The 72,089-nt window shown below is 39.1% G+C and overlaps 1 protein-coding gene across 2 annotated transcripts; it reads left to right on the top strand.

The window, feature by feature from the left end:
• The first annotated feature begins 31,514 nt into the window (after positions 1–31,514).
• Positions 31,515–57,537, top strand: LOC135704648 (uncharacterized). 2 transcript variants are annotated; one of them, XM_065226129.1, is made up of 3 exons: positions 31,515–31,640; positions 56,550–56,845; positions 56,916–57,537. In XM_065226129.1, the coding sequence occupies exons 2-3, from the start codon at positions 56,674–56,676 to the stop codon at positions 57,410–57,412; spliced, it is 669 nt and encodes a 222-aa protein (XP_065082201.1). In that variant the 5' UTR covers positions 31,515–31,640; positions 56,550–56,673; the 3' UTR covers positions 57,413–57,537. The 2 variants fall into 2 exon arrangements, with proteins under 2 accessions (XP_065082201.1, XP_065082200.1); XM_065226128.1 differs by having other exon boundaries at positions 31,515–31,644.
• Positions 57,538–72,089: the final 14,552 nt, after the last annotated feature.

Genomic DNA, 72,089 nt, shown 5'->3' with positions numbered 1-72,089 from the left:
AGTAACATTGCAAGTTTTATAGTGGTTTTAAAGCATGCTACAAGTCTAAATAATGGTCTACAGAACCCTCATAAAACCCAAGTTGTTACACCCAGGAGGACTGTTAAGGATCATCCTCAGGATCTTGTCCTGGATCCTTTGGAGTTGAAGGTGATGGCATTTGGCGCAACTCCCCCAGGTTGGCATACCGTACTCGATTACGGGAAGGATGGTTTGCTTGTAAACAGCAAGCTCATTGTTCAGGGACAGGGTGGACTTCATATTGATAAATGGATACAATGACCTTATCAAGATGTTGCACTTGGTTTCCGTGTTGTCAACGTGCTCCTTGAAAAGCAGCTTGCTGTCGAGAGCAAGACCGAGGTAGACTACCTCTTTGGACCGTTCCATCACTGTGCCGTTTAAGTTGATCTTATTATTCTCAGACGGAACAAGTCTGGGAGATTTGGAATGAGGAAATATGATGACCTGGGTCTTCGCCGCGTTGTTACGGATCTTCCAGCTGTTGAAATACTCAGACAGGAATTCCAAGCCTCTCTGGAGTTCGGTAGCCAGAACTTTTTTTTTTTTTTTTTTTCCTCTGTTCGGGACATAACACCACTGCGACCAGTAATTTGATCTATTGTAGTATATCCCGTGTCCTTAGTTTAGTGCATGTCGTATTACTCCATCACTATTGAGAAATGATGAAGTATTCGGTTTTGATACAGTTGTCATTCTTGCCTTCATCGCAAGGAATCGATTCTAACTGAAAGGTTCCGCTATTTATACCCTTCGGAGTTGGAACACCCTCCAAAGGCGCGCCCCTTTGTCAGTCAAAATTGGATTCCTTAACAACAAAAACAAGCTATGACACCGATAATGACCATGCATCAGAACCCTAGTCTTAACCACTTCAAACTAGGGAACAACGATTAGAAGATTAGGAATCACATAACTAACTAACTCATTTTTCCCTTGTTTCAAGATCATCCTCGGTCCAGGCAACCCGAGGACTTATCACTATCAACAAGGCATAAAAAGTAACAAGGACTAAGATGTGTTCCTTTGATTACTGAAAAATCCTGTTCCCCTAGTTTGAAGAAGTTAGGACTAGGAATCGGTGGTAGATCTTACATCCCGTAACGTACCACGAAAAGGTGATCTACCCACGTTACGGGGCATCAGAGCTTCGATGAGCCTACCCTTGTAGACGATGGATGTGACGTCTGTGAACAGCGACAACGATCCACCATCAGGATGGGCTTAAGGATACTTCCTTGGGGCACCCCTGCACCGACGTTGAAGGCATCCGATGTGATGCCATTCAGAGAGACCTGGAGACAGATAGATAATTTTGTATGATCTTCACGAGGAAGATCGAAAGACCGTATCGATGCAACCTGTAAACCAGGCCATAATGCCAGACATTGTCAAACGCTTTTTCTACGTCTACGTGCCAAAGCAGATGTTTTAGAAACAGCCTTGTTCTGTCTAAGAATGTTTGTTACTCGAGTCAGCTGGTGGACGGTCGATCGACCTTTTTGAAAACCAAACTGCTCCTCGAGTAACATGTTGTTTTCTTCGGTAGATGTTAGACGCCGGCTGTAAACTGCCCTTTCGAACAGTTTGGATAACCCTGAGAGAATGCTGATAGGTCAGTTTCTTGAAGGAGAGGAAGGATCCTTCCCAGGTTACCGGACGGGTATGACTTTAGCTAACTTCCAGCAGGATATGAAGTAGCCAAGTCGGAGGCACTGATTGAAAATCACTGCCAGATGGTTGAATAATCTGGAACTCAAATGTTTGAGGTTCAGATTGAGGATGTTGCCAAAATCTGGGACCTTCATATTTTTAGTTGATTTCAAAGAGACCAACAGTTCGTTAGCTGTGATTTTCGATTCCTCAGGAAACATGTTGGGAATGGGGGTTGGCTGCGTTCTCCGCAACCGCAGCCTCGTCTCCCAAGTAACATTGCAAGTTTTATAGTGGTTTTAAAGCATGCTACAAGTCTAAATCATGGTCTACCGTATGCGTGATAATGTTTGCACCATTAAACAATGTCAAAATTTAAAAAAAATTCTCAAAAATTTCATTTTCGAGTTTTTTTATTTATTTAAAAGGGGGATGTTTCTCAGAGTCTTAAACTATGTTAATCATCGATCGAGTTTCCACTTGCTCCAATTACGGCTTCAGCACGTTTCTGGAATGCACGGCAGGTTCTAATAATGTAGTCTGGATCCAATTCTCTCCAGGTACGGGTAAATGTTTGTCTGAGGCTTGCTGTGCTCAAGTGGCCTTTAGAATAGGCCTTGGCCTTCATGACGCGCCATATTAAGTAATCCAGCGGATTTAAGATCGGGGCTGGATGGCAGCCACATATCCTTCGCCCAGAACGGAAAATGTTCCTGCAACCACTTCTGAGTGCGGTTCGAGGTGTGGCACGGAGCCCCATCTTGTTGAAATACAACATTTGGCTTCGGACCGTACTGTTCTTTGATCCACGGAAGAACATACTTATTTAAAATCCCAATGTAGACCTCCGTGTTGACCTTGTCGCCATGGGAAACCACCAATCCAAACACCATAACGCTAGCAGGATGCTTGGTCAGATACACGTTCTTGTGCTCGTCGGCCACGTCTTTTACCGGAAGAGAACTAATATACCGGTCGGTTCTGGAATTTGATACGGGATCGAAGGTGAACATGCTCTCGTCGGTGAACAGGATTACCGAATTTTTTCGCTTAAGGAAGTTCAAGATTTTCTTGCATCGTTCGACTCGTAGCTCCCGGATGCGGTTGATAATCATTTTTTCCGTGCCCTCGACTTCGCCCCGCAATCTTCCTTTACGATCTTCCGTGCCGTAAAGTCACTGATCCCGTGTTCCTTTGCCATTTTCCTTACTAAACGCACTGGATTCACCCTAATCTTCCTTTTGATAGCAGCGATAATCCTCGGAACCCGAGCTGACCTCGGACGACCTGTGGCCATCTTCACGGATAGTTGTCCTTTCTTTTCTCGGTCTAAAACCCTTTTGACGGTCCACCGGGACACTCCCACGGCGATTGAAATGTCTTTTTGCGACATTTGCGCGTGGAACAAATCACGAATACGCTGCCACTTCGTCATGGTGCAACTGTCAAACTAAGTAAATCATTTTCTTTTGTACACAACCTACTACGGTATGAGCTATAGGTTACGTGCATGCAAAGAAACCCAAAGCATGGTATGCACAGGTGAAACGGGAACCTTATTTCTACGATGCTGCAAACATTATCACGCATACGGTACAGAACCTTCATAAAACCAAAATTGTTACTTGGGCTGGGCCTATGCTGTTCTGCCCGAGATTGTGGGAGCTGGCGATGTGTTGACCTATCACTGCAGCCTTCTCTACAAGGGTTAGCAGATGAACCACTGAACGGGCCTAGGCTTGTTATTAAGAATTTTGGTAAGTTTCCAGAACGACTTAGCACAATCTGGGAGAGAGCGGATGTTACTAGCAAAGTCGTTATTTCTGAGATCCACCATCCTGGCTTGGATAATTTTGGTGAGGCGATTGCAATTGGTCTTATGGATATGAAGACCAGACCAGAGCGTTGGTATTGCCTTCGGATGGTGTTACGGAGTCTTAAAAGGTCTTTGGTAGGGCTGTCAAGGTTCAGAGTGTTACTCACCTGTCTGGATACTGGCACGTGTTGCTCCCTGGCCCAGGATATTGCCTCCTCGATGGATTACAGACACCGGTCAACGTCTTCAGATGTCTCCGGTTGTGTCGACGCAGTGTTGATATTGATCCCAGTTGATACGATGGTAGTTGTGCTGTGAAGCTTGAATCGCTTCACCGACGAACCAACTTCGGCCACCACCGGATAGTGGTCCGAGCTGAGTTCCCTGGTAGGTGATAGGGTGAGAGATGTTGTTGCCCATGTTGCTGATGAAGATATCGATTGTAGCGTGAACACTGGACCGACTCAATCGGGGACTCAAGATGTTGTACTGCGCTTCCTGCAGGTCGTTCTTCAGGATGGTGCCGTTTTGATTGCGCCGACTGTTGCCCCAAGATTGATGTTTGGCGTTCAGGTCGCCAGCGGTGATGAACTTTTCCCGCCGTCGTGTTAGCTTGACAATATCTCTACGCAGGTCTGCTGCCGACCCAACTCTGATGTTGGTTTGTTTGGGGCAGTATGCCGAAACGATGGTGATGGGACCGACAGGAGTGGAAACTTCCACCCCTGCGGCTTCGATAATCTGCAGCTGGAAGCAGCTGAACCACAGTAGATGTTCCTCCTTGGAGCGATGGCCACTCATCCTTCCCCGGAGCTTGTACGATCTAGCCTCACAAACCGAAAATCGGGAAGGAAGACGTTAATCTCGGGCTTCAGGTGCGTTTCGGTGATGATGGCGATATCGATGTTTCGTTCGTTGAAGAATTCAACGAACTCAATGCTCTTGCTCCTGAGCGAGCAAGCGTTCCAATTGACAATTTGGATGGCTTCACGGTCCATACTTATTGATGAGGGATACTGCAGCATGAAGCGGTTCTGTTCGGGTCCTGCAGGTGCACTGGATCATGATGACTTCTGTCACGAGTGTAACAAGTGCCGCCGTTGTAAGCAGAGTGTCTGCGTTCTCAATAGTTACCTTCATGCTGCCACGATAGGCCCGGAGGTGGAGAGGTGCTTCGATATGCAGTGGTTGCCGCATATGACTGTTGACTTGAGTTTACCGGAGTGTTATGCACCCCAGCTGTTGACGGGACCGATGCAAAAAGGTTGTTGAGCAGAAGTGGCGGAAGCACCGGAATTTGGCGCCGTTGCAGGATGCTTTATTGCGGATAGCAATGAATTCCGCTCGCTTCGGGCATGTCTTGCTGGTTGCCCGATGTGCTGCACCAAAATTGGCACGTCCTCCATTAGCTCGCAGGCATCAGACGTGTGCTGCTTGCCACAATTGTTGCAGCGGTAGGCCATGTGTCAGTTTCTCGTTCCATGCCCGAACCGCATGCAGTTCGCACATTGGGTGACATCACGGTGGACTGGCTTGTACTGCTCCCAAATCACCACGATGTGGAAAAGAGCCCGAATGCTATGGAGGTACTTCAGCATGTTGAATTCCTTTCCAGGTGGACCAGACATAGCTGGTCACGGTGCTTACGTGAAGCGTCATGACGATTCATCTTGAAGATTTGGATCGACTTGAGCCCATGTTGCTTCAATTCATCCGACAGTGTGACTGTTTCGGGAAGGCCGCTCAGGACCACCTTGAAACTGCACTGTTTTTCATTTTGAAACATTGGTTCCATATTAGGGTATTGCCCTTGATATCTAATAGAGTTTTTATATAGGGGAAACGCTCCTATAGTTGCGGTACGTTAGATGCATTAGGTTCCTATAGTTGCTTCTAGCTACCGTCCAATAAGTTTGCTTTCTTCAATAAGTAAACTTTTTGAAAAGATAATTTTGAATAGAATGATGCTTCACATCAATACGAACTCAATTTTTGCAGATGAGCAGTTTGGATTTCGCCATGGGCATTCAACTACTCATCAACTCTTAAGAGTTAACAATTTAATTCGTTCAAACAAATCTGAAGGCCACTCAACTGGAGTTGCTCTTCTAGACATAGAAAAAGCATTCGACAGTGTTTGGCATGAAGGTTTGATTGCTAAATTGAAAAAGTTTAATTTTCCACTTTACATTATGAAATTAGTTCAAAATTATTAAACTGACAGAACTCTGCAGGTAAATTATCAAAATACCAAATCTAATCGACTACCTGTTAGAGCAGGAGTTCCTCAGGGTAGCATTCTTGGGCCTATATTGTATAACATTTTCACTTCGGACCTCCCTGATTTGCCTCAGGGTTGCCACAAATCTTTGTTCGCTGATGACACTGGCATTTCCGCTAAAGGAAGAAGTCGTGTTATTTGCAGCAGACTGCAGAAAAGTTTAGATATTTTCTCTTCTTATTTACAAAAATGGAAGATTTCTCCCAACGCTTCCAAAACTCAACTTATAATATTTCCACATAAGCCTAGAGCTTCGTTTTTGAAACCTAGTAGTAGTCACATAGTCACTATGAACGGAGTTCCAATTTCCTGGTCAAACCAAGTGAAATATCTTGGATTAGTTCTTGACCAAAAATTAACTTTTAAAGATCACATTGAGGGCATTCAAGCCAAATGTAATAAATATATAAAATATTTGTATCCTCTTATAAACAGGAAATCCAAACTTTGCCTGACGAATAAACTTCTAATATTTAAACAAGTTTTTAGACCGGCCATGCTTTACGCTGTTCCAATATGGTCTAGTTGCTGCACTACCAGGAAAAAAGCACTTCAAAGGATTCAGAACAAAATTCTGAAAATGATTTTGAAGTTGCCTCCCTGGTACAGTACAACCGAAGTACATAGAATTTCGAATGTTGAGACTTTAGCACAAATGTCCAACAAAATAATTAATAATTTCAGGCAAAAATCGTTGCAATCCTCAATTGCAACGATTAATTCCCTTTATACTTAGATAAGATTTAGTTTTAGTTTTTAGTTTTAAGATATCAATTGTTATACTGACATGCAGGTTAAAAAACCTGTTTAAAATACTGAATTGCCAAGACATGAACAATGTAAAAACACTTAGATATATATATCATAACAATTAAGGCTGGTACGTTACTGCAGTAACTGGAGCACCTAGGTTAAAATAAAATGTAATTTATTTTGAATTTGAAACAAATAATTAGTTAAAAAAAAAAAAAAAAAAAAAAAAAAAGAAAAAAAAAAAAAAAAAAAAAGGTTCCTATAGTTGTGTATGGAGACTCAATACACAACTAAAGGAACTTAACGCTTCTAACGTACCGCAACTATAGTAGCGTTTCCCCTAGTAAGTATTGAATATTTTTCAAAAATATAAAAATCGATTTTCTTGTTTTTCGTCTGTTTGAAAAGGCACTTAAACAATCACAAATGTATTTCCGATACAGCCATCACAATTCCATTGTTGTTTCTTATTGCTTAAGATGCTTTCTGATTATATACTCATTCAAAGTTGTGCATTTTTTCAACTAAGTTGTTTGAGTTTCACGCATTTTAACAACATAACCTATTCAAACCTTGCTACCACGCAATTTCGATTCAAAGCTGTCTAGACATGGGCTCTGCATGGGAAAGATAACCAAATTACTTTAAAATAGTCTTAATGCCCAAGGGGCCGGGCTCACCCCCAGTTTCCCTTAGTTCAACAATGCATTAACCAACGTAAGTTCACCCGATCAAGTAGATCAACTAGCCAATTAAATGCCATGTAGGTACGCTCTTTTTGTGTTGACATTGTGCCTTGTGAGTGCCTCGGAACATCGTTTGAAATGAACACATTTTATCGCGTTGTCGTCGTCGTCTTCGTCTTCGTCACTGTCCTACCTGTTCCTTTCCTTTTCACAGATTTTCACCTTTCTGTTAATGCTACACATTATGCATACTTAAAACCCCGGTTTCTCGTGTGGTGATTAATTATGACCCCATTCGGACGCTACCTGTGCTTTCCCTCTGTCCAACAGGTATCGTAAATTTGGTCATAATGCCGCAAATCAAAGTAAGCAAGTCTCACATGTTTTCTCACTCGGAATGATAGAAAAAAAGCTTAAAATTCGTTTAGTTACGGGAGTTCTTTGTTTCCTAAATACCATGATGATCTTGCTAACCGATATTTTCCTGTCTTCCTTCCTTCCCATCAACAAATGCAAAGCCGAAACGATGCTCGACATTCGAACAAGCCGGTCGGATTGGGTAACGATGCTCTTTACTCTATAGAGGTACTCCGTACAGAAAATCGTGCAAATCGATGATGATGACGGTGCAGAAGAAAGTGTCAAGCACACACACACACACACACACACACACACACACACACACACACACACCGTAGGTAGATGTTGTAACTTCGGCGAGATTCGATGTGGTCACTCCATTGCACGCGGCCGCCGTCGTTGTGGCGCTTGCTTTAGTCAGTCGGTGCAGCAGCATGTGACGTTTCACTTGGACGGGAAGTTGATTGTAGCGCTTTCGATTGTGTAACTTCCGCGCAAACGGTGTTACTCGTTGAGCTGCCCCTTGAAGGTGATGGGTATGGATCGGACTCGATGTTGATAATTGATATTAACCCATCACAATAGAGGAATATTGATATAGGTTTGATATGGGCATGTAAAGTAAGAATTATGGGATGAAATGCTATACTAATAGCAACATGAAGCAACAAAAAGTTCTGAGGAGGAAATTGAGCGAAGGGCCATTAATGCGACAATACTAATCAAATACGCACTCCTTTACCTAACTCATACTTCGATGGAGAAGTTAGAAGTTACTATGACATTTTTGATCAAAGCACACTGCTGACATCGGTTTTCATGTGCGTGGAAAGCGTTTAGCTAAGCCACGAATACGTGTGCAAAATTGATGAGTTGGTTCGTGCCTGATTTATTATGGACAAATAATGTTTATCTAGATTAAATAACCCTATGGTTTTGATTGATTTGATGATTTGATTGATTTGAGCACTCAAATTTGGCCAATAGATGCTCTGAAACACAATGTATCCACATGCCAAAATTGAGCTCTCAAGGACGTTGTTTACCCCCTGACGATAACAGAATAACCCAAGTAACATTGTAAGTTTTATTGAGGTTTTGAAGCACTCTAAAAGTCTAAATCACGGTCTACAATACCCTCATAAAACCCAAATTGTTACTTGGGAAGGTATTGCCGAAGCCGTCATTTCCCTTTCAGATCGCTGCACATTTGAATTGGTTGTTTTAAAATTTTAGATTTTAAAGCATAAGTTAAATTTAAGTTTCATGTCGGTTTGTCGGTGGATTCCTGTCTTCAGCAAAGATGTTGAAATGGACGAGACCCATTCAATGGTGAACATTTTAGTTGAGAATCGACACACTACCCGAGTAAAGGAAAATAACAACCTGATATCATCTTGAAAACAAGCCACTGCCAATCATATTTCAGTTATCAGCGTAAGGCGTTAATACCAAATGATAACTAAATCAGTGATTTTTGTGATATCCCAGAAGTATTCGTTTGTTATAACTTTTGTTATGTTGGCTGTTTATTCAACCACAATGATATCATGTTCAGCTATCAAATCTTGATAATCGGGTATCAGAACTTGTTATCAATTTGGTTTAATCCTTTGCTCGGGTAGGTGGCGCCAGAGTACAAATAAAGTTCTTCAGTTGATAACTCAGGATCGAGACCAGATAGAAGTTTCCTGTCTTCGGCAAATTTGTTCAGATGGATGAGAACCGTTCAATAACTAACAGTTTAGTTGGGAATTGACTCACTAAGTGGCGCCAGAGTACAAGTAAAGATAACGAATGGACGAGACCTGTTTAGCAGAGAACAGTTTAATTGGAAATTGACTGGTGGGAGTCAGATAGAGAGAGTTGTGCAGAATTCAATTTAGATGATAAATCAAGAGTTTTTTAGGTTGATTTAAACAGTTTAGTTGCGAATAGACTTCTAAGGTGACGCCAGAGTAATTCTTTTAATGATAACTCCGAATTGTGACCCTTTAGACATTTTCTGTCACTGTAACTTAATCAAATAACCGAGATCCGTTCGGTAGCATTCAGTTTAGTTTGGAATTGACTCCTCAGTGCAAAAATTGTTCATCTAGTGATAACTTGGGATCGAGACCAGTTAGAAGATTCCTATTTTCAGTCAATGTGAGTCTATGAAAAGTAGCTATCTTTCAAATTTAGCAGCTTTGATATTTCATTTTGTTGCCAATATTTTGAACATGCTCCTCTAAGAATAACCACATTGGTGTACATTTTACGACCATTTCAAAATTAACTTAATTTTATTTCTATAAATTTTAAGATTTTTTTTTTAATAAATCATAAAAATTATAACTTCTTTCTTTGTCAACGAAATATAGATATTTTAGAGTAATGTATGAATGATATTTGTTTAAGCTTATTTATTTAATTGTACTTCAAAAAATAACCAATTGAAAAAGGTAGTCAAATAAGGAACAATTTACTAAAATAATTCTAGCTTCACACAGAACAAGCCAATGAAGTCACAAATCACACTTATAAACCTTGAATACTTCATCAACCAGCAGCAAGAAAGTTGAGAAATTTGGATGCAAAAAATTAACAGTAACTTCTTTTGGAGAGACAACAAAATCACGGTGTATTATTTTTGGATGCCCAGTATTTCAAGAATAATTCTAGACATGAATCTCTATTGTGGTTCTGGATGATTCCAAGAGCGACTACCGAATATCACTATCCACAACCAATCAACTCATCCCAGAAGACGTTCGGTGAAGCCCAGAGTTAGTCTGGAGAACCAAAGAGGATTTCTAGAGAATTCCAAGAGGGATAACCGAGAACCTTGAGTGCGATTCTGTAGAAATTCAAATGAAATTCTTGAGTATTCCAAGTGTCATTCTCAAACAGACAGAAAATCCAAATAACTCCTAGGAAGATTTTAAAGAATCCCAATCGATATTCCATAGCATGCTAACAGGAGATGAAAAACATAACAATGAAATTCGATGAATTCCACGAGGAATTGAGCAAGAGCATGAGCACGACTGACAGCTAGTTTCGGCCAAGAACTTTGTGACTGTATGTTATTTTATTTAGGTGTTTATGAGACAAACGTGTTTTTTTTTTACATTCAAATTACTATTGAGGATTTTGTAAGTTAATTAAAAAAAAATTAACCCAATTAAAAAAAATTGACCTCTCAGTTTTATCCTCAAATATTGCTGCAGCGTTTCGCCATATCAAGAAAAAATATCACTCCAACTTCTTGAGATTTTAACATTTGATGATTGCACGTTTTTGTGACGTAGACCTACACCTTTGCGGACTATACTGCGGTGCAAATAAAATAAAAATGTGTGACGAAATAGTGTCAGGTTTTGAACGCTTATAACATGGTCATTTATGAATGAAATTCAATTTTTATTCCACCATTTTATTCAGATTGAATATAAGATTTGTTTGGTATTAGAAAGATGATAGTTATTCATCAATGGTTAACTATTGAAAATTGATCAAAGTGTTTAGCCATAACTATGACTTTCGAGAGAACAGAGAGACGAGCCGGTACCACTCAATACTAAATGTTTTTTTTTTCATTGCTTTTTTCAATACTTTTCATTCTTCTATTTACCTACATACAGAAAAAGTGGGGCTTAGAATGCTAATCAAAACGTTTAAGTAAGGGTAGCGTATAACATTTGACTGCAGTCATTTTTTGACTGCCGAGAGTGTTGTAAGGAGGAGGTCGTTGCATTTTTCACTGCAAATGAAACTAGCTCAGAGAGTGAGCAACTTTTACTCAGTTGTGAGTCAGTTTTACTCATTCGTAGAGAAAAATTTCTAAACGCGTACACTGAAAACGAAACTCACTCAGAGAGTGAGTCACTTTAAGTCAGTTATGTGTAACTGTTACTCATCCGTATGGAGAAATTTCTAAAAGCGTAGGTCAATCAGAGCATGAGTAACCAACGCTTTTAGAAATTTCTCCAAACCAATGAGTGACTCACTCTCAAAATAAGCTTCGCTTTCAGCGCAACGGCTGGAAAAGAAAAGTGATTCAGATGCATAAGGTCTAACTCGTCAAATTCCATGTTTTAACTTGGCAGCACGACCAGTGAAGTTATTCGGATGGACAAGGACTATCGCATGATTGGCCTCTCAGTTTAGAATTCACTCACAATGCAGCGCTAGTGTCATGTTTGATTCTAAACGCTTGCTTAAGCAGTCTACATTCACTGAAAACGAATGAGACTGAGTCGCTTTTACTCATTCGTATGGCGAAATTGCTAAAAGCGTAGGTTACTCATGCGCTGAGTGACCTACGGTTTTAGAAATTTCTTCATATAAATGAGTAAAAGTTGCTCACTCTCTAAGTCAGTTCCGTTTTCCGTGTTTCGGCTAGATAGAAGGTTGCTGCCTTTAGTAAAGTTATTCAGATGGATAAGACCTATTGTATAGTGGACGACATCAATTTTACTAGTCTTTTTGCCAATTTGAGTGAACGAAACTCAAAATTGAGTGGGTTTAATCTGCCGTGCATACACACTAAGATTTTTTTTTTGCCGATATTGGCACCACCGAGCAGCTTGTAGGCAAAATCAGTTTTACTTCAGAATATAAATCAAGTATTTACTTGATTTACTTGAATATCCATAGGAATCAACTGAAATCTTCGATTAGCTGGAGATCTTTTGAACACTCGTGTCATTTTGGGAAAATATTTAATATCTAAGTGATGAAGTTCCTTATTAGAGAGTTGTATAGATTTTTCTTCTTTACTTTACTTAAATCTTTGTTTTTTTTTAGTTATGTAGGTTCCAATTCTACACATTGCAGTTTCATTTTTATACCTGTCATCTTGACATTTTTACCTAGAGGATGAGTACTTAAGGGGGTTAGGTTTTGATAAGTCTTTAGTGGGAATGACACTGACGAAGACTGCACATTGTAGTCGCTAAAAATCTTCAAATATTTCCTGCCCTCTAGGGATAATATCTGAGGACGTCTTTTGGTTTTTGAACATTTTGGGAATAAACTTCATCAACCTCAAGTCTTAAAGAAATATCCAGAGGACTAAATTGAAATCTTCAAACACCTGTTCAGGATTAGGAAGTATGATCAACCTACCATCTTGAGAAAATATCTTAGAGATACCATTTTTAATTTTTAATTGTTGAAGATCTTCATATTTTCATCTTGATCAACCTGAAGTCTTGAAGAATGAACCAGATTGCTTTATTGGGATTTATGATCAACTAAAAACCCCAACCAGAAATCTTGAGAGAATATCTGGAGACGTCATTTAAACATTTTGAATAGTCTACATAAATATATACAAAATTTGTTGAAAACTTTACGAAGTATCCTGAACTTCTACGACGGTTCCTGCACTTTCACAAAGTTTCTTGAATTTAAAGTCAGTTCCATGGAGTCAAACGAAACTCCCTGGATTTTTTTTTTCAATCCATTGAGCTCATCTCAAGTTCTCTGCACCTCTATTAATCTCCCTGACCTTTTGGGAAGTTCCACAAACTCTTGCGATGTTGCGCCAACTTCAATGCAGTTCCTTGTACGTCTAAGATTTATCTATAGCTTATTCGTACTGTGATTCGTACAATGTTCCCTAAACTTCTTAGAAAGTCTGATTAAATTTTAATTCCAAGCTCTCTTAGCACTCCGAACACGATGCCTCCCATAAAATGTGTAACAAAAAATTGGCAATGTTTGAAAAATCATTGCTCAGCTTTTAATGATTAGAGTTTAAATCTATTGATATCGACTAAATCTTTAAAGTCTGTAATTTAAAATGACGTTAATTGATTTGAAATTTGGCAATAAATGGATGAACTTCGGAGTGTTAAATCCGCCAAAATATTCCTACACAAAACACAAGCTCCTGCTGCAGTTAACAAATAAGATTTACAACTTTGCATCAAACGTAATTTCGCGTAGATGAGCCATTTACGTGCTATGATTTATTGAGTAATATCGAATACGCTATTTTGGAAAATTAGGAGAGAGTCAAAAAGCCCGAAATCCAGCACAAACTTGGTTCATCGAAGTTTTATGGAATTCTGAGAGGTATGATGATGATTTACTTCTCGAAACTTCCGGCTAGACCCTGAACATTTTCTACATTTTTTTTTCTGAACACATGGGGACAACGGAGCTCCCAAAAATTCTAGGAGGTTAATTGAGCTTTTTTTAAATAAGTTCTCTAACACTTTTTGAAATAACTTCACTGATACCTAATTTCAAATTTTACCTCTCAGAACTCCATAAAACTTTGATGAACCAAGTTTGTGCTGGAATTCGGGCTTTTTGACTCTCTCCTTATTTTCCAAAATAGCGTATTCGATATTACTCAATAAATCATAGCACATAAATGGCTCATCTACGCGAAATTACGTTTGATGCAAAGTTGTAAATCTTATTTGTTAACTGCAGCAGGAGCTTGTGTTTTGTGTAGGAATAGGAATTTGAGCGGGGCTCTCTGTGTTTATACTCTTTAGTATGACGCGCTTGACATAGATGGCCCAGAGCGACTCACGAAGAGCTATTGATTCCGATCAATAGCGGTGCGGCTTCTTCTTTCTTCTATGGATGCTCATGTGGGCTGCAGCTCGCAGACAGCCTTTCGTTGTGTACTGGAGAACACAACCACTCACCACGCGGTGATTGAATAAACATTCGTTTGGTGAGACCGGATGGAATTCAACTTTGAAATCTGTGTTAGAGAAAACGCTTTTCGCAGGCAGTGGTGATAATTTAAATTATCATACTAACAGTTGCACATTCGTTCAATTTTCAATAGTGACATTTTGAAAAATTATAAAGTATTAAATTTAACAAATGCGTAGGAATATTTCTGATCGATTGGAGATAAAATTATTGAAATTGATTCAGGGGTAGCTGAGTTACTAACGTTCAAAATCTTTCATAATTTTGTTACATGTTCCATGTTCGGTTTTCACAAAGTGTACCACCATATAGTAATCACAGACGTAGTCCTACGTCAAAAAAACCTTCTAAAAACTTTAATATCAAACATAGTTCAATTTTAGTAGTTGATAACATGAAAAGAAAAATAAAAACTCTCACATATACTGTCACAGAAGAACATTAGGGCAGTAAGACCGGTAGCGTGGCCAAAATCTCTAGAGCCGTGGGTATATTATCTGCATCTCTACGGTCTTCGACAAAGTTGCTCGGCTTACAAAGCACCAAAATTGTAAAATTTCTGTTTAGTTCCTTTTTGTTTATACATCTAGTTCGTTTATTTGGAATGCTCAATCGGTTTAGCTTTACGGAGCCCATAATTCATTGTTCATTGTTTGTAGCAAAACTTACTTAATTCTATGTCTAGTAGGAGTTGGGCCGAATACTCACAGCTTACCCGAGGTTAGAAAGGTAGGATCAGGGGAGGATCTTGGGGGTGAGGTTTCATTGTGCGGTTCTAGATTCTGGAGTTCAACTGGCTATGGTGACCAGTGGGCGACGATAAGACTGACTCAAAATTCGATTCCCTTGGTATTGTTTCTCGGATTCACACAATCGACTTGAAATGTTCCACAGAGCAACTTAAAAATTCTACTATGAACTCACACAAGTGATTTGGAGTTAAAGTCTAAAATCTCTACGAGTTTTTTTTTTTTCCAACTAGGACGCATGAAGAAGCTCGACGAACCACATTGCTACATCCCACATCACGCTGTCTTCAAAGAATCGAGCACAACGGCAAAGGCCAGAGTCATTTTCGACGCGTCGTACAAGACCACGTCGGGATATTCGCTGAACGACACGCTTTTGGTTGGTCCGGTTGTTCAGCAAGATCTGCAGACTATTGTGTTACGGTTTCGCATTCGCTTCGTTGATAAGGGTTGCCGACGTGGAGAAAATGTATCGCCAAATGCTCCATTTTGCCAGCGATCGAAGATTTCTACAAATTCGATTAAGGAAGAATCCGACCGATCTGATTTCCACCTACGAATTGCAGACAGTCACCTACGGTACTGCGGCTGCCCCGTTTCTGGTCAAAAGGACTCTGCAGCATATTGCTTTGGATAGTGGAGATGAACGTCCAGTTGCTGCAGATACGGTCACGACAATTGTTGACAATTTTCTTTCTGGTGCCGACGACGTGGAAGCTGCGACTCAGCTTAGCACACAGCTATACTTAGTGCAGCTGGATTTTCGATCAAGAAGTGGGCATCAAACATTCAGGATGTTCGGCCCTCAAACCTCTACATGACCTTCAGGTCTGGGAACGACATCGAACGACATACTTCGGTTCAAGGTCCAGTTACCACTTCCCGCATCGATCCTGACGAAACGCAAGATGATGTCCTACATCGCGCAAATCTTCGACCCTCTTGGTCTCGTGGGTCCTACGATTGTTGTCGCCAAACTATTCATGCAGTGGTTGTGGGCCTTGAAGCAGAATGGTGAAGCTTGTGAATGGGATACCGCTCTTCCCTTTAAGCTGCAAGGAGAATGAAAGGAGTTCCACTATCCGCTACATCTACTAAGAGAAGTTCGTGTTCCACGATTCGTGTCGCTGCTTAATGCCATTAGCATTCACCTTTACTTCTTCCCCGGCGCCTCGAAGGGTGCGTATGGGACCTGCTATTTCCAGCAAAATCCAAGGTTGTACCGTTGTCCAGTCGTCGTTCGATAGCCCGGCTAGAAATTTGTGCTGCAGCTCTACAAGAAGTTGAATGCTGCCCTGCAGAGATCTGCCATGGCTTTCTTCTGGACTGATTCTACTACCGTTCTCCAATGGCTACAATTATCGCCTAGTCGTTGGAAGGCATTTGTAGAAAATCGTATAGCTCAAATCCAGCACACAACTGACGTAAAGTGCTGGAAACACATCGCTGGCGTCGATAACCCTGCTGCAGACATCTCGCGAGGTCTGAATCCAGTGGACCTTCTGCGCTGGTGGAACGGGCCTGAATGGCTGTCACTTGCTCCGGGAGCCTGGCCGAATCGCAATGCATTCGAAGAAGAAACTGTCGAAGAAATTCGCAAAGTACCACTCGTTGCGATGGCCGTCGTGCAGGCCAATTTCTGTGACGATTTGTTTGCTCGCTACTCCATTTTTTTCCAAGCTTCGTCGTGTTACGGCCTTCTGTTTACGCTACGTCCGTCACCATTCAAAACCATCCAATGTGTCCACACACAACCGTAGAGCTTCAACTACGGCCTAGCTAACGGAGAAAGAGTCACCAAGTCATCCGCTATGAAGTGGCTGAGTCCATTCATCGACCAAGACGAGCTCATTCGTGTCGGTGGCCGGCTAAGAAACGCCACGCTCAAACACCCCGTTGTGTTATCTGCTAAACACCCGCTGTCGACTCTGTTGGCTTGTTTCTTTCATTTAAAGCTACTGCACGCAGGCCCACAACTGCTGCTAGCAGCACTCCGCCAGAAATATTGGATCCTGGGCGGCAGAAATCTTTCGATCTTTCGTTGAAGACTGTGTGGTGTTTCTTGGACGAGAAGGGCTTGTGGCGACCCAATGTACATCGGACTTCAATGCATTTTTCGGTGGCTGCTTAGCAACAGCGAAGAAAGTCCTTCGGTGGTCGGCAAAAGTTCGCTACTCGCACAATATTGGTAATCCGTTTCTTGCAGCTCTTGAAACACGAACCACTCACGTTGGTGATGAATGTGATCTTCTTTGAACTGTAACATCTGTAATGTTTACGTTCAGTGATTTTTTTTTAACTAAGTGTGTGTGTGTGTGTGTCTTTTTCCAATGCACTATGACTAAAAATACATCTCGTTTGTTTTTAGGAAGCCATAATCGGAAAACAGAAGAAGATGAGCTGTGCAGACTAATTATTGACATATGGACTAGTAGTAGTATTGTAACTTTTATCAAGGTTTTAATGTTTTAAATTATATAAGTCCAAATTATGGGTAACAATGCTGTGATTAAATTAAAATGGTTATTTAGGAAATTGGTTTCTCCAAATGTGGAAATAGGGTATTTATTTCAATGAAGACCACCAACTGCTCCTAAAAGATACCCAAACATAAATTGAGGGATGCTATAAACAGGACTTAATTGGTTACTGATAATGAATATTGAGTTTGAAATATTGATGGAACGTTATATCAACACTTGAGGAAAAATAATTGTCGCAAGTACCTGTTTTTATTTCATGTGTGCTAGAATTTGATTTGCAAATCATAGGGGGCCCCGCAATTAAAAAATAGACCAGGATGGCTGAGACGGCACTGTCTGGAATCAAACCCACTATTTCCATCTGTTTAAAACTTCGAATGCATCATTTTGAAAGTATCAACGAATATCCTCTCTCATCTTAATGGAAATTGAGCCATCAACTCTCAAAAGTAACAGTATTTTTTCCTGTAGAATGGAGGCCTGATTCGAAAAAAAAAACAGGAAACGAACTTCATCATGATGATAATCAAATAGACCAGTCCCGTCAGATGAAACGCTCAGATTTTAATTAAGTTTCTAGTTAATTTGTAACGGTGTTTTCAATAACATAAACACGTCACCATCTTTGAAAAAAATCCTAGTAAATTATGAAAACAATTGTCATTGGCTTCGGGCAAAAAATAAAACTTTTCAATTGGACAGTCCTATTAATGCACATCCGTACATGTATTAATAACGACATCAGCCTAAATAATACAAAACAAGCGATAATGCAACATTTTTTGGCAAGGTAATTTAAACTTTCACAAATTCTCGCGTGCGGCCACCCTGCTGCTGCTGCTGCTGTTGTTGTTTTGAGGGAAAGAAATGGCCATGCCCAAAAATTATCATATTGTAGTCTGAAATGACGCAAATCTTCCCGATATCCATGTATTTACAGTGAAAGGCTGTGTGAGGCGGGGGGTGCACGCACATTCACACAGAACAGACACACGAAGGCGACTAACCGAACGTTCATCGCGACCCGCAACCGGAGAAACCCGTTCCAGGGGACCCCAGATTGGGACACCAATCAACGCTAAAATCAAAGAAATAAACGACCACCAAAAACCCAAAAATAGGTGGTGGTGTGGCTTCTCAGAATATGCCTGGATGGTATTTTTTTTTTTTTTGCTTTGGAAATATGAGATTTAAGATGGGACTTAACCGGTATAAACTAGGCAAGCTTGTCGAACCACTCCTCGCGGGCTATCATTTTTGGTGACGTGAATAAAATTTGCACACAGAACGGTTGGATTTGAATATCACAAAGCGGCGAGAGAGAGAGAGCCCTCAGCTATGTGCGTGTTCAAAATCGAATAGTGTCAACTTGGGCCTAAGCCGGGAGCGCGTTCCAAGTAGGTAAGTCAGTATGCCAGCGGCAGTACATATTATATCAATATTCACACACATGCTAGAGCAATGAGCAGCTGCTTGACCGGGTGGCAGAGTGTTGTTTGTTGGCATTAGATATGGCAATACTCCTACCGACAGCATTGAACTTGAAAACAAGACGAACAGGTTGGTTGCTTCTTGAAGTTTGCTGACGACGGACGGCGGTTGGATGGTTGGTTGGTTGGTTGGGTAGGCTGTTTATGATTATATGATTACACTGTGAAATGCTTGTTCCACTTTGGATTCACACCAATACCTATTTGTGTGTCGTTCGAAAAGGCAGTGACTATGGTAGTTAAATTAAGCTGGCAAAATTCAATCTTTTCTGGAAGTTGACATAGGGTTGAGATCTAATATTGGTCACACTATGCATAACACGCACTTTAGCTCTCTTTTTCGAAAGGGTTTGAACAAAAAATTGGAATATTTCAATCAAAGATGGCTTCTAAATTTATTTACCTTTCCATACGTATTTCGTTTTAATTCAGTCCAAATACATTGAAACTTCATTGGATTCACTTCGACCTACGGATGAAGGCAGACATACACTACCGATCATAAGTTTAAGGACACCCCCAAAAAACCATGCAAATATGTTTTGTTCAACGATCTCTCATTTTACGTTCAATTTTCGATCTCCAAAAGTTATTTGAATGGTATGAATGGTATAGCATAAGTGTTATACTACTACTTTTATTTCAAAATTTGGCCAACCCAATTCTGAGAAAATCAGTCACGATTCTTCAGAGTAAATTTTGAAAAATATTGTAACTTTGAGTGAACTTTTAGCACACAAAATTTGAAAATTATATTGAACTATTGGCCTACGAGGAAAGTTCCATTCAATGCCTTTCAAATGATCTAAAGAGAACGAAAATTGGACGTAACATGACAGAGATATGAACATAACAAATTTGTCATGTTTTTTGGGGGTGTCCTTAAGCTTATGATCAGGAGTGTATATTTAATTTTCATAATAATATGTTGAGAATAATGGATGGAAATATTTATATTATGCGTCCTTATAGAGTTTGTTCCGAAGCTTCTGGACTAAACTATCGTACCAAATGTATGATTGATTCGTTCAGGTCGAAATCATTGATATATTTGATGTTTTTGATCGATATGACGGAAATGGCTACTTATGCCGAAATCGTTCTCTACCCTATAGCAGTTTGATTTCTTTCACCATCGAGTGATTTGTTGAATCTTGAATTGCTTTTAAAGTGGGACTGTGGTTAGTCTTGAGGACATTTGGAATCTGTGCTATCATAGGGTAATTGATTCTGGTTGGACCTATCGAAAAACTGATGATGGTTGGACCTATTTTTTCAATCGCTAGTTTAGTCAATCTTCGCTATTTTTTTTTTTTTCAAAGATCACTTTACTATCATAAAAAAATCTTTTGCTTCAATTTGCATGGGTATTTTATTGAAAAAACTTCAAAACAATTGAGTTTCAATGTGTTTTCAAAACAGTTCACTTTCCACGCATTAGCTCATCATCATGCCTTACTTTCAAACATACAAAAAAGGAATATTTCTACATTTATTTTTATTTTCATGCAGTATAATACTGCTTTAAGATGTAAACAACACGTTAGTACGCCATTCATCCATTGGTTTCACTAAAATGTTCGAATAATTGACGAAATTCGAATAGATAAATATGATCATGGTTGGACCTACGCATGATGATGGTTGGACCTATGTGTTTCCTAAGACGGCCGCTAGGTGCGCTTCGGTTTGTTTACATCCTTCAAGCAGAGCTGATTTGAAATTCAATTTCGCGTTGGCCGAGTGTTCTTCGGAAGTTTCTTTGATTGAAAAAAAATGGATAAAGAAAAGAGTTATACAAAATCTTCAAGAGGCTGTTCTTTTAGTAAGAAATAAATCACTTACCGCATATCAGGCACAGAAAAGGTACAATATTCAGAAAACGACACTTCACGCATATTAGTTTATTGCGTGCTCTCAACTCTAGATGCACTTCCACAGTTATTAATTGAGAGCTTCCGATGCCTGTACCATTTTTGCATTGGTATAATTGTGTGGCAAGTCCAATCATGCTTCTAAGCCCAGGAAAGTCAAGAAATTTTCCTATCCGAAAAATTCCTAGCCCGGACCGGGAATCGAACCCAGCAACCTCTAGCATGGTCTTGCTTTGTAGCTGCGCCTTTACCGAGTGAGCTAAGGTAGGCCCCAAAGAGATCTTGGAAGCTGCTAAATACCTTGCGTCACTAGTTCACCTGTGGTGTGATCTTCATATTTCTGTAAGTTCTGATATTGTCATTTTAAGCCCCTAAATTCCCCGGGGGCACCCAGAACATGTCCGGAAGTGGCAAATGTGGTCCAAGGCACTCAATATTGTTATTGATCTTGTTATCGAATTTGGAAGTAATGTGAAGTGTCGGTTTTATTCCTTCCATGTCAAATTTAGGTTCATATTCCATATACTCTGGAACTTGTTCCGGCCATATCTCCGGAACCAGTTGACCGATTCCAAAAATATTCGATAGCTTTCAATGAGATCACAATACCTATAGTTTGAAGTTAAAAAATGTCTAAATCGGATCAGTGATTTCCGAAAAAATGAGAAAATGCGTGGAAAGTTAACTTTTTTAAAAATGTAGTGAAACTCAAATTTGTTTATTTTTTTTTAAATAAAAAAAATCATAAAAACTGTATAAAAAGGGGTTTTTCATGATACCAATAAGCTCTAAACAAAGTTTTTGAACAAATATGGGCTAAACTAGCATTTGCAAAAATAGGTTCAACCATCATCATTTTTTAGGTCCAACCAAGATCATAATTCTTTGCTGATTAAAAACGTTTTATATAATCATTTGTTCATAATATTTAACTTTTTATGTTATTATTAGAAACAAGAAAGGTAGATCTTTCTTGCTTACATTTTCATAATTATATGTTGAATTCATAAAAAAAAATACGACATGAATGTTGACGTCGTGTGGAACCGGCCTAAATAGGTCCAACCATCATCAGTTACCCTAGTAAGTTTGAAACTGGTAACTCACTGATTTTTCCTTTTGCGCCCCTTTACGGAGAGCCCTTAATTTTAATTTCAGAATGTACACACCATTTAGTTCTCTCTAATTAAAGCTAGGGTACGGGTAAACTTGTTCGCTATCAACTCACCATAAAACTAAAAATTATTCAGAGTTGGATGGAAATGCTAACATGAAGCTTTAGTGTGATAATTTATTAGCTAGAGAATGATCTTTAGAAGAGGGTAGGTGGATAGTTCCGTTAGAGTACGGCAGTATGAAAATTGAATAGAAGTTTAAAATGAGCGAAGGGCCATTAATGCGACAGTGTTTAAAGTTAGACGCACATCTTTTGCCTAACCCGTACGATGTACGCGGAGACTTGAAGTATGTCTCCAAGTCTACAGCATTTCCAACCAACTCTGAAAATCGCTAACTTCGCGTATGAAGTAACATAAAAACACTTTGAATGTAAAAATTATTATTATTTTTTTGGATATTGGCTTTTTTATTAACGGTTGATCAAATGCTAGGATGTTTTGTGTCCAACGTTTCGGTCTTTGGAGTTGTCCTTCTTCGAGGAAATAAAGTTGTACTGTCTCTCGTTCAACTAAAAAATCTTTACGATCTTAAACTAAAACTAGTCCTGATGAAGATCCCAACCCCTGGATCGAAACAATGACGATAATAAAACTGCAAAAGTATTTCTTGAAGACATAAAGCCGAAACAAAATGACTAAAGTGTGGAACGGTCCAAAATTGTTCAAATATGATTAAGTGCACACTGATTATTTTATTATATTAATGATCAAACTTTATTTCTTTTTCAAGTTCTACGGCTACAAAACATAGGAATATTATTGTATTAGGCATCCGACTTTCCAAATGCGAACTGCCGGGCTTTACGTTTATCACCATCCATCAGATTTTGAACCGGTGTTGTATCAACCTTATTTGATGCTGAACGCCAATTGACTTTGAACTGTATCTCATTTTCAACTGTTTTCTGCGTTTTCTTGAGATTACGCTTAACGATTGCCCAATATTTTTCGATTTTGTGCAGCTCCGACGAGTTTGGAGGGTTTTTGTCCGTGGGTACGACTTGGACGTTGTTGGTGGTATACCATTCCTAAGCCATTTTCCCGTAGTGTCAGGAAGCGAGGTCTGTCCAAAACAGCTCGGAATAACTGTGTTTCTTCAAAAAAGGCAACAGGCGTTTTTGCAAACATTCGTTTACATAAATATCTTGGTTAACAGTGCCAGTTGTCACGCAAATTCCAAACCAAGTATACGCCTTCACGTATGTTTCAACGTCCATTATGACGCAATCAAACTTGGTCAACAATGTCGTGTACAACTTACGTGCTCTTGCTTTGGCCTATCATCTCGATTGTGTGTCACTGTCCCAGCTTCTTTCCGACATCTCTGGTGGAAAGGTTAGGATTACGCTTGAAAATGCTGCCCACTATTCTACCTTTCACTGCGGCATCCTGGTTTCGGTTTCCTCCTGATCCTGGTTCCCTAGCAGTCGTCAGACAATCCCCAAACACTTCAATAACATTTGTCACAGTCGATTTGGCCACTTTCATCTATTTTGCCAAGTCTGCGTAGGAAAAATTGGGATTTTGCTTATGCATGTGCAAAATTTTGATACGCTGCTCCTCTTGCTTCGACGCCAATTTGACAACTGAATAGTAAATGGAAATAACAAAATAGAGGCAACATTCCGTACTCACAAACCTACAAAATGAGGGGTGATCAAGCTTTTTAAGAGCACGATTAAAAATATACGCCAAATTTTAGTCGACCAATTTTTCACCCTTTAATTCTTCAAGATCCTTAAATTTCCCCGAAAGCCTTGACTTATCGGATGTTTTCGGAGCTTCTATGAAGTAATTGAAATTTCACTAAAGATCTCGGAACTTCAATGATGTTCTCTAGACCTGCTTTTTAAAAGTTGAAGCAATTTTCCTGAAGATAATTAAACTATTTGTTTAAATTGATCTAAATTGATTGATGAGCGTTTTAGTAGAATAATTGTATAACTTATCACTTTGTTTTTCTATTTCCTTTTAAAGGGTGTCCCACATCAAATTGCACCACGAAAAAAAAAACGCTGTGGAAAATTACCCATTGGGTATTTTCTCTTGAAACTTTGGGTAGAAGAAGTTTAGAGTGAATTGTTTACACTGTATTTTTATCGTTGTCAATTTTTGGAAAGTTGGAAAAAATGGCGTCACCCGAAAAGCAACGTCGCGAATTGATTTTGCGCAAGCACCTGGAAAATCCTCAACTCTCTCCTCGGGACATCGTGTGATTAAACCACAGACAAACAGACATAACACTCGCAAGTCGTTCATCGAACAAGCATTTAACGGTCAATTTAAAAGTATCGTAGTTGCTAGTACCGCCACATGCTGACGAAGCCTCATTGTCTCATCATGGATGATGGGACTTACGTCAAGGCGGACTTCCGGCAGCTTCCGGGGCTACTGTTCTTCACCGCCCAGCACAAGTTTCAAGTTCCGCAGGAAGTAAGGAAGCAGAAACTTTCAAAGTTTGCCAAGAAATACATGATTTGGCAAGCGATCTGCTCATGTGGCAAACGGAGTGCGCCGTTCATGACTACCGGGACTGTAAACAGGAAGATCTACCTCAAGGAGTGTCTAAAAAAGCATCTGCTTCCTCTGTTGAAGCAAAACGAGGGCCCTACGATCTTCTGGCCGGATCTAGCCACTATTCTAATGTTGCCATGGAATGGAACGAAGCTAACGGGGTCACTTTCGTACCCTTTAATTCAATTACTATTGTATCACTTTCACTTTCTCTATTTACTTTCACTATCACTTTAAAAACAAACTAACTCTTCTAGAACTAGACTAGACACTGAAGAAGTAGTAAACGAAATACGTATCCTTACAGTTTTTTTTTTAAATGATAGTGAAGGTGAATAGTTGATTAGTGAATAGTAGTAGGATTTAAAGGAAAAACAACGTAATGAACTATTTGATCGATCCTGAAGCTCCCATAACTTTTCTGATATTATCGATACTTCCTTAAAGCTCAAGGAACTTCCTTTAAAATTTCTAAGCTTCACAGAAATTTTCAAGAAGTTCTCGAATTTTCTTATAGATTTCCTAATTATTCAAAAAGTTCTCGGAACTACTCGAGCGTACCAACAATTGTCCTGATATTCATAGCACTTCTCTGAAGACCTCACATATTCACAGAATTTTCCTCGATCAATTATTACGATTATGAAATTTCGCATAAAATAGGTGCAAAATTGTGCAACTCGTTTTATTGTGTGTTAAGCGAAATTACAGGCCTTAAGTAGTGTCGGAAGTAGTGCGCAGTATTCACGCTATAATATGCAATTTTCAGATGATCTCTTTTCAGTTCTGCCACATATACAGATTTTTCAGAAACGGTACGGATTTTTAGAAAATATTCCATATGAGAAATGACGGCTTCGGCATGCCAGACTATTTTCGGCAACCCAAATTGAAACACTATTTTCACTGGATTTTCTTACGAAAACTCTTCGCTGAATGCATGCAAACGATTCTTTATGCTTTCAGCTTCAATTTGACTATACTTTTACCACTGAGAAAAAGCAATCTAGCAAGGGTTTTCTTGAAATGAAACACACGCACTACAAATTGAAGCTGATTTCGAGTTGCCGATAATAGAACAGCAGATTTACATGCAGTTCAAATGGAACGGTTGCCGAAGAAAAACTGGTTGCCGACAATACTCGCTCTCACTAGAGAAGATTGGAGCTTTGTAAAAGCGTTTCAAAACAGTTTTCGACTGAAATTGTTAGAGCAGCTGGCAGCAAAAGATTGTAAACAAACCAATACTGCATATGTGTGCGTTCCTTAGAGAAAAAGGCTATAGAAAGAAGGTCACTGCTTAGGTTGCCGAGAATACGTAAATTCCCCTACATAAATCTGTATTACAGTTAACATATTTTTGATAAGAATGCACAGATTTGTACAGATTTTTCGATAAAATCTACAAATTTAAACAATGTTCTTATGCTGAAAATCGAAAAACATTTTTGGAACTTAAAATACAGATGAACAACGAGACATCGCTGCCTATTTTAAGTATTAAGAAGTCAGGAAGTCTGAAGACTATATTTTAAGAATTAAGAAGTGCTCTGAAGCTAAAAGAAGAACTTTTATCACGTTTATTAAAAAAAAACCAAAACTCCACAACTTCAACGAAATTACCTAATGTTGTACATAAATCAAAGTTGTACAAATTAGTACCGAATTTTTACAAAGCACTTTTAATTTCTCAAAAACTCTCTGCTGCTCCTGGCCTTTCAATTAATGTCTACGAAATTTTCGAAAGTTCTACAATGTTTCTTGAATATCTATGAAGATCCTTGAAATTATACAACATTCCTTTTACTTCTTGAAATTCTCCGAGCTTCTACGAAATTGGAGATGAACCAGCCTGTGGCTGAAAATCTCCTAAATAGAGATAATAATGATAATTCTACGAAATTCTCAGTAAAAAAATGTTTTCTTATGTTTTACGATTGACTAAGCAGGTCTTCTGCTTTATAAATCTGAAATACTGAACATGAACATCTTCACCACCAGATTTTTTTTTAATAGCGGTGCAGACATCTCTTCCATGTTGAAGATTTTCTTTAATCCCCCTAGTATCCCTTGGCCAGCAACGATACAGACAAAACGGTTGCTACGGCTACCATGACAAACTTGCTCTGCAACATAGCTCGATCGGATTGGTAGAAGGATAATGATATAGTGCTTGCCTGCTTTGTTGCAATATAGTGGAAAAGGATGTAATGTCGCCCTAAATTCCCCCCATAAATTCAGCAATCGACTATATTTTCAATAGCGACCAAAAATATCCATCCATATCATCTAGGGGAAAAGTTGGCTTCGGCAATACTTTAACCTATTATCGTCAGGGGGGTAAACAAATTTGGCCAATAGTTGCTCTGAAACACAATGTATCCACATGCCAAAATTGAGCTCTCAAGGACGTTGTTTACCCCCTGACGATAATAGGTTAAGGTATTGCCGAAGAGAACTTTTCCCCTAGATAAAATTGTCATGTGGAGATATTATTGATTCCTTGCCCTTGGCTGAATAACTCCCGACAGAGTAAACAAGTATAATAGTGAGAAATTGTTGTGATATCTATTAATCTTTAAGCCTACCGTAAGACGGGGTGACATTGGGCCAACATTTTAAAATGTTTATTGATAAAAATATCTTGATTATTCAAAAAAATATGACAAGAATGTGTTTCTTGAACTCCTGGAGTAAAGTGTGGATAACATAAACCAGTTGTTTTATGTAAAAAGTACTGTAAATTTAACTGCCATAAATAGTAAAAATGTTCACAGGCAAACAAAAATTTGAACACCCTTTTATGTGGATAGACGAAGGTTACACGTGATCTTTAGCCATAAATTGTAGTCATAACCAAATGTACTCTTAATAACTAAGTTACATTTACATATTTTAAGATATTTTAATTAAATTTATGTTTTGGTCCAAAGTCAACCTCCATAAGGTTTCACATTGGTCTATTTTTTAATTTAATCAACCATTTCCGTGACATTCGTAAATTTATCATTGATGACTATAATCACCTGCTTAAAATTTGTTTTCCTTGCTAAAACGTGAATCTTGTAAGGCAGGGAATGATTTTTTATTTATTTGTTGGACCAATGTCACCCCCACTTACGGTACCCTTAGGAAATGTGTTGAGTAGACTGATGCAAAATTGGAAATTTTCGCTCCACAGTGTTCAAACGGTTTCAAATCGGGTCCTGATTAGCCTCCGAAAGTTTAAACTGACTTGGCACAAACCATTTGAAGTTTATATGGAAATTACTATGGGAAAACAACACTTTTTGTTTATTGTATTCTAGCCTTTTTACATATTGTACTGTTAACAAACTCTATTGCTATTCTTATGGGATTTTTTTTTATCAGCTACAACTTTGTAGAATTTTTTTTTAAGCCAAACGTCAAATTAAATAGTAATTAATTGTTTAAGAGATTGATAATCTTAAGGCAAGATTAAGCAACTGTATTGTGGCCAACACTGTATTCTGCATGGTGACATAGTAGCCATGATTTTTGTCCTCCATTCTACGCGCCATAAACACCAATGTTGCCTGCTGAACAGTTGATTGAGCAAAATCATAAGACATCAGTGACTTGATTGATGATGACATTAATGATGACATTAATAATTTTTGTTCCTTACATTTAATCGAAAAGTGGTCTTCAACAAAATTGTAGCTGAGAAAATTTTCAACAAGCTCAGCTATAATTTTCTTAAGTAGAGTGACCTGGTTAATTTTGAGATAGATATGAACCGAAATTATGGATTCTCCATAGTAATTCCCATATAAACTTCAAATGGTTTGTGCCAAGTCAGTTTCTCACTAAATGAGTTCAAATTTTGGGAGGCTAATTAGGGCCCAATTTGGAACCGTTTGAGCACTGTGGAGCGGAAATTTCAAATTTTGCATCAGTCTAGTGTTGAGGGTATCGTAAAAGTGAAAGAGCCAGGAGGAGTGGCACAAAACTGAAAATTCGATTCCTAAACGGAAATTCTGAATACGGCTCTGCTCTCCGGCACCATAAGTGGATTGAGATAGATGGTAACTTTACTTTACCATATATGTGTAAATTTTTTCGAGGGTAGTGGGAATGGCTGTAATGTTGGCCTATGTATGGGCCAAGTATTTGCAACCCAATCGCCCACCCTTTAGTTTGATTCATAACCCCTATCTTTGGATCAAGTTGTCAGATTGCCGACAAATTTGAATATATCGTTGTCATGACAAACGTTATTGTGGTGTAATTAGTGTAGTTTTCAGGCACATATTCAACTGCCAATTTGTCCTATTTTGATTTTTTTTTTTTCATTTATATCTTCATATGGCTGCAAGTAAAAAGGTCGAAGGACAAAACGTCGACAGACAAACGGTTTGGAGGGCAAAAAGACGAATGAAAGATAAAGGGATAGAAAGTGAAATGGACAAAAGATCGAATAAAATAAAGGAGCAATTCCCTACGAATCCGCAAATCGGTTTATTTTTGTATTTTTTGATTGGGTTGAAATTTTGCAGAAACATTCCTTATGACCGCGACAATGCCATTTTGCATCTTCATGTCACCATTTTGAATCCAGCCTTATTTTTGAAAAGGGCATATAGAAAAATATTAAGCTTATTTTCAGAAAAATTCTACTCGAAAACTGTTTGCCCGATCGGTTTGGTGTCTTGTGCAATATTGCAGACAATGGATGAGACTATTTAAAAAAAATATGCATTCTAAAAAAAATTACCAACTTTTTTTTTCAATTTCAAATAAAATCTTACAAACAATTTTTCTTAAAAAAGGATTTTTTTTTCGATTTATTTTTTATTTTTTTATATGTTTTAGGGGGAAAAAATGCCATCTATTGCACTACAGGTCAAGATGGAGAAATGATGGACAAAACATTTATGATTCTAAAAAGTTTTAGGAAAAATATCCAAAACTTGGTCCAATTACTTTTTTGACTTTATATAATGATAGTACACCAAATTTACAATAAAAAAGCACCTTGGTAAAATTTTGCTAAGTCACACCGTTTTCGAGATGTAGCGGTTTGAAAGTAGATATTTTTAAAATGTTGGTAGTTTTTGACCATTTTACATTTTAAAACTATCTACTTTCAAACTGCTACATCTCCAAAACTGTGAGACTTAGCAAAATTTTACCTAGGTGCTTTTTTATTGTAAATTTGGTGTATTTTCATTATATAAAGTCGAAACAGCAATTGGACCAAGTTTTGGATATTTTCCCAAAAACGAGCTTTTTTCAAAACATTATAACTTTTTTGTCCATGATTTCTCCATCTTAACCTATAGTGCAATAGATAGCATTTTTTGTCCCCTAAAACATATAAACAAATAAAAAATACAAAAAATACTTTTTTGGGAAAAATCGTTTTTAAGATTTTATTAGAAACTAGCTGAGTGTGCCCGGTCTTGCTCGGGATTCAATATTAGCTTGAGTTTATGCGCCGATTTAAAAAAGAGCATGCTATATTGTACGTATCCCCCCCCCCTATTATCTAAGGGGCTACCCCTTATGATTATCTCCTTATACCCCCACACTCGCCCTCACATGCCTAATTTGGTTCCATTTGCTTGATTAGTTCTCGAGTTATGCAGAAATTTCTGTTTCATTTGTATGGGAGCCCGCCCCCTTACAGAAGGGGGAGGGGTCTCGAACCATCATAAGAACCTTCCACGGCCCCAAAAACCCCTGTATACAAATTTTCACGCCAATCGGTTCAGTAGTTTCCGAGTCTATAAGGGTCAGACAGACAGACAGACAGAAATTCATTTTTATATATATAGAAGATTGAAAAAAAAAAGTTGGATAGTTTTTTTTTAGAGTGCATATTTTATTCAAATAGTCTCATCCATTATCTACAAGATTGCCCAAGACACCAAACCGATCGGGCAAACAGTTTTCGAGTAAAATTTTTCTGAAGATAAGCTTGATATTTTTCTATAGGTCCTTTTCAAAAATAAGGCTGGATTCAAAATGGCGATATGAAGATACAAAATGGCATTGTCGGTCATAAGGAACGTTTCTGCAAATTTTCAACCAAATCAAAAAATACAAAAATAAACCGATTTGCGAATTCGTAGGGAATTGCTTATAGGGACTAAAGATCAAACCCTTGATGAGAACAGGAAAAGGATTGCCGATTCCGTCATTTATCCTAGTTATTGGATATTGCCATTTGATTGAAAAAAATAAGTAATTTTAACACATAAATTCACACACCGCATCTTCGATCGCTTCCACACGTCCGTCCTCGGTGTCGGGTCTGCGCTACTGATGGAGAAAGTACTTCTTGCATAGCCCCACAAGTCCACAACACACAATAACTCTGACCGACCACGCACCACGCGGTCACCTGGTGCGAGAGAAATGAACATGTTTGGAAATTAGTGGAATACTTCGCGCTTCGCTCACCACAAGGCATTTTCGCGGTTCGTGTTTGTCTGCTGATGCTGTTGTAGCTACCATATGCAATGCACTCACTCTCCGGTGGTTCTCCTAACAGCAACAGGTTCATTGGTCTCTGAGATTTTCCTACTTTGTTGGATGAATCTCGCAATGGATTGATAACACAAAATCTACCTTGAAATGAGCTGAAATGCCTAAAATCGTTTGTATGTATTCTCAATTTTCTAATCTAATTACATAAACTTAAAAAAAAACTATCTTGTTTACATTTTTTACAAGCACCCCACAAGTAACTCCAACTCCGCGCGAACAGAAAGAAGAGAAAGAGAACTCAATTCCCCCCGACGGAGAAAAGAGTGAGAGTTTCACAAACCAAAACATGAGACGATTTTCCTCCCAAGCCGCCAGCAATATCCATATCCACCTATTCCGATGCCGAACCATATCCAGCGGAGATCTCTGCAGCGAAGGAATAAAGCATTCAGTACCACCTTGACACTGGAGTGGTTTGGAGTCCGTCGCAGCAATATCGGTCACAATTGGTAATGAGTAGCAATCGAAAGCGAGTTACGAAACTTTACAATCGACGCAAGACGCAATAAGTGATCGCACGAGTAACGGCGGATTCCGAAGGATCAACAAGTGGTAACCGTACGAGTGAAAACTAGCATCAATCCGGATGAAACAGAATTAGTGAGTGAGTAACAGTTGGAGTGACGAAATCTACAAATATGACAAAACGGTAAAAACTCGCTCGGTTCCGGTTTGGTGTGTTTTGTTTTGGTCGCCAGCAGCTGTGCCGAACGTTGACGACGAGATAACCGTGACAGAAAACTGTACGCTGCTCAACTGTGTGTGATTAGTAGCTGTTGAAAGCAAGATCAAATTGTTTTAAAAGTTTGATAACTCTGAATGATGGCCGAAGATTTGTGAAAAATCGGATAGTTATTAAGCTGGTTGGTCAAAAACAGCAATGCTTTAGAGTAAACCAAACCTTTCTTGGCGGGATCGACTATTACGAACTATGTTGGAGGTTGTGTGGCTTTCAGTCTTTTGATGTTCAAAAACGGGGTTTTAAGTTTTCATCTGACCTTTCGGTCACATGTATTGTGCCTTTTTCAAAGCATTAACTAAATTTCGTTTTAGTGTTAAGAGCAGGACTTGGGTACAGTTTCTCGTTTTAAGAAACTGCCCAAATCCTGCTAGCCGGTTCATTTTGAATTTCCCGCCACTACCGCAAAGCTGGAGTGATCAACATACGATGCCGAACATCGTGACAATTGTGCCTATGCTGTGGGCTCTTAACACTAAAACGGAATTTAGTTAATTCTTTGAAAAAGACACAATACTTGTGTCCGAAACGTCAGATGAAAACTTAAAACCCCGTTTTTGAGCATCAAAAGACTGAAAGCCACATAACCTCCAACGTAAACCAAGTATTTTGAGGTTGAAGTGATTCGAGGAACTGTTTCAACAATGGCAAACTCCTGGCTATGGATTAGCAACCAAATGAATTGGGAAAATTGACACTCCAACGCCAACATTGACACCGATATTGACCAAGCATCAGAACGCCAGTCTTAATAAACTTCAATCTAAAGCAGCGTTCCTCAATCTATGCGTTGCTTTCCGATGGGCCGCAGAAGTTGAGTCTTAAAATAGCAGATTTAAATTTAAATGTATGATTGGATAGGTAATCCAAATTGACCTACTATAACAAACCATTGGTTTTGTTTGGCTGGTTGCAATTTTAAGTATTAACATTTCAGGGCCAACATTTCATAGGGAAGAAATTGCATTTGTAAACAATGGCTTTAGCCGTCCTTTCCTCGAAAATAAAAGCTCACTCATAAAATTTAATTACACCAACAAGTAGATGAATGTTTCCTCTACCAGCTAGCATTCCTAATTTGGAGGAGTGTGTTTTTATTTGCGAGAAATCGACGGCAAAAGCCAATGTCTACAAAAGCAATTACGCCACTTTGAAATGTTGGCACTGATTTTTCGAAAATTTTCAACCATATCACTAATTTAAACCTCCTAACGGAATCACTACTTTCTGAAATATTTGGCGATTCAAAATCATTTAGGTATTTCGAAGCTGTTTTTGCGATTAATGGGTTAGGGGAAATGGCTCTAGTGTTGACCTATGGGTTTAAAGATTGGGCCCATCGATAAAAAGCTCCTGTTCTTTGATTTGTCCTGTTGTTCGTAGTTGACAATACGTCATCTGAACAATGCTTTCATTCAAAATTTTAGGTATGGGCCCAATATTTGGGACACTAACTCTATTTGTACATTTATAGATTATTTTTGATTCGTGTTTTCAGAAGTGTTCTATCATTTAATTTCAGGATTTTATTTGCCGTTTGCAGGCCATTTTTGTGTTTTAAATGAAATTTTGGCATTTTGAACCATTGACCATTTTGACTTTATTGAATCATTTTTGGCATTTTTAGAACCATTTTAAAGTTTCAAGATTATTATGAAAGTTGTAATTTTTAAGAATAGTATGAGTAATTTTGGCGTTTTTACAACATTTCCAGGCCATGTTACACCGAGATGCATTCGTGTCGGACTAGTTTAGCGATTGTGAGACTATTTTTGGTGATTTAAAATTTTTATGGTTATATCGCAGGATGTTCACAGGATGTTTTAAATCGTAATATCAGCGTATTTGTGATTTAAGGAAATTTCTTGTTATGTTTTTAAAGTCTTTTTGGCGTAGAAAGTAAGCCCGGAGTCAGGATTTTATAAATTAGTTCCTCGTAGGTGCTTTAAAGTCATTTAAGTTACGCATTTTTTGTTAAATGAATGTGGGCTTCTTAGTGGAAAAGAGTAAGAAGGCTTAGTAATTTCCATTTAATTCCACTACCTTATTTGGTTATCCTTAACAGATACGTGTATTTCGTGTACAATGTGCAGACTTCTTTAGTGTCTTGTACTAAATATAAGAATTTGGTTACTTTTGATGAATTATTTCGATAATTTTGGAGTAAATTACGAGAAGGAATTGGATAACAACGGATTGTTTCTGAGAATCTCTTTAATAAATAATCTCTCTCAGAGAAAATGTCCATGGTAGTTCTGGTAAGAACTCCAAGGTAATTGTGTGCCGAGCTCCTGGTGAATTAAAAAAAAAAGTAGAAGGGTCTGTGCCTAGGGGCACGAACGGAAGCTTGAGGTAGGACCGCTAGTGGACGGAATAAATGTGAAGAGCATTTAGTTCTTTTAATTGATCAATAATCTATTATCTCAACTCTTTCCGTTTTTGAATTGTAGGCGTACCAAATTTGTAGTATTTTTTTTTTTCAAAGAGAAAGTTGATTAAGAGAATCAATCAAAATCACTTGCTTCCAAGTTTGGTTACAAGATTACAACTCTGGAGAGCATTTTGTGTGGTCGTTGGGGGCTTGTGGTTCTGAATATGGACAAACAGGCACAGATAAATTCTATTCCAACTCTTTACTGTTACAAGCTTGATGGCCCTGAAAAGGGCCGTTTTATTGAAGAGGACATCCATGGCCACTTACGCTTGGCGTGTTTAGTGTAGGTGAAAACATCACGGACCTCATTTTCCAGGAACACCTTCAGCACACCTCGTAGATCAGACCGGAGATACGTTTGACACCACCACGGTGAGCCAGACGACCGATGGCGGTTATCTCGAAGAACTTTGCGATGACGCTTGGCGCCTCCTTTGCAACGACCAGTCAATTTTTGCTTGTTAGGTGTGAAGGAGTGGACTAGCCACCACCTTCCTACTGCTGCTATTGTTGTTCACCACGCCGTCCGAACCGAAAATGAGCTAATGCCATACAGCAGCGCTCTTTTATATCTTTTCAGGTTAAAGCAGAATGATGTGCAACCAAGTGGTATAAAAGCTACAAAGACTCCTCCCATTATGAGTAGTTTGCTATCAAGTATCGACACTGGCTCTTTTCCTTTTGCGTACACGGCGAATGAGAACGACCCAAATTTGAGTTTAGTTCACTCATAATCGCCAAAAGTGCAGGAACTCAACGATGAGTAAATTTGTCTCATGGTTTCCTGTGGAAAACCTAAAAAATCTACTTTGACTATATGTTTAGTATTACTTCTGCGTGAAGTCAACGATTTACGATGCTAATTTCAAATAACAGACTAAAGTGGTAATTTTTATACGATAGATGGAGGAGATGAAAGTCTAGAGTTGATAGCTTCGTTAGAGTATGGCAGTGTGAAAATTGCGTATAGATAGTAGATAGCGAGCTAGGACAACTTTTGTTGAAAATCAACAATCGGAAGTATTGTTATCGATGCGTAGCCATATTTCTGATCGATTGGTGATAAAATTATTGAAATTGGTCCAGGGGCAGCTGAATTATTAAGGTTCAAAATCTTTCATAATTTCGCTACATATTCCATTTTCGGTTTTAACAAAGTGTACCCCCATATAGAAATCAAACACGTAGTCCTACGTCAAAAAGTTCCGGGAACAATTTTCAGATAATTCTGAGAAGAACTTCATGACATTTGTGCGAAGAATTCCTGCTCCAATTTCAATGAGTATTCCAAATTAGTTCTGAGAATAATTTCAAGAGAGTTATGATGCGAATTCCGAGAAAATTCCGAGAAGATCTCCAAGGGTATTGCATTCTGAGGCTAGTTTAAAAACGGCGGTGATTTCCATGAATATTCCAAGCGAGTTATAAACAGAATTCCAACAAAATCTTAAGAAAAATACCAAGAAAAACTAAGGAAATACTAAGGATAATTCCAAGAAAAAAATCTAATTTTCCGTAAATCGATGCAAATTCTGAGAAAAATTTTAAGTGAAATTTCAGAAGAACTCAGAGGAGAACTCCAAGATAATTATAAGCTGAGTGACAAGACATTTATGAGGTAAATTCTAAGGGAATTCCAGGAAGACAATCGTTCACGTGGCCAGTGAATTCGGAGAAAATTCCAAGAATATTACCAAGGGTATTGCATTCTGAGGATAGTTTCTAAAGGGCAATGGCTTCCATGAGAATTTACTTGGATAGTTCCAATCGAGTTTTAAACAGAATTCCAAGAAAATCTTAAGAAAAATTCTAAGAAAAAGTAAGGAAATAGGGCAGAGAACTACTTCGGCCTAATCGCCCATTTTGGGCCTATCGAGCAGAAAACTTCAAATGAATTCATAATTTCAGAGTTAAAAAATCAATTATGCGTTTGGTACGCTACTTTAGTTTATAAGCTACCGAACGAAGTCAATGAGAACGCGTGATATGAAGGTTTGCACCCATTATTCCCAAAAACAAAATAACGGCTCCGACCGAATCAATTTATGACTTCATCCGATAGGCCGAAGTGAATTCATTGGCGTTTTAATGGCGTTTCAATGCGTTAGGCCGTGTTTAGAATCCGTAGGCCGAGTTTGGCGTCAAGAAGGAGTGTTAGACTTTTGACAATATCTCAACTATTGGTTTCTCTTTATCAAATCTTACGGTACGTACGGAAAGGTAAATAAATTTGGAAGCCATCAGGGATAGTAACATTCCATTTGGTGCTAAACTGCGCTAGATTAAGAAAGGCTAAGTGCGTGTTTTGCTTAATGGGCCGGAAATGGGGTAGTTAACCCTACTAAGAATAATTCCGAGAAAAAGATCTACGGAATTATCAGTAAATTCCAAGCGAATTCTAAGAAGAATTCAGGGTGGCCAGTGTACCGGGAATTTGAAAGTAACCGGGAAAATTCCTGGCAATCAATGGGAGATCCGGGTAAATTCAATAAACCCCAATATATGGTCACTTAAATCATAAGATTTTTTATTGTTTTATTGTTTATGATTGTACTAGTTTATTCTAACTGGTAATGTGTTTTTATGTACCAACGAATTACATAGTTTGAAAAAAATAAATTTCTAGAATTGCCATGATCTCTTAGTCAGGCAGATTTCAACTTTGTAAACTTATGAGTTACTTTTAAAAATTTAGTTTAGTATTAACCCATCTTCTTTTTCGTTCCTAATTACCTTGTATTTCTGATCAGAATAATCATGGGATTCTCGTTAAACTCACAAGCAAATACCCTTAAAACTTTTCTCGTGCCTTGGGATTGTCCTTGGAATTCTCTTGAAACTCTCCTTAGAATTTCCGCAAAATCCTTCATAGAATTCAGTTAATATTATCCCGTGAATTAAATTTCTTTGAAAATAATCTCTAAATTAAATCAAAACTCTCCTCGGGAATCCTAGTATTGTAGAAAAGACTAATAAAAAAAAACTCTCTCCAGGAATCCTTCACCATATAAATTCCGTGAACTGAATTCTCGCCATTTTTTTTTATTATTCATAAAATTCCTTTGCTATTCTCCTCACCATTCCCATAATATTCTACTCAGAATCTCCAAGGAATTACCTAGGAATTAAATTAATAACTTTCTTTATTCTCCCCATAAATTCCATGCAATTTATCTCAGAATTCCTTAGGACATATGTATCTCAGCAAATTCTGGTAAACATCTTTAGGGAATTTACGGTTCCAAAAAGTGAAAGTAAATTTTGAGAATTTCAGAGAAGTGTTATCAACAGACTACTGGAACATTGGGGAAGTTCAGAAAAGTTCGGCAATACTTCATGAACTTCAGAGAAATTTCGGACAACTCAAGGCGATCTCATTATATTCAGAGAAGATACAGGAACTTTCAAGAAGTTCTGAGAATTTCAGGAATAGGGGAAATGCAGGTAATGTCGGCCTAAGTGTCCCTAATTTGGGCCCATACATAAATTCAGCAAACGACTAAATTTTCAACAGCAACCAAAAATATCCATTAGTAACGTCCCAATGACGCGTTCATCTAGATAAAATTGATAAATATCAGATTTTTAGCGATAGGCCCAATTTTAGATCCATAGGCCAACATTAGAGACATTTCCCCTATCTAGAGAATTTAAAGAAAGTACAGATAACTTCACAGAAGTCCAGAGAACTTGAGGAAAATTGTGGGAACATTTAAAAAAAAAGTACCAAATGTACCAGAAAGCGTACAGATAGTTCCGATAAATTCAAGGAAATCATCAAGGAAACTTAAGGAATGTCCAGACTTTTGGTGTCCCTGTAAGGGTGAGTTGAGAATTTTAGAAAACTTCAGAAATATATCAGGAATTTAACACAAGACGAGGAAAATAAAGCGTTATTGTTAAGATAGTTTCATACAGCGGCGCCGGTGGTGTAGTGGTAAGTGTGATTACTTCTCACCCCAGCAGGCCTGGGTTCAATCCCAGTTGGCGCCGCCGGGATGTTCTGAGGCATAACATCTCTGATCACGCCTTCCTTCGGATGGGAAGTATAGCCGTTGGTCCCCGGTTCATGAGTTGATGGGTCGATAGGTATGGTACAGGTGTGGGAGCTGCCTCCCTGACATCGGTAGCATTGGTGCTAAGCACAGAAAATAAGATCGACGGAAAACAAATCAAGGAAAAAAAACTTCAAGGGACAGCCTTATGGACTTGTACGCAATGGTGACGTAGGACCAGTGTTGGCAAAATCAGAAACCAATTGATATTTTTCCGCTCTCATGGGCTCGCAATATCACGCGTGATATTGGAACAAAACATCATGCTTGATATTGATTTTACAAGCTCCTTTGATATTGCGAGACTATTCACAACGTGCAAACATCAAGCTGAGAGTTGAGTCGACACAAAAATGATTCCATTGCACATTGTTGTCTTAGAAAGAGAAAGCATAGTTTGCTATCTCTTTTTAATCTTCACCGATGGCAGACGCGAAGGGACTGCTGCAAGCCTTTATGGAAGTTTCGGTTGCATTCGGGTGTAAAGCAAAAATCATTAAACTCAATCTCACCACAGTTTGGTGAGATTTGCAGTTGGTGAGTTTTGTTAGCTTGATATTCCGAACTGCGATATCACAGCTTGCAAAATCAACCACAGCTGTTTGCTTGTTGATTTTTGTCTACGAAAATCAAGCGTGATCTTGGGCGTTGGTGAGATTTGATTTTTTGATATTTTCCCAACACTGCGTAGGACTACGTGGTCTTATACAATAAATCTTATTTGTTAACTGCAGCAGGAGCTAGTTTTTTGTGTAGGAATAGGAATTTGAGCGGAATTCTCTCTGTTTATACTCTTTAGTATGACGCACTTGATGCCCCACAGCGACTCACGAAGAGCTAATGATTTCTATCAATAGCTATGCGGCTTCTTCCTTCTTCTATCATGTGGACTGCAGCTTGCTGCTTGCAGGCAGTCTTTAGTTGTGTACTGGAGAACATCACCACTCACCACGCGGTGATTGAATAAACGCCGTTTGGTGAAACCGGATGGAATTCAGCTTTGAAATCTGTGTTAGGGAAATCGCTTTTCGCCGGCAATTCGTGATTATTTTAATTAACATAGCAATAGTTATACGTTCGAGAAATTTTCAATAGTGACATATTGAAAAATGATAAAGTCCTAACTTAAGCAGATGCGTAGGAATATTTCAGATTGATTGGTGATAAAATAATTGAAATTGGTCCAGGGGCAGCTGAGTTATTAACGTTCAAAATCTTTCATAATTTTGTTACGTGTTTCATTCTTGGTTTTTACAAAGTGTACCCCCATATAGACATCACAGACGTAGTCCTACGTCAAAAGATAGTTTCATTAATTTCTGGACAAGAGAATTGCAAGAACTTCAGGAAACTACAAGACCATAACAGAACATAAAAAACCACAGGGTAGTTCCATTAACTACAAGTAAATAGCAGGAACTTTAAAGTAGTTCCGAGAACTTCAACAATGTTTCGAAATTTTCAGCGTTCCGAGAGCATCTGGAAATTAGCGGAACACAAAATAGAAGATTTCAGTAAATATCAGGGCGGTTGCATTAGTTTCAGACAAATGCAAAAACTTTTAAGAAGATCCGAGACCTTCAGGGTAGTTCAGATCTTCATCTTGATATTGAATCTTGAAAAACGAGCCAGAGCCATAACGATATATCAATACTATAGTCATCTGTAGAACATCAATCTTGGGAGAATGTCAGGTGAATTCATTTGATCTTTTGAACAGTTGAAGACATTCTGAATAATATTTGATCAACCTGAAATATGAATCATATCCAGAGGACTTTATTTAAATCTTATTGAATATTCGATGAATATATCAACGAAGCGTAAGATTCTAAGACATTTTTAGAACTTCTACTCTATAAAAGTTTCTTGAATTAACACTATGTTCTATGAACTAAAACAAAACTCCTATAACTTCTATGACTTTGTCATAGCTTATACAAACTACAGCTGAGTTTCAATCAAGATGGCTGTCGTTTTAGAGTTTTCTATAACTCATAGAATATTCCCTGATCAATTACAAATTACCTTTAACTTATAGAAAAATTCAGCTCTCGAAGTTTACTGGTCTTCTAATTGTACCAAAATCTGAGAATATTCATGATTTTCTCCAAACTTCCGGGAAGACAAATATACCCTAAACTATTTATTTGAATTTTGCTGAACACCTTTGCAAAACGAAGTTGCTAACACTTTCAGGAAAATTCATTTAGCTTTTTTGAAATCTATTCTCTGTTACGAAGATTGATATAATATTAAGCCCAGAAGTTCTAGAGATTATTGTTGAACTTAAACGGTATTCCCGGATGTCTACGAAATTACCTCAAATCCTACGTAGCCTCTACCAAATTTGTTAAACTTCTACAAAGGTCCAAGAGGTTTAAAAAAAATCCTTGTACTTCTGTGAAGTTTAACGAAGTTCACCGAATTTCTACGTAATACGCTAAATTTCTACTGTAAAGTTCGCTGAATTATTATAAAGTTCGCTTCACATCTACGATGATCCTATTTTTTTTTAATTTTGTTGATGTTCTGCAAAGTTGTCTTATCTTATATTAAAATTCTACGGAAGTTCCTGTGCTATTTCAAGTCCATTAATATTTGGCGATGTGCCCTGAGCTTTAATGAAATTTCCTGAAATGAAACCCCTTGACATCAAGGTCATGAAGTTGATTCCGGATTCCGGAATTGCTATGAAGTTTTTGGATGTTAATTCCCTTAATATCAACAAAGTTTTTAAAACTATTACAATGTTCCTTCGTTGGAGGCGAACCAGCCTAAGGCTGAAAGCCTCCTAAATAAAGCTAAATAATAATAATAATGTTCCTTCTTCTGCGAAGTTTGAAGAATTGTTACAAAGCTTCCTAAATGTGTACGAAGTTTACTGAAGAAATATAAAGTGATCCGCATTTCTATTGAAGTCTTGAGTCATTTAATATAAGGACGCAAAAAAACGGATGTACCTCAGAACAAATATTGAGTATTCAAAATGAAGGTCATTTAATGCACTTTGGTTTTGATGAAATCTCGAACTTTTCTTCGAATACCACTCATCATATTTTGGACACTCTGTTGGCTAACCTGAGCGATCGTTTTGTTCCACCATCTCTTCATCTCTGTCGCATCCTGAGTCAACGTTCCACTCTTCTTCAACTACTGTTTGACAATTGCCCACTATTTCGCAATTGGGCGGAATTGGGGGCAGTTGGGTGGATTGATGTCCTTTTCGAAGAAATCTACCCCGTTGTGTCGATACCACTGTAGGACTTCTCTGCTGTAGTGGCAGCTTGCCAAATCAGGCCAAAACTTTGCAGATCCATTGTGAGCCTTAATGTGCGGAAGAATACATTTTTTCAAGCACTCCTGCTTGTACATTTTGGAATCCATGGTCTTGTTTATCATGAAAACCTAGGTTTTTTGTTCGCAGCTGCAAATACATTGCCAGATCATAAGCTTTCTTGCAAATTTATCGGCAAAAACGAATGTGAACTTGCTAGGGCCATCACCTCGCCCAAGCAACATTTCAAGTTTTATCGCGGTTTTATAGCATTCTACAAGTCTAAATCGTGGTCTACAGAACCCTAATAAAACCTAAATTGTTATTTGGGCGACCAGTGGCTTTATAGAACTTTTGTCCGGGAAGCTGCCCATAATCCAACTTCACGTACGTTTCGTCGTCCATGAGGATGTATCCTTCGTACCTTCTAAGAACCTCATTGTACAACTTCCGGGCACGTCTTTTGGCCACTAGATTCTGCTTCAGTGTCCTGTTTGGTGGCTTACTGGCCCGAAAAGATCGAAATCTTTCTCGCTGAAGAATCATTCTGACGGTGATTTTGCTGGAATTAAATTTCTTTGCGATATTATAATCCGACAGCCCTGGGTTTGCCGTAGAGCTTCTATCCCGGGATTGCTACATTTCCCGGGATTTCCGAATCCCGGGAAATTAATTTAAAAATTCTGGGATCGCGTGTACCCCGGGATTTTTTTTTAATTTGAGACTCTTTTACCACTTTAAATCTTTCTTGGAATATCTGTATCAGAATTTGAATCCAGAACTTTCACATCTTATGAAATATATCTCTTCCCTTCGTTTGCCATTCATTCTGATTTTTCGAAAGAATTGCACACAGACATCACTTTTTGTATATGATCGTTGTACAAAAAGAGTGTACCCCATTAGGCATAAATACGTTAGGCATACGGACGTTAGGCATACGGACGTTAGGCATACGGACGTTAGGCATACGGACGTTAGGCATACGGACGTTAGGCATAATGGACGTTAGGCATAAAGTCATTAGGCATAATGGACGTTAGGCATAATATACGTTAGGCATAATGGACGTTAGCCATAAAATTCTTTGCTGTTGTGCAACTCTAGAAACCTGTTTCGAGCATGGTAAACAATGCTTAAATTAGGCTAAGCGTTGAATAAAAAATGATACAAGTTAAACAAACATAGTTTATTCAATAAGCACAGTTTGGAATCCATTATTTATCATATCATAAGTGACGTAGCTACATATTTACTTAGATCCAAGATAAGTAGCGATAGCGGTTAAGTAATCTGGCAATGAAAACTCAGCATAGTTTTGAACTATATCTTGAAATCAATCGCATCTAGAAATAAAAAAAATCACACATTTGTTGTAATATATTCTTACACACATATTGCAATTGTCAAAGAAGAAAAAGTTTTCCTCAAAGAACAGCTCATGAAATAAAAAATGGTGAATTCTGTGATTTTTCATTCAATAACAAAAAAAACAGCTAAGGTTGAATAAAATATGATGCCAAAGGACAGCTCATGAAATGAAGAATGGTGAATTCTGTGGTTTTTCATTCAATACCAAAAAATGCATACCTGCTGCTTCCAGGATTTCCTGCCATACTTTTCGATACAACGATTCTGTTTTTGTTATCATCAGAATGAAAACTAACGGAACCGTCTGCTGATGTGAGGGAGCGATACTTCCATGAACAGTGACGAGTTGCCGAAACAAACAAGGAACTGTGGCAAACGTACCATCTGTAACACAATACTTTGCCTGTCTAAGACGTCGCAAGTTTTCATGAGTTCCAAAAATTAAGGCTCTTTCATTATTGTCACCGAAGTCAGCAATCAATAGACGGTCCCCATTATCATCCTTCTGGAATTCATCGGGTAGATTATGCCTAACGTCAATTATGCCTAACGTCCTTTATGCCTAACGTCCATTATGCCTATCGTACATTATGCCTAACGTCCGTATGCCTAACGTCCGTATGCCTAACGACCGTATGCCTAACGTCGTGTACCCGTACAAAAAGCACACGTGAATAATACGATCTCGCAGTGAAACAAACCGTGAAGATTTTGATTCAATCTGGTTGAGCGTCATGAGATGTCCATCATTCAAAGTTGATCGAAAACCATTGAAATGCATTGTTAAGATGGTTGGAAGTACCTACGTAGTTCTAGTTTCAACTGATGAAAAGACTCAGTATTTGCCGTTTTTAGAGTCCTTTCTTAGATTAGCGAGCGGAATCTTGTAAAATTCTGATACCTTCTGGAGGAACTTCTATATGTCACCGACTTCTATCTTGGCTTCCATAGCTCTCCCTGACTGTCATTCGTTACGTTGAAAGGTATGCATTGCCTTTACCCGTTAGCATGTAATCTATATTATCCCAAAGCACGGCAAAATAGATCTTACAAATACATTCATGAGAAAAATCATCCACCATAATCATCATGATCTGCACGGACTATTGTGAAATTTGGCTGACAAACATAATATCACATCCCGTTAGGGAACTTCTTAGAAGTCAAGAGATATTCATTTGATTTCAGAGAACTTCATAGAAGTTTGTGGAACTTTGTAAAAGCTCAGGGACCATCATAGATCTTCAGGATACTTCGTAGAATGTTAAACAACTTCGTGAACGATGATTATGGAACATCGCATGAATTATTTGAAATTCGTACAAGTTCAGCAAGCTGGGCAGACATTCAATTGTTCCTATCGAAAAATTAAAAAATGTAAGCTGTGGAAAAATCTTTGAAGTACTGGGAACTTCGAAGAAGTTGACGAAAAATCCGAGAATTTCGTAGAATATTCTACATATTCAGGGAACTTTATATAGGCTTTGAGTTCATGGAACTGAGTTTAGGTTCAAGAAACTTCTTGAAAGTACACGAATCTTCGTAAAACTGATATTCACGGATTTGTGATGATATCTCTGGATATTATTCAAGACTTTCAAACTTAATCAAGTAATGTTCTGAAGATATGCAAGTGTTCAAAAATTCAAAAGACGTCTCTTAGACATCCTTCCCAGACGGAAGTTTAATTAGAGAGTATTTAAAGGATATGCAGCTGGTCGGAGATTTAAAAACCTCTGGATATGTTTCAAGACTTCAAGTCGATCAATTATTATTATTAAGATATTCAACTGTTCGTAAAATTCAAATAACGTCTCTAGATAGTCTCTCAAGATTACTGGTTGGTCAGATATTAGTCAATTCAGGTTGACCAGGAAATCTGAAGATCTTAAACTGGTCAAACACTCAATTGGCTCTCTCAAGATGGCAGATCGGTTAGGAAGTACTTAAAAGATCTCCAGCTGATCGAAAATTTCAATAAAGTTCTCTGGATATTTTTCAAGGCTTTAGGTTGATCAAGTATTATTGTGAAGATATTCTCCCAAAACTGAACCTTGGTCAGGAAGTAATTAAAAAGATCTCCAGCTAATCGAATATTTCCGTGCAGTCCTGTGATTATTCAATTGGATCAAGTTTTATCCTGAAATATCCAATTTTGGTTACATTATTCATATTCAACATATTCAGGAAGAAGCTTGAAATATTAAATCAAAAACTTCATTTATTTAACAAAAATCTTCATATGCCACAATGATTACAATTTGCTTCAGCTTTCGCATGTCTTGAAACAACTTCACATAACACGAAATGTATTCAAAATGTCTGCATGAAAAAAATACCTTCACAGAATTTTAAATGTCTTCAAAATTAAGATATGTCGTTAAATCTGGTGTCCCTAGTATATTTTTTTAATCATTCTTCTAAGGAGATGAAACATACATTTCAGAACATCGTTAAAAGAAATTAGAAACATACGAATATTAAAACAATTTTCTATCTTAAATGACTTCCCGGGATATCAAATAAATATTTCCCGAAACCCGGGATGGTGGAAACCACCGGGAAATGGAAAGTCTAGTTTGCCGTTCTCAGCACCTTCAAAAATGCAGTTTCCGATCCTTAGTTCCACTGCGACGCTTGCTATGATCCTGCTGTTTGATAGTATTCCGCTCACGGAAACGTTTGGCAACACTGCACACAATCGATTTAGTGAATTTCAACGACTTCGCGATTTTTGAACCTGACCACGTCGGATTTTCCAAAATTAATCCATACCTTTCACGCCAAAGTCACGAGTTCAAATCTCATCCCTGGATAAGTCACGGATGACCCAAGAGCCAAAAGTGTTGAAGTGACAAACAAAATTGCATCCGTATTTCGTATAGGGTAGGTGTACCCGTATGGAATTCCCATATGCCATAATTGGAACACACCAACGTATAGCCATAACATCCCGCAAGGGAAACCAAATCGATTTGCAATTTAAAGTGCAAGCCCAAATCCCACTCGAATGCTCCATCGATCCATGCCCATTATGTCAAATCTCTCTGCAGGTCGGAGTCGATCCATTTGAACGTTGACCTCTCTTCCTCCCAAATAATGTATTGCATGATCCGGTACTCTCACTTTCAGAGCAAGCATTACCCCACTTTGGCGCACGCTAATCATAATTATCGGTTATTGTTGTAATAGGTGCTATTATTATTGTTATTATTATTATTGTACCAATCGGTCAGGCAACATGCTGTGGAAGAAGAGTGAACTTAGCTGCTCCATCACCGCCTGAACGCTGACCATATACATTGGTTTCCATGTTGACGGACGGATGCGGATGGAATCACTGGGCAAATCATTTCTTCGGGCTCCATTTCACTTTCGGTGACCTTCATTTACATGGCGAGCATTTCTTCTCTCTTTCGGTGAGCAATTTATCCGGGCACGTTGACTTCCATCTGTCTGGCTGTCATTCGTATCGAAACCTGTGCTTTGTTTGTTTTCCGTGCCCATTTGAGTGGATATAAGTATGCGCATACATTTAAATGTTGATCGGTTTTGGTGGAATTTTGTCGTTTGAACAGATGCGACCGCGACGACGGTTGGCAGGTTGCAGTCACAGAATAGTGATTTAAGTTCAAAAATAAAGCATGGAATTGGGAACGATTTCGCAAAGTACGTGTGTCGAATAGGTGAAGGAAATAACCGGAATTGAACGGACGTCGGTTGAGAGTGTAGGAGTTATCTTGGGCTTTCTTAAAAATTATCACATGATTGTCCGATGGATGGGTGGATCCGATGGATAATTATCAGTAGGACGTGAAATTTCCACATCCACCGTTTGTCTGGCTACGGAATTTCATCGAATTTGCCAGCGGGTGGATGTAAATCACGCTCAATCTGGGTTATCCAACGGGCACTTACACAACAATGTGAGGCCTCTTTGTCTGTCCAGGTTGTTTTAGGTACGCTTTGGCATGAAATTAGATGAGATTTATGCAATCTTATTCCGGAGAATGATGCTACAAGAGAGGGAATGCGTGGAACATTTGCGTAAGTTGTGTACTGTTGAAAGTTGGGTGATGTTCTCATGACGAATTCTTTCGTGCTAGCCTGATCTCACAATGGACTAGGTGAATCATCGAGAAAATCGATTTGACTTACAGATGATTGTAAATATATGCGCAGTACTTTTAATAACATCCAAATGGTGCACCTGCCCGAGTTGTTTTCAAAACAAGGCATATTCTATAAAATACAAGCCTAACTTTCAAAGGGCGGTGCACAACACCAACTTTCTAAAAAACTGTACGTGTTCCAAAAAAAATTGAGTAGGGGAAATGGCTCTAATGTTGGCCTATGGATCTAAGATTGGGCCCATCGCTAAAAATCTGCTATTTATCAATTTTATCTAGATGAACGCGTCATTGCAACGGTACTAATAGATATTTTTGGTCGCTATTGAAAATTTAGTCGATTGCTGAATTTATGTATGGGCCCAAATTAGGAGCATTTTGGCCGACATTACATCCATTTCCCCTACATATTTGTATTCAGCGAGACAAAATCTATTAAAGTATGCATTTGGTCGAAGGGCGTAAAACACTGCTTACCTGTATGTAATTACATTTAATTTTAATATAGTTCCAATTTGCTATGTAGGTATCACTTTGATTTTTTTCTAAAACATTCCAGACATTTCTGACGATTAGATTTGAAACCGATCATCAATGCGCTTGATGGAAATGAAAAACTGGTATTGAGTTGATCTTCATTAGATTAGGTTCAGTTCCCAAACCTAACCGGGAAATGTAAAATTCTATCACAGATTTGTATAAAATGGCGATTGTAAAGTTGAGGGAGATACAATATCATACTTAAGGTGAACATTTACATTAACAACTTCTATATTGGCTATTCCATGCCAACTGTCCGACGAATGTGATATTGACCAAATTTCAATGGTTCAAATTTGGAGTAGTCATTTATTTCATAGTGTTCAGATGATCGAAATTTGTATATCCGGATTTCCCAGTATAAAATATTTCAAAATCTTTCATTTTTTGGCTGGTTGGTTGCCCAAACCTTTAAATCGATTTATCTCCGTAAATATGGCTCTAATCGCGATTCGGGGGGTGTTCAGATGGTCGAGATTTTTATATCCGGATTTCCCAGTATGAAATATTTCAAAATCTTTTATTACTTGGCTGGTGAGTTTCCCAAACCTTTAAATCGATTTATCTCCGTAAATATGGCTCTAATCGCGATTTGGGGGGTGTTCAGATGGTCAAAATTTTCATATCCTGATTTCCCAGTATAAAATATTTCAAAATCTTTCATTTGTTGGCTGTTTGGTTTCCCAAACCTTTAAATCGATTTATCTCCGTAAACATGGCTCTAATAGCGGTTTGGGGGGTGTTCAGATGATCGAAATTTTTATATCCGGATTGCCCAGCAAAAAATATTTCAAAATCTTTCATTTGTTGACTGGTGGGTTTCCCAAACCTTTAAATCGATTTATCTCCGTAAATATGGCTCTAATCGCGATTTGGGGGGTGCTCAGGTGATCGAAATTTTCATATCCGGATTTCCCAGTATAAAATATTTCAAAATCTTTCATTTGTTGGCTGGTAGGTTTCCCAAACCTTTAAATCGATTTATCTCCGTAAATATGGTTCTAATCGGGATTTGGGGGGTGTTCAGATGGTCGAAATTTTTATATTCGGATTTCCAAGTATAAAATATTTCAAAATCTTTCATTTGTTGGCTGGTTGGTTTCCCAAACCTTTAAATCGATTTATCTCCGTAAATATGGCTCTAATCGCGATTTGAGGGGTGTTCAGATGGTCGAAATTTTTATATCCGGATTTCCCAGTTAAAATATTTCAAAATCTTTTATTTGTTGGCTGGTTGGTTTCCCAAACCTTTAAATCGATTTATCTCCGTAAATATGGTTCTAATCGCGATTTGAGGGGTGTTCAGATGGTCGAAATTTTTATATCCGGATTTCCCAGTATAAAATATTTCAAAATCTTTTATTTGTTGGCTGGTTGGTTTCCCAAACCTTTAAATCGATTTATTTCCGTAAATATGGCTCTAATCGCGATTTGAGGGGTGTTCAGATGGTCGAAATTTTTATATCCGGATTTCCCAGTATAAAATATTTCAAAATCTTTTATTTGTTGGCTGGTTGGTTTCCCAAACCTTTAAATCGATTTATCTCCGTAAATATGGCTCTAATCGCGATTTGAGGGGTGTTCAGATGGTGGAAATTTTTATATTCGGATTTCCCAGTATAAAATATTTCAAAATCTTTTATTTGTTGGCTGGTTGGTTTCCCAAACCTTTAAATCGATTTATCTCCGTAAATATGGCTCTAATCGCGATTTTGGGGGTGTTCAGATGGTCGAAATTTTTAAATCCGGATTTCCCAGTGTAAAATATGTCAAAATCTTTCATTTGTTGGCTGGTTGGTTTCCCAAACCTTTAAATCGATTTATCTCCGTAAATATGGCTCTAATCGCGATTTGGGGGGTGTTCAGATGGTCGAAATTTTTAAATCCGGATTTCCCAGTGTAAAATATGTCAAAATCTTTCATTTGTTGGCTGGTTGGTTTCCCAAACCTTTAAATCGATTTATCTCCGTAAATATGGCTCTAATCGCGATTTGAGGGGTGTTCAGATGGTGGAAATTTTTATATTCGGATTTCCCAGTATAAAATATTTCAAAATCTTTTATTTGTTGGCTGATGGGTTTCCCAAACCTTTAAATCGATTTATCTCTCTAAATATGGCTCTGGAACACTTACCACTACAGGTTAACGGCAGATCGCTTCCCACTTCCCCCGACTCACACTTGCCACATTCCATTACTACCTATGGAATTGAAATTATATGTATACTGTACAACAAATTGAACTATACTGTTCGCCAACACATAGAGCATTCACACGTGTGCAAAAATGGTAATGTTTGATGAAGGTTTAGAGGTCGCGCCAATTATTGGAAATATGTATGGGAATTACTAATAGTGATTTATGTTCATGAGTTGTGCTTGATATCGTGAACCTGTTCTCGAAAACACGAACATGGACCGTGGACTGTAAAATGACAATCTTAAAATAATTTTCAATAGTTTAAACGGAGTGAGGAAGTGGAAGGAAAACAACGGAAAACTTGATGCAGGTTTCACTCACACCCCAAGCTGGCAGTAGGCATCTGTCCAGTAGATGGAATGGACACACTTTCAGCTCAACAAATCAACTTCGACTTCCATCGGAGCAGCGGGAGCAAGAACATGAGATGCGTTCGGGGATCCTTTTCTTCAATGTTTACGGTCAGTTGGATGACACGTCCTAGCTACTGGCATTGTGCCGGACCCAAGCGGTATTCAACTCTGCATACCCTAATCTGTGCCAAGCGATTTAGCAGTGCCGAAAGCTGTGCCAAGCGTTGTGCCGATCGTTCCGAAATAGGCCAAAGTGTATCAATCAAGGTTTCAATATCCCATGAGTCTGGCGACCCTGAAGTTAGACTGTTGTGATTGTGTTTACCCTAGAAACAACATCATCAAAACAGTCCTGATCACCTCAGAAGTACGTGACCTCCAAAACATCACCCAAACCTATCGTATTGCTGATTATGATGTCTCCTACCACCACATCTGCAGTTCAACAGGCAGTAACCTGTGGTTGTTGTTGTTTATCTGCACGCCCATGGAATCTTTCCGAACAGCAAATTACTTAGTGTCGTCATGTGGGATCGCTGACTCCAGCCGCAAAATCAAACCTTCGAGATTGAGCAAGGCCTTATAATTGACTAATTGGTAGGCTACCCATCGCACCGGATTCTTTTGAGCAGTGTTGGAAAAATATCAAAAAATCAAATCTTACCAATGCACGAGATCACGCTTGATTTTCGTAGACAAAAATCAACAAACAAACATCTGCGGATGATGTTGCAAGCTGTGATATCGCAGCTCGCAATATCAAGCTAACAAAACTCACCAACTTCAAATCTCACCAAACTGTGGTGAGATTGAGTTTAATGATTTTTGCTTTACACCCCTAACGCAACCGAAACTTCCATAACGGCTGGCAGCAGTCCCTTCGTGTCTGCCATCGGTGAAGAGTTAAAAGAGATAGCAAACTATACTTTCTCTTTCTAAGAAAACGATGTGGAACGGATCATTTTTGTGTCGAGTCAGCTCTCAGCTTGATTTTTGCACGTTGTGAATAGTCTCGCAATATCAAAGCAGCTTGTAAAATCAATATAAAGCATGATATTTTGTTCCAATATCACGCGTGATATTGAGAGCGTATGAGAGCGGAAAATATTATTTCATTGATGATTTTGTCAACACTGCTTTTGAGATGAACCAATGCAACAGAAGAGAGGAGATTGAATTGTTGATGATGGGGTGAACTCACGGAATAGAATGTAATTGCATTTCTGATTGGATTTACTGTTCCTATGTTTCGCTAAGCCAATCGTACATCGGTCCAGATCAAATGAAATATTTTGAGATCCCCCAGCAGTACTGGGAGTTGTATGGGTATCCCTATAAAGTACTGTAGATTTCCCATCCAAGTCGATACCAATTGAAACTTATAGACATTTGACCAACCGTTGCTAGAGGGAACCCATTTTGGCCGTTTTGACTGTCGCATCGACCCTCTCGACCGACCATGGTATGGAAGAACCTAAGTTTTATGAAATACTACAAAGCTACTATAAAACAACATTCATAAAACCCTGGTCAAGACTGCTTTGCCATTGATGCATCCAACAAAACCTCATTGATGCTAGAATCTGTCTAGTTGGCCCACCCTGGAGAAGGTTCTGAAAGGTGTATTTTCGAAGCTCTTCAAGATTGATTTACTGCAAAATGGTTGTACGATAAACGCATTGAAATCCATTTCAAAACCATTAAAAGCAACAATTGAAAGCATTATCCAAGCCATTTACACTAGCCACTTGCCAAGTTCACTAGAAAAACAACAATCAAGATAAAAAAGGATTCATAAATACCATCCGATCTTATCAAAATAATTAAAATAGAAACTGATCATATAAAAATCCTGCCGAATTTCCAAAATAAAAGAATAGTTCTCTTGAAGTGGCCTAGTTTTAAGTTCCGTATAAAATTTGATGTGAAATGTACGTGAAAACATCGAAAAACTTGAGGTTTTGAAATGGCTGTAATTTGAATACTGAATTGCTTTTATCTAAAGCCCATTTGCTTTATCCTAACCCGTTCAGATTTATGGGAGCATTTATGGCGGCAATGTTGCCTATAAAATGTTAAACGTCAAAGTTTGTTTATCTTTCGATAGTTGCGCTGTGCGATTCAGCGTTCTTCCAGGCGATTTTCTCCCGATGGCTTGGAAGCAGTTACTCAGGAAGTGTTCACAACATTTTGCACAGCTGTAACCTCGATCATTCCCGAAAAGATCCCCCTCTTCCGGATGGTTCTGGAAGTGCACCATCAAACGATGCAGGAATGTACGGTTGAATGAATTTTTTCCAAGTGATGACCCTTTTGCCGAATAAAATCGCAGCTATGGATCGGAAACCAACTAGTGTCCGCTAACTGACAGTTTCAGTGGTCTGGAGAAGGCTGGTCTGTTTTCAGACTGTTTGACAATGTTTTATGAATTTGAGGACCACGCTCACTTCACTCTTATCCACCAGATGCTCAGTCGTTGATGGTACCCGGTCCGTCGGACGTGCTGTTTCTTCTAAAGAACTAAATTTGACTGAAATCGACTTCCCTTCGGTCGTTAGCATCGCTTGAATTTTTCCTTCAACTTCGTTTATCCTTCGAGATATTTGGTTTTTATTCACTATGAGGATCCATCCTTAAAGTTCAATTTATAAACAGAGGAGATTTTATGATACACTTTTAAAAGCCTAAAAGGCAACAATATATGAATTTTGCTCTCATTTACAACCTAATGGTTTTATGATTGCTTTTATAATGATAGAACAGGTTTATAGAGTATTTTATCAAGACATTAATAAAAAATTGCTAATGAAGTTTATGATTGATTTATAGAACAGTTTTATGGTGGGATTGAGAACTACTTTAAATTTAATTTTAAAACAAGACAGTTTTTGACTTCTCGCCAACTGTTAAAGGTTTTTAAAACAGCGAAAAGGTGAACTACTAAGCATGAACGTTTTACACTGTGAAATGCTGTATTTAAACTAAATAGATTATTCATTACCATTATAAAACCATAATAAATTAGAGTGGATGCCAAATGGTTGCAGAATTGTTACTTGGGAACTCTGTTGGCGAGAGGACCGAATAGAAGCTATTCTGGACGAAACCAGGAGCCGCTGGGATTTTCGCTACGAATCGGATGAGATAAACTTAATTTTGTTGGCTGTGAAGAGATAAGAGATTTATGGTGCAGATAAAACTCACAGATTTTTTCGAAAAGTGGCAAGGCACGATCCTTGAACCCAATGTGAAGCCCAATGGAGTAAACAAAGAAGTCAATCTTAGCAACAATTGGCAAAACGTCAACACTCGACAGTGATGCCGTTTTGTATTATATTGTTTGTATCCTACTTGTCAACGACGTGTATCCTAAAGTGCCAAATAGTGTGCCATGCTGTGTTTCGGCACAGTGTGCAGAGTTGATTACCCTTTGGCTGGACCACCATTCTGATGATACGGCTCAGCTGCATTCACTAATAATCAACACACTATTCTAGACGGATCCGAGCCCTCTGGAAGGATAAATTCAACAACAACTGAAAATGACAACTGCCACTTTGCGTGTGATCCAAATTCATTTCAGGCACGAAAATCACAATTATGGATTCATGAAGCACGAAATCATGATTTTATGTTGTGTTTCTGTACTGTTAAGAACTCGTTAGTCACGCTGAATAGGCGTGAACTAAGTCCATGGATTTGGGATTTATTTCATGAAAATGTGATAACCTCGATCACGTTTAGTCATGAATTCAAATGAACTAGAAGTTCAGGATATCGTGATTTTTTTTCACGAATACTGGAACGGATTTTTTTGCGTGTATGGAAGAATTATCATTAATCACCTATATCGCTCTAACGTTGCTTCTACTTGTCCAAATGTTGGGAAAAAAATATTTTGTTACTATCGCACTGAACAAACAGGCTATTGTTGTTACAATCAGTTTTACAGCATATCAAGAAAAATAGAAACGCGAAAAAATGACAAAATAGTGTAAATTAAGTGCGAGCCATTAACACCAATTCCAGCGCAACAACAACAGACTTGTTGATCAATGACATGACAACCACACCAATAGTTTCCCATACTACACACTTAGAAAAATTTATGTAAATTTAGATGTTCTGAGACTGACATAAGGCCTGTACTCGAAAAAAATGCACCAGATAAAAGTTTTCGCCAAAAATTTATTTTAAGTCGGATTTTCTTGAAACTTTCAGGGAATGAACTAATACATATGGATTATGTTTAGGCATAATTACTTTATTCAATTTCCTTTCCATCGCTGAAATCCCGCACCTTTCCCTTAAGACCCCTCATTACGTTCTGTTCAGTGGTGGAGCCGACCTTTTTGGTCACTTTCATCCATTCTTTCTTCAACTCCAGCTCGTTCTTAAACACCTATGACGATTTTCGAACTTTGGCCTTCATTATGGCCCAAATTTTTTCAACCGGACGAATCTCTGGTGGATTTTCTGGGGTTGCCGGTTTTTGGTACAAAAACAACGTTATTGTCTCTGTACAAATCCAACGTCGATCGCGCGTAATGGCATGATGCCAGGTCCGGCCAAAATAATGTCTCGCCTCCGTGGGACCGCAGGAAGGGCAACAGACGCTTCTGGAGGCACTCGGTGCGGTAAATTTCGCTGTTGATGGTACCCATTGTGATGTACGGTTTACTCAGTTTACCGCATTGACATATGGCCTGCCAGAGTAAGTATTTTTTGGCGAATTTGTCCACTTTCTTCTTCCTTATGTCTTCCGGAACATCAAACCGTGATTTGGCAACGTAGAACTCCAGCCCCGGTATCTGCTTTGCGTCTGCCTTGATATAGGTTTCGTCATCCATAACCAAACACATCGGTTTCGTTAACCACTCTCGATACAGCTTCCTTACGCGGGATTTGGCCGCCGTTTTTTGTTGATCACGCCGGTTCAGTGCCTTCCGGACCTTGAATACACGAAGCCCAGCTCGTTTCATGGTTTGCTGAATAAACTAGGCGGAACACTTTGCCTTCAGAGCCGCGTCGCGAATCGAAAGGTTCGGATTACGCTTGAAATAATCCAACACCTTCCGGGCCTTCACAGGGTCAGTTGTGATTTTCTTCCACTTTCAGCCCGCCACTCGGTCGTCTGGGACTCGTTAAACAATTTTACCACACGAGACACAACGAAAGTTTGAGAGCTTGCGCATGATTGAAGGGTTTAACGGCTTTTTCAGTCTTTTTACTGCAGCAAAAACGTTGTATTGCTTCAACTCTCCGACGTTTCGGTGATATATTTCACCATTTTCAAGGATTTAGAGGCTACGTTTTTTTTGTTAAGTGTATGCGTGGTTTTACATAGATCCGTCTTTGACACAGTTGTATGGGTGATTCCCAGTTGTCTTCCGATCCATCTCATGGTCGCCGTCGGATTTTCCATGAAGGCGCGCAAAATTCTCCGGCGATTTTCTTCTTGTTTCGATGACATCTCAATAACCGCTGGACCGATTGTTATGAAATTTTGCACATGTAAACAATTCACTCAAAACTAGTTATAACCAGATTTTCATCAATTTTTACCCACGGATAAAAATTATGCATTTTTTTCGAGTACAAGCCTTATACGAGCGTCAATTTTGACATAAAATTGAGTCATAATGGACGTAAAATTCAGCTCAATCAAACGTAGTTTCGAACTTTTCAGTCTCGGAGCACTTAATTTTACATGACATGTTTGTTTACGTCTCATCTTTGATGTCAAACATGGATTCCGTCACGAGTAAGATTAGGTATTTCTAAGTGTGTAATTCATCGAATTTGGGGTTCTGAATCGAACTGGAGGGTTGATTCACCTTAAATCTGATATTGTCATATGTTAAGTATCTCTCTCAACTTAGAATCTGTAATGTTTCGCCGCTTGAGAAGATTCTGTAATAGGGTTGTCGAAAGGTTTTTTAATAATGGTGAAAAATTATTTTCCCCTCTGGGGCTTGAAAATCAACCAAACCATAGCATCTGTCACTTGCCTTCAGTATTACTGAAATAGCTTTCCATTAACCCATATCTATGAATGTGTATTACCAAATCCCATTACAGCAACAATGAAATCTCTATCGAAACACCTCAAATTTAATCAAGAACTCAATCACACAGCATCTGCCAATCAACCGCTGCTACTGCCCATAAATTCCCACATCCAGCCCAAACCAATATTGGCTGTCACCTTAAACTCTCTATGTTTAATTTATACCATCGACCGAAAGTGCCACCAATTCCCTACTGCCTAGGTGTCTGGTAGCAAGACAGCCATCCACCTACCACCGCAGAAGTAAAACAGAGAGATTCATTTAAAATTAAATTTTCCACGCCACACATTTAACTTACATCTGACTTCGTTGTTGGTTCGATTATCCATCCATCCGGCAGGCATCATCGGGCAGAGAAATCCGTTTCACTCACCCACAACCATCAGCATCAACAACGGCAAACTGCAATCATCAGTCAAGTCAGTCTGTGAGAAACCGTCCCCAGGAGCAGCAGCGCCATCGCAATGGCATCAATAAGAAGCGCATCATCATCATCATCGTTCCTCGCGGTGACAATTACCCTAGTACTATTACTGGCAGTGCTGACAATTTGCGGTGAAATTCAAACTGCATCCGCCGCTGCTGTCGTCGATGATGCGGCGCTATCGGTCCATCGCTCGAACGGCGAGCTCTCGGGTATCTCAAGCAACGGTTTCCAATTAGTTCAATTGAGCTGAATAACCAACCAACTTCCCTTCCTTTCCAGAGCCGAGAACATTTGGCCGGATACGAATGCTGAAGAACGTAATGCTGCCGCTGATGTTCCTGCTGGGCGGGATCAAAATGCTGCTGTTGTTCCTCGTTGCCATCTCGCTGAAGACCCTGTTCATCGCATCGTCCATCTTCGTGATCAACATCAGTGTCGGTCTGGCGAAGGTGATAAACTTCTTCAAGCAGGGCCTCGGTGGCCACCACTACAAGGACGCTTGGTCCGGTCAGGACAAGAACGTCCACATCCACATCCACTCGGACCCAAGCCATCACCTGTCGCTGGAAGGTCCACCCCCACCAGGCGCCATTCACAGCAGTGTCGCTCCGACCATTCACAGCGCCGTGTTCCCGTACTCCCGGAGCGACGTCATGGAACCAATCTACACAGCTCCAGCTCAAATGAATCCTTACAACAAGCTGTACATGCAGGGATTGCCCAAACAGAACCTACCGTACGCCGGATGGCAACAGACGGGCCGAAAGGTCCGATAATTGGTTTGCGATCAAGCCTAATAGACCCTAAAAGAAATGCCAAAAGAACCGAACCGAGGATTGCGATTTGCGAGTGCGAACGTCAATTGTGTACAGAAGATATTCATCACAGGTTAAGTTATTTATTTCACTCATTCTCTCTCTCTCTCACGGTGAGCCCCCTTAGTTTGTAGGATCGAAATTGTAGTTACTTCTAAAACTCAGTTCTACGAATGTAAACAAAGTTAGGTTAATTAGACCCTAATTGACGAATGTAGTTGTATGATTCAACAAATTGCGTGACGTAAAAGTAAAAGTGAACATTACACAGCATCCGAGCAGATGCCTTGCGAGCACGGGTTAGTCGACGGATGCTGCTGATGGATGCGAATGCGAAGCTAACGATTTGCAGAGAAAATAAAGAAGCAAAAATGATGTAAATTAACGAACCCTTGTGTAGTGTTATTTTTGTTCGTCTTTCTGCGATCGCGCAGGAATCATCGATGCATAGCATTTTTCTTATAAGGTGGAATTTCACGGTAAAGTGTGAGTCAAAATATGAAGCGTGCAGCCAGTTGGTTATGTGGATTTGAATCGGTTAGTTGATGGGAGTTTAAATGCCATTTTTCTTGAGAAAAGAAGAAGATAACAATTGGTGTGCGCTATATGGTTTTGATTTTACGGTCGATAGTAAACATGCCTCTGAAGTGCCTGTGGCCGTAGGTGGAGCGAGAAGGTATGATAAACAGCGATTACTGTTGCTTGGTCATTAGTAGGTCGGTAAACCAGGTTAGTAGTCGGGATCAATTTGATATGAATTACTAATTGAATCAACCTCGCGATTCTGTTAATGCTTCTACATCAACATTTAAAAACAAATACGTTAAATGAATGGGTAGTAGTGCTTTATCTCTTTTGAATTTGTTAACTGGATCCACATTTGAAACACCATAGCCCCTTGAAACTATGTTTGTGTTTTGAACGCTAATCACTGGCAGCCATTTTAGCCGGATATTATTATTATTATTTAGCTTTATTTAGGAGGCTTTCAGCCTTAGGCTGGTTCGCCTCCATTTTAGCCGGCGTTCCAAGTGTCCCTGGGGAAGTTTGCAGAACTTGAGCTACCTTGCGACATATCGAACCTCATGTTTACCACCAGTTAACTCAATTATCTTCCTTGAAACTGTCTTTGACACTTGTTCAGAAGTCCCTTGGTATATTCTTCAGAATTATCGTAGGGCTCTCAATGAAATTGTAATATTGCCACTACCTTGCACAGATAAAAACATTTTGTAAATTTTTGTTTTTTGACTATAAAATTACACGTTTATCGATCTTAATTAAATTAATTATTGCTGAAATGTACACGTTGATGTAAATGTATGTCGTTATTCGTAGAAAATTAAATCAATTTCAATTAACTGACATGTAAATAACTGCAATGTAAAACCACACCATGTAAAAACACAAAATACTTCAATGTGCCAAACACTGGCGTGCACAGGGTGGGGCAAGGTGGGGCAATTGCCCCTCCTTTTATAAATAAGATTTTTATTTTCACATTTGCAAAATTATAATATAAAATAACTTGATTTCTTGATATCTTGGATTGAAGGTAAAATGTATACATTTTATAAAATAAGACCACTGAAATCCTTTTATTGCGTCAATTTCTTTGAGATGGTGCCTGAAATTTGCACCAAAAGGTGCATGAAATGACAAACTTCAATTAGGTCAAAAACTTGCACCCCAAAGGTGCATACGAAAAAAATCTGGTGTGAATTTTTTGTTTCAGGGTGGTTCATGGAGGGTTAAAAAAAGAGGTTAAATTTAATGTTGAAAAAATTCGCCTTCGTGATGGTAAATCGAAGAAAAAGCTTTTTATTGAATATTTTCGGTGCAAAAATATCATCGAGGAGGGGCACGAAGGGACTAATCAAAATGAATAACTTTGGTGTAAAAATAGAATCACGCTATAAATTTGGAGGAGCACATTTTACTGAAAATTTCTGGTGGAAAGTTCGCAACATTGTGGTGAATGTAGAAGCAAGGTTTATTAATTTTTCTGGTGCATAATTTGCATCGTTCTGATGAATGCAATCTTCATTGAAAATTTATGGTGGAAAATTTGCACCATTCTTGTTCATGACGAGACAAAGCTTGAAAATTGAACCACAAAGGTGCATGGTGAAACAAACTTCACTGACAATTTTTGGTGCACCGTTCTGATGAATGGAGGAGCATGCTTTATTAAAAAAATTTGGTGCAAAATTTGTATTGCTCTGATAAATGAAATGAACGGAATATTTCTGGTGGAAACTTGCACTGGTCTGATAAATGATGGCACAAGCTTTATTTAAAATTAAGCAATATTGAAAATTTCGGGTGGAAAATCTGCACCGCTGAATATAGAAACAAACTTTAATAATAATTGCTGGTGTAAAATTTGCACAATTCTGATGATTGGAGGGAAGCTGTTCTACTGGCGATTTATGATGAAAAGTCTAAAATAGGGACAAACTTTATTTGGAGGAAAACCTGCAACATTCTCATGATAGGAGAAGCAAGCTATAAGGAAATCTGCACCAATCAGAAGATTGGAGAAGCTAACATTAACGGTGAAACATTTGCATCGTTCTGATCAATTGAAATTTTCTGGTGTAAAATTTTATGGGGGCAAGTTTGTTTTTGAAAATTTCAGGTGTAAGATTTGCAACAATCTGCTGCATGGGACGCCAGCTGTATTATAAATTCCTGCACAGTTTTGGTGAATGGACGGACAACTTAAGTTTGACTTCCGAGAAGAACCTCAAGGGTATTGAATTATGACGACAGTTCTAAAAGAAAAGATATCTGGGGATGAGTCCATAAGAAATCTGCGAATAATTTCTAGTGAATCCTGCATCGAATGAAATTCCAAAGGGATGTTGAGAAAAATTTCAAGGGAGTTCCGAGGATAACTTCAAGCGCATTTTGAGAAGAATTTCTGGAGAATACAGAGGAAATTTTTCTGAAACTTTAGGGGAATTTCAGTTCCAATGTGTTTTCTAGGTGGCCACCAAACCGGGAAAACCGGGAAATATCCGGGAATTTGAAAAGTAACCGGGAAAAACGGGAAAAACCCGGGAATCTGGTGAGAGAACCGGAAAAATTAATTAACCATACCATAGGAACAAATTTTTACATCAGAATTTCAGAATAAATCATTAAAACAGAGTGATCCTTTACCAAATGAATGTCTTGCTCTATTTGCTGTATAATTTTCTTCAGTTTCCCGTGTTATTGTTTTTAGAATTTAATCACTCAGCAATATTGTAAATTTATTTTTGTCGTCTCAATTTCAGATGTAAAGTGCATGGTCCTCAAAAGAAAATATTGAAGATGCTGGACTTTGGAAACACATATTTGTAAAAACCGAAACTGAATTATTCTTTTCCGGGGGTTTAATTTTTCGTTGTTCAAAATTCTCATGACATGAGTTCCAGAATTACCTTGGAATTTTGCTCTGAATTATCTTGAAATTGTTCCTTAAATAAACCATAAAACACTCCGCGTAATAGTTACCGTTGAATTCTTTTTGGAATTTCCTTGCAACCTCTTCTAAGAATTTAATTGAAATGCTTCTTAGAATTCCCTTAAGCCTATCCGGAGACTTTGATTCCTTTGAAAATATTTTCAATAATTTCTTTTAACTCTATTCAAAACAGCTGAAATCTTTCGAAATTTTATTTAGAAACCCCTTTAAGTATTTTGAAGAATTTCTTTCTAATTCTCAGCAATTTTTTTGCAATAAATTTTGTTGGAGTTCTTTGATGAATCTTTCGCACTAGGGTTTAAATTATTACCAGCACAATCTAAGAACTCTGTTTCTTGTTGAACTCTAATCATAATTCTCTTGGAATTCTTCTTAAAATTCATCTCTAATTTTCTTCACGATATCCATACAAATCTCTTCAGGAACTTTCCGCAATGTTTTGTTTTTCACAACTCCTTTTTAAATCTTCTAAAATTACCTAACAATTTAATTTAGAATTTGCATTCTTCTCCACAGAAATCCTTCCAAATTCATCTAACAATTACTAGGGTTTTCATGTCAGAATAATTCTGGAAATCTGCTCAAAACTTTTCCTTCGAAAACTGTGTGGGAATCTTTCTCAATATTTGTTTGAAATCAACACTGTGAATTCTTTTAAAATTTACTAAAAAATCCAGGGTTTGTCCGCTAGATGCTATAGATTGTTATGTAATTTGTTATAACCCTTAAAATGCTTCCAAGTCTCAGAGCGTGACAATTATGACTCCACGACTCATAAAGGGTGTCCACGATGAAATTGCCACACACAAAATTGATTCGCAAAATTCGAGTTTTCATCCGATTGCCATCAAATTTTCAGGGATTGAGAAATAACTATTAAACTTCATTTTACCATTTTACTCGTATTTTATTTACAGTCCATACGCAAATGCCCGCACCTTGGCGTTAACCCCGGCCATAAGATTCTGCACAACCTGTGAATCAACCGTTTTTTGCATGTAAACCCATACTTTCTTCAGTTCCTCGACTGTCTTCACTACCTTAGGTCGTTTAAGAAGGTGCTGCTTCATAATCGCCCAGTACTTCTCGATGGGGCGGAGCTCCGGAGTGTTGGGAGGGTTGAACATTTTCGGCACGAAATTGACCTTATTGTCCGCATACCACTTCAGCACGTCCTTGGAGTAGTGGCATGAGGCCAAATCCGGCCAGAAGATTGTTGGGACGTTGTGGGCCTTCAGGAGAGGAAGCAGCCGCTTCTGGAGGCACTCTTTTATGTACACCTGTCCGTTCATCGTGTCCTGGGTCACGAAAGGTGCACTCCGCTTCCCGCACGTGCAGATGGCTTGCCAAACCAGGAATTTCTTCGCAAATTTGGACATCTTCTGAGTGCGGACATGCTCCGGAACGCTGAACTTATCCTTGGCCGTGAAAAACAGGTTGCCGGGGATCTGTTTGAAGTCGGCCTTCACATATGTTTCGTCGTCCATGATGCAGCATTCAACTTTCGTCAGCATGTTGAGGTACAACTTCCTGGCACGGGTTTTGGCGGACTTGTTCTGCTTCTCGTCGCGATTAGGGGCCTTTTGTACCTTGAACGTTCGAAGCCCAGCCTTAGTTTTGACCTTCTGGACAAAACTTCGGCTTAGGTGCAGCTTCTTAGCCACATCCCTAACGGAGGCGTTCGGATTTCGGTTGAAGGCCCCAACTACGCGGTTGTGATTTTTGGTGTTGTACGGAATACTTTTTCCTTCACTTCTGGGCTTCCGATCGGTGGTCAACCGTTCCTCGAACCGCTTAATCACTCGCGACACCGTGGAATTCGCGATTCCCAACGTTTTAGCGATGGAACGATGCGAGAGATCCTTGTTCTCGTGATGAATGCGCAAGATTTTATCACGCACGAGCTGTTCTTTCGACTCCATTTCCGCGAGTTTTGATCACAGGACTTTAAAACTTGCAGGATGTAAATAATGCACTATGAACTAAATCCACCCAAATTTTCATTAAATTCTACCCAACGGTTAAAAAGTTAGAGCAATTTCATAGTGTGGCAATTTCATCGTGGACACCCTTTAAGTATGGTATTTATTTAATTTTTCATATCTGAAATATTGAAAATTTTTCAAAATCTCACATTTTAATTATTTTTACTCCAAATCTTGCATCACAAAGATTGTTATCAATCACAAATTTTGAAAAAAAAATGTTCCAGTTTCATACACTACTCAAATTTTAAAGCCCCAGAATCTTGGGAATCTTCTTAAATCACATTTTTTGTCCTTTCAGAACGTTTTTAAAAATGTGTTCAATTTGGTTTTTTTGTTTAATATTAACAACAGGAAATTATTTTATTTAAGCCCGGGAAAAACCAGGAATTTCAAAATGAAAATTCACTGGCCACCCTGCTGTTCTGAAAAAAAAAGTTCAAAAATATTCCGAGAAGAACCTCAACGATATTGAATTCTTATGACAGTTCCAAAATATTTCTGGGGAGAATTCAAAGAAAATTCTGCGGATAATTTTTAGTGCATCTTGCCGATAGTTCCAAGATTATTTCGAAAAGAATACCGAGAAAATCATATTTTGAGTGAAATTCCAAAGGGATTTTAAGCAAAATTTCAAGCAAATGCCGAGAATAATTTTTAGCTCATTCAGTTCCATTGTGTTCTGAGAAAAAATCATGAAGATTTCTAAATATAATTCCAGTGAACTTCTGAGAAGAATTTCAAAAGAGATCTTATGAGATTTCTGAAAAAATCCGAGAAGAATCTCAAGGATACTGAATCCTGAGGACAGTTCCAAAGGATTCCTGGGGAGTATTCCAAGAAAATTCTGCGTATAATTTCTATTGAATCCTGCAGAATACATAGAAAATAAAAATTTGAGTGAAATTCCAAAGGGATTTTTAGGAAAATTTCAAGGGAGTACTGATAATTTCTTGCTCTAACCGATAGCTTGAAGTAGCCGGACGTAGTTTGTTCGTGTCTCCGTTGCGGGTATTGGTTTCGTAGCCGGTGGAGTTTTTTTCCCCACCATAGTGGTTTTTTTATATCGCGCGTTTTACCTACCGTGGACGAAGTTCAGTGCCCAAGGCAACCGCAGTCAGCAGAGGAAGTAGCCACCTTTAGCGACGCTATAGGTGGACTATCATCTCACCGTCATCGTCTCATCACCACTCCAAAGCAGCAAGCAACAACAACAAAGCAGCAAACGGAGTGGCTGCACCAGCTCACACAGCCGGCAACGGCCGGTGTTAAGTATACTATACAATAGTCTTCTCTAGCCCATTGCCGCGCTTTTGTTATAGAATTTTGCGCGTGGCTTTGCCCTCTCCCCTGATAGGGTTGTGAGGGCTATAGTGGTGCAACTTCTTGCAACTAGTAAAAAGTTTTTTTTTTTTTTTTTTTGGTAATTTTGTTTTTGTTTTGCTTGGTTGTTCATACACTGGGCAACAAAATATTAACAACTAGTAGTTAAGTAGATTAATTGGTGAAGGTTTTTTGAAGTATTTTTTTTTCCTTTTTAAGCGGTTGTGCACCGCGTTTGCGCAACACTTATGGCGTCTTCAGATACCTACGTTGCGCGAACTAGATACTATCAACCGTCTTCAAAAGGACCATGGGTTGTCTTTTTTCGGCCTAAAAATAAACCTTTGAAAACTCTCGACATTTCAAGAGACTTGCTGCGTAAGTATCCGGGAATCTTGGTACATAAAGAGAGATTCAATAAACTGCGTGTAGAAGCACCGACTTATGATGTGGCAAATAAAATTGCTGAACATGAGCTGTTTAGTGTTGAGTACAACATCTACATCCCTTCTCGAGATGTGGAGATAGAAGGTGTGGTCTCCGACGCGAGTCTGAGTGTCGCGGACTTAAAACGAGCATCGGGTTGCTTCAAAAACTCGAAAATCGGAGATCAGGTACAGATACTGGATGTCAGGCAACTGCATTCAGTATCTTTGCAAGATGGCATAAAAGTTTATCAGCATTCAGACTCGTTTCGGGTGACTTTCGCTGGTTCAGTTCTCCCAAACTTTGTTAAAGTTGATGGTGCTTTTTTTCCGGTGCGGTTGTTTGTACAGAGGGTATATAATTGTACCAACTGCAAAAGGCTGGGACACTCGGCCAGCCATTGCGGCAACAAAACTCGTTGTGGCAAATGTGGTGAAAACCACAAAGAGGATTCTTGCCACAAAGAATCAGTAAAATGCGCTTATTGTGGCGAGAATCCTCACCCCTTGCAGGAGTGCCCGATGTACAAGCAGCACTCCGATAAAGTGCAGCGTTCAATCTCTGGACGCTCCAAGCAGTCATATGCACAAATGGTGAAGGCTGCATCAGCCGTCCAAGATGAAAATCAATTTTCGATTTTGTCAGCTGAAGAATCGGACTCTGACTCATCCGATGAGGGTGACTCTACGGTGGTACACGCACCTTTGAAAACGAACGGATCCTCAAAACGAAAATGCTCCTCCCCGAAAGTGCGCCGTAAGAAAACTAAAGTCACTCCCAGAGGATTGCAAAATTCCCAGGGTAATGGGGATGAAAAAATTAAATCGAAGGCTCCTACTGCTCCACTTCCTGGCTGCAGTAAGGATTTTCCGCCATTACCCAACAAAGATAAGAAAAACAAAAAAGCTGCTCCTCAAACTTCTCAAAAGAAATCCAAGTCCGAACGAGGTTTGCTAGCTTTTTCGGACATTGTGGAATTCATATTAAATATGTTCAACATACAAGACCCTCTTAGAAGCTTAGTTTCTGCCTTGCTTCCAACACTAGAATTATATCTTAAGCAATTGACTGTTTCATGGCCCCTCCTTGCATCAATCATATCTTTCGATGGATAATTCGTCGAACGAGGTTGAAGATATGATCACTGTGCTACAGTGGAACTGCCGTAGTCTAGTGCCTAAGCTAGACTCGTTCAAATTTTTACTTCACAATTCTGATTGTGATATATTTGCTCTCTGTGAAACATGGCTTTCTTCCGATAAAGAACTCAACTTCCACGATTTTAACATTATACGCCTGGATAGAGACGATTCTTATGGAGGAGTACTTTTAGGGATCAAAAAGTGCTACCCTTTCTACAAAATTTCCCTTCCTGCTCTATCCGGCGTCGAAATCGTTGCTTGCCAAATAAATGTGAAGAACAAAGATCTTTGCATAGCTTCAGTATACGTTCCACCAAGAACCTCCGTTAGCCGTAGTCAACTCTGGAATCTAGTTTCGATTCTTCCATCCCCAGTATTATTTCTGGGTGATATGAACTCCCATGGTACTGGGTAGGGCGATCTATATGATGACAATAGAGCGGCTATTTTTTACGATTTATGCGACGATTTCAACTTGACTATTTTGAACACTGGTGAAGCGACACGTATAGCAAAACCTCCGGCTCGAGAAAGTCGACTCGACTTATCTTTGTGTTCAAGATCGCTATCACTGGATTGTCTGTGGAAGGTTATCAATGATCCCCATGGTAGCGATCATTTGCCAATCATCATTTCAATTAAGTGTGCCCCTCACTCTGCAGAACCATCTCGAGTTCCATTTGATCTTACAAGGAACATAGATTGGCATAAATATGCAACGGCGGTGACAATCGGTGTCGAATCAATAGATACGCTTCCACCATTGGAAGAATATCGATTCCTCGCCGATTTGATATACAAAAGTTCACTGGAAGCACAAAAAAGAAAAGTTCCAAGTGCGCCCTTCAAAAGGAGACCAGCCACACCTGGATGGGACGAAGAATGCACAAAATTGTATGTAGAAAAATCTGATGCTTTCAAAGCTTTTCGTAGACACAAAACTTCCACATATTTCGAGGAATATTCAAAGCTTGAGACAAAGCTGAAACAATTAGTCAAAGAAAAGAAACGCGGTTATTGGCGCAATTTCGTCGAGGGACTCTCACGAGAAACCTCAATGAACACCTTGTAGAGGGTGGCTCGGAACATGCGTAACCGCTCATCTTCTAATGAGAGTGAAGAATACTCCAACCGATGGATATTCGATTTCGCTAAAAAGGTCTGTCCGGACTCAGCTCCAGCACAACACATTCTTCGAGAAGCGTCTCCGAGCGGCAGCTCTCTGGATAGACCATTCACAATGCTGGAATTCTCTATGGCTCTTCTTTCATCGAACAACTCCTCACCGGGAAGCGATATGATTAAATTCAATCTTCTGAAAAATCTCCCAGATATCGCTAAAAGACGCTTGCTAGACTTATTCAATTCCTTACTAGAAAACAACATTATACCGCCTGAATGGAGACAGGTCAAAGTAATAGCCATTCGAAAACCTGGCAAACCAGCGTCTGACCATAACTCATACCGTCCGATTGCGATGCTTTCGTGCATTAGGAAATTGTTGGAGAAAATGATCCTTCGGAGACTCGATCGCTGGGTCGAATCAAATAACTTGCTATCAAATACACAGTTTGGGTTCCGCAAGAGCAAAGGAACAAACGATTGTCTAGCGCTGCTTTCCTCAGATATTCAACTGGCCTTTGCGCACAAGGAGCAATTGGCTTCAGTATTCTTGGACATTAAGGGGGCTTTTGATTCAGTTTCCATTGAAATTCTGTCAGACAATCTGCACAGATGTGGACTTTCTGGAATTTTAAATAATTTCTTGTACAATTTGTTGTCAGAAAAGCAAATGAACTTTTCCCTTGGACAACTGACAACTTCCAGAATTAGCTACATGGGCCTACCCCAAGGCTCATGTCTCAGCCCTCTTCTTTATAACTTTTATGTCAAAGATATCGACAACTGTTTGGCAGAACAATGCACGCTAAGACAACTTGCAGATGACGGTGTGGTTTCCGTAAGAGGTCCACATGCCATGGACTTGCAAGGACCATTGCAAAGTTCCTTAGATAACTTGTCTTCTTGGGCTAGGAATCTAGGGATCGAATTCTCGCCGCAGAAAACTGAACTGGTAGTGTTTACTCGAAAGCGGTACCCAGCCCAAATGCAACTTAATCTTTTGGGCAGAAACATTACTCAATCATTGTCTTTCAAGTACCTTGGGGTCTGGTTTGATTCAAAGTGCACTTGGAATACCCATATTACGTATTTGAAGCAAAAATGTCAGCAGAGGATCAACTTTCTCCGTTCAATTTGCGGCACATGGTGGGGTGCTCATCCGGGAGACCTCATAACGCTTTATAAAACAACAATTCTCTCTGTTCTAGAGTACGGCTCTTTCTGCTTTCTCTCGGCAAGAAAATGCCACCTTATAAAATTGGAACGAATTCAATATCGTTGTCTGCGTATTGCTCTTGGCTGTATGCATTCAACGCATAACATGAGTCTCGAGGTTCTGGCAGGAGTAAAACCCCTCCAGAACCGTTTCTGGGAGCTCTCTCTCAGAATACTAATCAAATGCGGAGTGACGAACACACTTATAATTGCAAATTTTGAAGAAATTTTTGAGCTGAACACACAATCTCGATTTATGAGAATCTACCACCACTACATATCCTCGGATATGTGTCTTCCTTGTTATACTCCAGACCGTGCTCACTTCACCAATCGCAGTTCCTCAATTGAATATGATCTATCCATGAAACAAGTGATTCACGGGATTCCAGATCAACTTCGAACTATTATTATCCCACGTATTTTTACTGAAAAGTACCAACACGTCAATTGCGTGAACAGATATTTTACAGACGGATCTCGTCTCAGTGGATCCACTGGCTTCGGTGTCTTCAATGAAAACTCTAGCGCCTTCCGCAAACTTCAGGAACCTTGTTCCGTTTATGTTGCTGAGCTGGCAGCAATCAACTTCGCTTTGGGGATGATTTCCAACATGCCCGCAGACCATTACTTCATCTTCTCGGATAGTCTCAGTTCTATTGAGGCTATTCGGTCGATGAAACCAAGTAGGCACTCATCTTATTTCCTTTCAAAGGTAAGGGAGCAGATGAGTGTGCTGGTCGAAAGATCATATATGATTACCTTTGTATGGGTCCCCTCACATTGCTCAATCCCAGGCAATGAGAAGGCGGACTCTCTCGCAAAGGTGGGCGCGCAGGAAGGCGAATTGTATGACAGGCAAATTTCACACGATGAATTTTACCATTTAGTGCGTCAGAGTACCCTTTCGAGTTGGCAAACCGATTGGAACAATGGAAATCTTGGACGGTGGTTACATTCAATTATTCCTAATGTTTCTTCGAGAGCGTGGTTTAAAGGCTTGGGCTTAAGTCGTGACTTCATTCGCGTGATGAGTAGACTTATGTCCAACCACTACTCGCTAGATGCGCATCTCAATAGAATAAACCTCGTGGACAGCAACATATGTCGGTGTGGAAACGGTTACGACGACATCGATCACGTAGTTTGGCAATGTACGGATAATGACGCCGCCAGAGAGCGACTTTTGAATACCCTCGAGGCCCAAGGAAGACAACCCTATATTCCTATCAGAGACATGTTGGGTACCCGCGATCTCTGCTATATGCAGTCGATTTATGTGTTTCTGCAAATGTCTAGTATAAGAATTTAATTCGTTTGTCTTTTGTCTCTCTTTATTAGTTTTTGTTTGTCTTGTCCCCCGTCTCGATGAGTCTCATCGTCGCCCACTGGTCACCATAGCCGGTCGAACTCCAGACGAATCTAGAACCACACTACCGTTCATACTGGCGACATCACTCTGATGAGGCAACGAAACCCTACCCAAGCTCCTCCCCTTTTCCTATCCTTCGACAATGTACCCCTCTAACCTCGAGTAAGCCGCGAGTAATCGGCCCAACTCCTACTAGACATAGAATTAAGTGAATTTTGTTACAAACAAAGAACAATGAATTATCGGCTCCGTAAAGCTAACGCGATTGAGCCTTACAAATAAACGAACTAGATAAAAAAAAAAAACCGGGAATAGTTTTTTTTTTTTGAGGAAATTCTTCTAAAACTCTAAGGGAATTTCAGTTGCAAGGTGTTCAGAGTAAAAGTCAAGAAGAGATCTAAAAATAATTCCAGAGGACTTCTGCGAAGAATTTCAAAAGAGCTCACAGAGTTCTAAAAATTTCGAAAAGAACCTCAAGGAATTCTGAGGATGGACTTTTTCGCAACTGTACAAAGTTTAAAGACAGCTTTTGTATTCCCTTGAAATACCCTTGAAAAGTGGGTATTAGTTTGCCTTTGAAACGTGGCCTTACTAAAAAAAAATCGTCAAGAATCTTCTCTGAAAATTTCAAGTCATTTTTTACCGTAGTTAAAAAGTTACAGCTTCGAGTTTGTCCTTTATATCATCTTTAAAACATGTTGCATGCTCGGAATCATTTTCTGTCACCCCGACTGGTGGTACTTTGGGACGGTTCACGACGGATGGGATTAAATTGCCAAATTCCATTGGCTGTCTGAAAGCAGTTTGCATTGAAGATGATGAACCACCACCGGAGCTAAAAATAAATAAAATTAGCTAAATTAAACAGTAGGGAAACAGTGGTGGGTAGACAGCAACATCTCCCACGCACTTTGGAGTACTCCCCATCCCCAGATTAAATACACCATTGAAAAAAATTGCCCCTCCTTAACAAGATTCCTGTGCACGCTAGTAGGGCCAAATGTAAATTTACATAGTTTTATACTGTGTGCGTCACGGTGCCTTCCATTCATTTTGGTTGAAAATATGTCTTATGAAATTATGGAATAATAAGATATTATAATAATATTTTGTTTGTGTAAGCAACAAGAAAAGATTGTGGAGTTTGTGTTTGACACATAATACCAACTAATGTTGCTGCATGAGAGTCGCAATAAGCGATTTTGTCATTTATCTCACCCACTCTTCGCTCTTCACTCTTCACGAACAGGCGTTTAGAAAATCGCTCATTGTGGCTTTGTCATAGCTAAATTTGCAGGTTTTATGTGTCAAACACAAAATTTAAATTTTTTTCTTGTTCCTTACATATACAAAATACCATCATAATATCTTATTATTCCATAATTTCCTAAAACTTTACTTGACTCAAATCTGCGCCGAACGAAGTAACCGTCTCCATTGGTCTCGGTCCTGAGCCAATCGTTTCCAGTCGCCTTGGACGTTCAAGGACCTTATGTCCTCCTCAACTGCACAAAGCCAACGCGTGCGTGGCCTACCCCGAAGCCGACGTCCTCTTCCGGGTTCCCTGCTGAATATTGACTTCGCTTGACGCACTTCCGGCATTCGTGCCACATGCCCAGCCCACTGTAGCCTGCCGTGTTTTATAAGCTTCACAATACCCATGCCGTTATATACTTGGTACAACTCGTGATTCATGCGACGCCGCCAGATGCCATTTTCCAGTTTACAGCCGAGTATTGTTCGCAGCCCTTTACGCTCGAAGACACCGAAAGCTCTCCGATCGGCCTCTTTCAATGCCCACGATTCGTGGCCATAAAGGGCTACCGGCAGAATCAACGTCTTGTACAGCGCGAATTTCGTTTTCGTACGCAAGCTGCGGGACTTCAGCTGGCTACGCAACCCGTAGAAAGCCCTGTTCGCGGCTGCAATACGCCTTTTCACCTCGCGGGTAACATCATTATCGCACGTCACTAAAGTACCAAGATAAACAAATTCATCTACAACTTCAAATTTTTCGCCATCTAGCACCACTTCACTACCAACACCACTATTGCTCCGACGCTTTCTACCAGCGACCATGTACTTCGTTTTGGTAGAATTTATCGTGAGACCAATCCTCGCTGTCTCCCTCTTAAAAGGCGCGAACGCCTCTTCCACTGCTCTACGGTCGATTCCGATGATGTCGATGTCGTCCGCAAAACCAAGGAGCATGTGCGACTTTGTGATGATGGTACCGTTCCTCTGCACGCCAGCTCTCCTAATCGCTTGTTCGAGGGCGATGTTGAATAGCAAGTTCGAAAGAGCATCTCTCTGCTTCAACCCATCTAAGGTCACGAACGAGGCCGAAATCTCGTCTGCAACCCGTACACATGATTTCGAACCATCCAGCGTTGCACGAATCAGCCTAATTAGTTTCGTCGGAAAACCGTTTTCTTGCATTATCTGCCATAGCTCGTATCTCTTTACTGAATCGTACGCTGCCTTGAAATCTATGAACAGATGATGAATCTGCAAGTTGTATTCCTGGAACTTCTCAAGGGTTGTACGCAGGGTAAACATTTGATCCGTCGTTATTCGA

Source organism: Ochlerotatus camptorhynchus, unplaced genomic scaffold (genome assembly GCF_037179485.1).
Source record: "Ochlerotatus camptorhynchus isolate MF236.1 unplaced genomic scaffold, CSIRO-AGI_Acam_v1.1 ptg000244l, whole genome shotgun sequence".
Taxonomy (NCBI): Eukaryota; Metazoa; Arthropoda; class Insecta; order Diptera; family Culicidae; genus Ochlerotatus; species Ochlerotatus camptorhynchus.
The sequence above is the reverse complement of the archived record's forward strand: the minus strand, read 5'-3'. Positions and strand labels throughout refer to the sequence as shown.

What these genes read in the sequence shown, in the direction of transcription:
- LOC135704648 (XM_065226129.1), top strand. Translation starts at nt 56,674, where the DNA reads ATGGCATCAATAAGAAGCGCATCATCATCATCATCGTTCCTCGCGGTG. An exon ending in CTCGAACGGCGAGCTCTCGG is followed by an intron (nt 56,846 to 56,915) that starts GTATCTCAAGCA and finishes CTTCCTTTCCAG; the next exon opens with AGCCGAGAACATTTGGCCGG.